This window comes from Nothobranchius furzeri, chromosome 12 (assembly GCF_043380555.1).
Source record: "Nothobranchius furzeri strain GRZ-AD chromosome 12, NfurGRZ-RIMD1, whole genome shotgun sequence".
Lineage (NCBI taxonomy): Eukaryota > Metazoa > Chordata > Actinopteri > Cyprinodontiformes > Nothobranchiidae > Nothobranchius > Nothobranchius furzeri.
Window position 1 is genome coordinate 24,606,793 of NC_091752.1, and position 72,089 is coordinate 24,678,881.

General features: G+C 40.5%; 2 protein-coding genes and 1 long non-coding RNA gene across 4 annotated transcripts; 2 read left to right on the forward strand and 1 right to left on the reverse strand.

Annotated features, from left to right (window-relative positions):
• Positions 1-4,323: 4,323 nt before the first annotated feature.
• Positions 4,324-28,643, reverse strand: gdf10b (growth differentiation factor 10b). 2 transcript variants are annotated; one of them, XM_054749783.2, is made up of 8 exons: positions 28,389-28,629; positions 15,377-15,569; positions 13,948-14,074; positions 13,568-13,743; positions 13,310-13,482; positions 6,599-6,794; positions 6,219-6,343; positions 4,326-6,131 (listed from the first exon to the last, which is right to left on the reverse strand). In XM_054749783.2, the coding sequence occupies exons 2-8, from the start codon at positions 15,387-15,389 to the stop codon at positions 5,769-5,771; spliced, it is 1,173 nt and encodes a 390-aa protein (XP_054605758.2). In that variant the 5' UTR covers positions 15,390-15,569; positions 28,389-28,629; the 3' UTR covers positions 4,326-5,768. The 2 variants fall into 2 exon arrangements, with proteins under 2 accessions (NP_001347757.1, XP_054605758.2); NM_001360828.1 differs by lacking the exon at positions 15,377-15,569 and having other exon boundaries at positions 4,324-6,131; positions 28,389-28,643.
• LOC139062098 (uncharacterized) lies at positions 7,471-10,277 on the forward strand. The gene is made up of 4 exons (XR_011515682.1): positions 7,471-8,034; positions 8,571-8,666; positions 8,757-8,844; positions 9,301-10,277. It is a non-coding gene; the product is annotated as an uncharacterized lncRNA (long non-coding RNA).
• A 3,319-nt stretch (positions 28,644-31,962) lies between the features above and the next one.
• si:ch73-52p7.1 (uncharacterized) lies at positions 31,963-45,406 on the forward strand. The gene is made up of 2 exons (XM_015944570.3): positions 31,963-32,008; positions 43,615-45,406. The coding sequence occupies exon 2, from the start codon at positions 43,715-43,717 to the stop codon at positions 44,504-44,506; it is 792 nt and encodes a 263-aa protein (XP_015800056.3). The 5' UTR covers positions 31,963-32,008; positions 43,615-43,714; the 3' UTR covers positions 44,507-45,406.
• Positions 45,407-72,089: the final 26,683 nt, after the last annotated feature.

Sequence of the window (72,089 nt, forward strand, 5' to 3'; positions counted from 1 at the left end):
TCTAATTAGTGGAAGAACACAGCTAGAAAGTTGGACTGGGTCATGTGGAGCCACACTGGTCGGGTGTGGTGAAGTGGTGGATTTACAAAACTTATAAGTCGCATATAAGAACAGCTATAATGACCTGGACTTACCTTTAGGACCACAGGCAGAGTTACTGCTAATGAAGGAAGGATGGTCTGTCTCAGGAAGGTGTTTTGGCTGCAGACTAGATTTAGACGCCTTTAGGGAAGAACCAGGGTTTGTTGGAGAGAATAAATCTGGATCAGCTGATGGAGGTTGTCCCCACCTGTCCAGGGTCCCCAGACAAGAGACATAAGACGGGTTCCTGAGTGGAGGCTCATAAAATATATAATAGACATAAATATTTTAAATAAATGGTTTTCTCCCAGTTGTAAAGCATCAGCAATGTTCTATTTAAGTGTCTCTGCATGCAGAGCGTCATAACCCCAAATAAAGGAACCTAATTGGAATGCAGCCATTGTTAACTTTATCATCATTAGCACTTGTGGTTTTTCTCAGAAAAATCATAAATAGGTTTTTTTCCTGCGAACATCGGCCCTCATATTCTATTCGAATGACGCTCTATGACTAAAGGTCTGACAGTTCTAATCGCTTTTAGTTTGTTCTCTTTACATTTGAAGAAGTACCACAGCTGAAGTATTTGTTACAGCTGCAAGCGAAGATTATCCGTCCATTGTTCTGGTAACATCAACAGTTTACTAGAAACTCATTACATTATCTGTGTTTATTCTCAGTCCGGCTAGTGGTTGTAAATGAGAGGAGGAGGGGTGAAGAGATTGTATCTGTACTTTCGTACGTCACTGCTGAAATTACATCCTGCAGAACATTAGTGCACATGCTAATGATTTTAGGACTTTTGAGCAAATATATTGTGATTAGAAACATCCTGTGCTACATAGAAAAGAAGCTTTCCTGTTCAAATCAAATTTGATGTTTATCTGGGGGAAGCGGAGATATTTGCTGTTTTTTTTTAAAGAAGTTTTAAAAAGGGACCTACTTGGCACAATTTTTCACTGGCTCAAGATAGTGGCCATGTGATAAGAGGCCCAAAATCATGATGTTTGGGGGACGTTGGGGTGAACATCTCAGTCCTTGAGATGTTTCTGCAGCTTATTTGGACTCCGCCTGTGGTAAATTCAGTTGGTTGGACATTGTTTGGTAAAACACACCTGTCTATATAAGGAGCCACAGTTAACCGTGCATGTCAAACCAAACCAGGGATAAGGTCAAAGTAATTGTCTGTAGACCTCAGAGATGGCATTGTCTTATTGTCAGAAAGCACAAATCTAGTGAAGGTCCCAGAGAGCTCAGTGATCTCCATCATCTGGAAGATGTCTGAAACCACCAGGACAATTCCTAGGGCTGGACAGCCATCGAAACTGAGTGATTGAGGGAGAACCTTAAGTCAGGAACGTGACCTAGAACACGATGGTGACTCTGTCAGAGTTCCAATGTTTTTATGTGGAGAGAACTTTCCAGAAGTACCATCTAGTACACCAAACGATGGATCTGTATGGTAGAGTCAGATGGAAGCTACTCTTTAGTAAAAGGCACCTGACGGACTCTCAGGTGGGAATGCAAAAATTCTCCATCCATCCTTTTCATGGCCGTTTATCCGTGGTCGGGTCGCGGGGGCAGTAGCCTAAGCAGGGAGGCCCATACTTCCCTTTCCCCAGCCGCTGGGGCCAGCTACTCCAGGGGAATCCTAAGGTGTTCCCTGGCCAGTGTTGAGACATAATCTCTCCAGCGTGTTCTGGGTCTTCCCTTAGGTCTTCTTCTGGTTGGACGTGCCCAGAAAACCCTTACCAGGGAGGCGTCCAGAAGGTTTCCTGACCAGATGCCCGAGCCACCTCAAAAATTCTCCCAAAAGTTTTTTATGTTCACATTTTCATTATGAGGTTCTGTGTGTAGAAATGTGTGTGTGTGTGTGTGTGTGTGTGTGTGTGGCTTGTCCTTCTGTACTACTGTAACACACTTTTCACGTTTTAACAAAAAAGCCCTTGACCACCTTCAGTTGGTCCAGAACTCTACAGCGATCCGAGCAAACATCACTCCTATGCTAACGTCTCTGCACTGGTTACCCGTTACCTTTAGAGTCCATTTTAGAATCCTGACAGTTACTTTCAATGCTCTACATGGTCGAGCTCCTCTCTATATTACTGAACTGTTAAAGCCTTATGCTCCAACCCGAGCCCTCAGGTCCACACACCAGAACCTTCTAGAAGTTCGAAAGACCAGATACAAAAGTTGAGGTGATCGCTCCTTCCAGACTGTTGCACCCCGACTCTGGAATGATCTTCCTTTATCCTTACGCAGTATTTACAGTCTGGACACTTTTAAAAAAACAGCTGAAGACCCTTTTATTTAAAGCTGCTTTTACCTAAATCTTTTATTTTCTTATTTTTAACTCAAATTTTTTATCTTTCATCTGATTATGAAATTTTATAATTTTATGATTATTTTTTTCTGATGTTAATCTGATTCTGTTTTGAGATCATTTTGATTTTATGTTCATCTATTCATGATTTTATGACATTTTTTTTATTTTGTTTTGATCAATGTGAAGTACTTTGTGATTCTGTCTGTGATAAGTGCTATATAAATAAAATTTACTGACTTACTTACATCTGTAAACCCTCAACCTGCAGAAGAAAGCAGGATCAGAAACTTTGTGGATCGGACTGCAGACCAAGACGAGAACCACGTACATAATGGACTTTTTAAATCATTGCAAGAGTTGTTTTTTGCGGCTTTTTATAAATGAAAAATACATTTTATTTCTCCTGTCGGTGTTTGTGACATGTCTTATTTAGGTCTCTGGATGTGAAAAACATATTTTTACAGTCATTTTTAGATAGCTCAAAACCAAATTGAATCAAGTAATAATGTGCCTTTGGTCTTTATGTAGATTATAAAAACACATTCAGTGGAGCAGATTACAAGTTAGGAGGTTAGGAGTCTGTAGGAAACCAAAATAAACAAAAGCATGTTGCTATGGAAACACAAAGCAAAGAGGAAGGAAACAGACAGACAAGCAAACATACCAAACAAAAAGAAGCCCTAGTTGTTACACAGCCCTGGTTTTACAGGAACAAACAGCGTTTAGTGATCATATGTCATGACCCATCAGGACAGGTGTGCTTCCCTTAAAGGTAATGTGGAAAAGTGACGCGCTGCTAAAGCAATAATATAGAAATGTCATCTTCCCCCTGAGAGAAGAGTCTCTGATATTACAGCAGATTAGATAAAACTGCTGCTGATCATTTTTATTGGGGTGTGAAGTTTTTGTTATGAGGAAGTGAGAAAAGGCTTTTTCACTCAAATCTAAAGGAGAACAAAAACCACAGCTTTGTCATGACCTGCTGATAAAAGCTCCTAAAGCAGAATGAGGAGACCGTGCTGAGCTGCATCAGATCTACTCAGCCTGACCAAGTAGATCAGCGGTTTTCTATGCACGTTCAGTACAGCAGGAGCTCAGGAGCTAGAGCGGGTTGTCCTTTCATTGGAGGGTTGTAGGTTCAATTCCAGCTACTGGCAGAGAACCTTGCTGTTGTGTTTTTGAGCAAGACACTTAACCCACCTCGTCTGCCGGTGGTGCTGGGCAGGCCTGGCCCCTGTGGTTACATTGTAGCTCATCTCCACCAGGGTGTGGATATGTTGTAAAGCACCTTGGGGGGTTCTAGAACCCTAGAAGGTTCTATATCCATTACCATGAACGTGTTGCTTCCTGCTGCTTTTGGTTTCATTGCAGGACACCACCCTGTTGAGCCCCATTAGCAAAGCCCCAGAGGAATGTTTACTGTTATCTGGTGACCAAAATCTCATATTTAAACTTTAAAGTAGTAAGAGACATCAGATCAGTGACATGTAATAATAAATCATAGATCAAGCGCTTTTATTTTTCTTTAAGCTCTTCTTTGCGTCCTTTAATGTTGAACCGGTATAAACATTCTCTCTTCCCTCTTTTAGCTGATGGTCTCTGAAACATTTTAAATGTTTATTTTAAACATTTCCTCCCAACTAAAACACGATAGTTTCCTCCATCTGGATCAGAATAATCTTCTAACACACTCTCACGTTTACAACCAGCACCACTGGATCAGGAAGCAGGAGGTAGAAAACTAAAGAACGAAAAGGAGTAACGTTTAATCAGCGGGCCTTTTTAAAATAAAACATTAAATCACTTTCAGCTAAAAAGGAAAAATACAGCCCTTTTGTATGCTCCCAGCTTTACCCTGTCAACAGTTAAACAGCCAAAGCTGCACCGTCAGCATAATCATAATTATAGCAACCACGGTAGAGACTCTGTATAATTCTTTATTCATTTTAATCATTATTGCTTTAGAAATATTAACTTTATCTGTGGTCTGGTTAAAAAGTCATTCAGTACTAGTGCAAGTTTAAAAAATCTGACATGATAAAAAAAATCAAACAAGATTTATGATTGATTTAAGAAATCACACAAAGAAGCAGCATTCAACCCCAAAGATAAAAAAAAAAAAAAAACACAATCCAAACAAATTACAAATGCTGGCTTAAACGCCTCCTACAGGAGGCGGCGTTTTAATAAAGTAGAACAGTCATTTCACTGAAATATTTAACTAAGAACATGTTTAACGCATCTGAGAACAGAGGGGAAAGTGCAAATAATCACAAGGTCATATAATGTCTTTCTACATAACTGATGTGTGTGTAATGCTCATGTACAAGCAGCAGGTGTCACTGTGTGACAAAATCTCAGGTAAATTATTATAGAGATAAATGAGGAAGTCCTGGTAGCTGTGAAAGTGTTTGTAGAGTCTCTAACACCTCCTTATGGAGTGAAAATGCAGGTCATCTTTTTCCTGTAATGCTTTTAAAAATGGCCGACCTGTCAGGCACTGGGATTAAAATAAAAATCTAGAACAAGGCTAAGTTGTAGTGCAACTATATTTAAACTGACAGAAACAATCATCTAGTATAGAAATTCACCATAGCACAGTGCAACCTCTCGTCTCTCTCTCTTGTTTAAGGGGATTAAACAAGATCAGGCCTCAGAAGTCATTTCATGAATAAAACAGTAATCTGTGATTCAAATAAAGCAAAAACATGTGAAATGTAACTCATAAAAAACACCATTTGCATTTAAAGGCCTCATTCACTCAGAAAATGTAATACTTTTCTTTTTGAAATACAAAATTGAGCTCTGAGTTGCACACGCATAATAAACGTAACAAATACCCGTATCGTTTACATGAGCCGCTGAGAGAGAACAGACGGGAACTCGATCGGGTCAGAAAAGCAATAAAGCTCCTGGCTGTGGGCGGCTGAATTGATTTTGTGGCCAGGAGAGAGCAGAGTGCGCCTCCACTAGTAGAAGCTAACCGTTAGCATTAGCAACTCCACAACAAGGTAGGACATACTCAGGTTTTAATATTAATGAGGAAGACTCCAATTCCACAGCAAACCTACTGAAAAAACTAGTGGACGAGACCTTTAAAGGTGATCTATACTTTTTTTTTTTCACTTTTTCAGAAAGGTTTCGTCTGTTGTCATTATGAATGCAACCTGACGGGATTCTCATCCTGTGTCTTTGCCTATGAAGGTCTGATCTCTGAATTGTGTGTACTGAACCTCTAATTTCCCTCTGAGATTAATAAAGTATCTTTGAATTGAATTGAATTGAATTGGATCACCTCTTCTACTAGCACATGGAAAAGGGAGACAGAAAACCCAGAACACCACCGGGTGAATTTTTTTGTCCTTCAGCCACAATACCCTTCAGTACGCTCATCAGGAGCCAGCTCCACCGGAACTGGGCGCCTCTCGTAGGGACAGGAGAGGTTCTCCTCCTCCTCCTCCTCCTCCTCCCCCTCCCCTTCCTCTAACTTGCTGCCTATGAGGTACTCAGATTTTTTGTTGTTCATGTTGCCATCATGGCCATTAGGCGTTATCCCTATGGGTATGCGGAAATCCTGTTCTGTAGATCCATTTCCAACATGGATGAATTCTTCAGCATCATTCTCGTCAATGTTTGTGAGCAGAGGCGTGGGCGAGGAAGGCTGTACGGTAGCCATTGGCTCACTATCCATCAACATGGTGGACTGGTTGCTTCGTGAGCTGGGCAGCTGTCAGACACACAGGAAAAACAAGGTTAGAGCTGGGTTAGAGAAACATCAGCTGAAGAGACAGAGAGCAGAACTATCAAATCGTACAATAGATGTAGGCAAATCAGACGAGGGTCTTGTCTTTTTAATGAAAACCATGATGGCGATGACGGCGAGGCCAGCGGCTGCCAGCAGGACCAGCCCAATGGTAACCGTGATGCCGGTGTTGAGACCTGAACCAAACACGTGACAAAGGACAAATATTTACAGACAACATAAGAAAGCTGCTGAAGCTAAATAAAGAACATGTTTGTGAGAAGACTTAAATAATGTTAAGTTAAGTTAAAGATGCTCTTTTCTTCTGCCTGCTTCCAAATACTGATGAACTTGAGCCACAAAGATGTCAGATATGTGGTTTTGGCTTTAGTCAGAGTCAGAACCCGGCCTTTTCTCAGAAATAAAATGAAATAGGTCACGTTTTAACCTACCTGCGGACGAACCCTCTGCTGTTGGCAGGGTGCAGGACTGCTGTGACTTGACCTGCATCTTCTCCAGTTCTCCCTTAATCCGCAAACAGTGTTTCTTCTGTGCAGCATCTGTGCAGTTACTCCTGTGCACACACCCGTCTCGCAGCTTCGCCTCACACTCACGGTCCTCGCACTCGAAGGTGTGGTGATGTTCCCTCTGCTCGCGCACACACACACACAAAATAGGGCTTAAAACATAATCGCGTAATCAGATTTTTTGTCATACACGTAGCGAGTTCTCACACAGACATGCAACTGTGTCACACACGTTAGCCATTAGCCAGTAGCTGTGTCCAAATTCAAGAGTTGCATCCTTCAGAGGACCCAACCTAATCTGTCCACGTAGACTAACGTAGGTACCATAAAGCGGGTCCTTCGCTGACAGGAAGAGCGAAAGTGAAAAGCTGGATGGTCTTACTTCAACCACTGTCCTGTTGCCTAGCAACCATGACGGCGTTAAACAGAAGCCAAAACTAAAAGAAGTGGCATACAAGCTACCAGAGGGGACATAGCAAAAATGTGGATTCCAAATTTGTCCTATTTTTTCCCAACTTTACTTAGCGTGACACCAAGAATATTCCCTACTTTTTTGGGGTGTGTGCATGCATATCAGACCAATTTACAGATAGTGACGTACTTCTTAGAAAAAAGTCACTGGTATCACTTCTTACCCCTACTGCACATTGGAAGCATCAGTGGCACAGAGCGGCAGCAGAACCCCACAGCTTGAAATAGAATCCATTAGAGTCTATGGGGGTGACTCAAACCAGCCATGATGCTGCAATTTTCAGGCGCATTCCAGAAGCGGCACGCCGCGCCGTTAAAGGAGACATAACATGAAAAACCCACTTTTTTATCCATTAACACGGTGTGTTTCACATTTTAAGTGTCTAAGTGAGCAAAAAGGCTTATATTATTCACTGGAGTTGCTATTTAGATATTTAATAATTAAGTTTTGGGCATATTTGTCCACCCGTTCAGTTTTTACATTATCTATTACATCAGTAATTAATTTAGTGAGGATAACTACCAAATATGGTAATGGCCCTCGGCTAAACACAGAGCCAATCCGCCATTTTTTCTTCTCGCTAAGATTTTTTGTAGTCCTATTGGAAAAATGCAGAATGTCTGGTTATTTTAGCCACACACAGCTCAAAACTGTTCCTCGTTTTAAGGAAGGGTGGTGTGGCAGTATTTAAACCCAGGAGCTGATGACACTACTGCTAAAAAAACACAGAAGAAAAAGTAGTGTGTTTGTGTGTGTGTGTGTGCGTGCGCGCGCGCGCGCGTGGTTCGTTCGTTCTGTCTCCAGGCTAGTGGCTAAGTACTGAGGGCTTCATCTATCTAAGGAGTTATTTCATCTGAATTTGGCAGCACCGGGACACAGCAGCAGAGCGGTAAGCTTCATATCACTCTAAAATGTCGACAAACTTTACTTTAGATTTACGGGCATTAGAAGCACTAAAGCGTTAGCATCCGGCTTGCTATCGCTAGCACAGTATGCTAGTAAAGTTAGCACCCAGATTAATGTGGATTTGGCTGATTTTCGTGGAATAAAACGTTATTTCTGATCAACGCCTTCTTTTACACCAGATGATAACCTCCCACTGATTGTAACAGCAGAGAGCCTGTGTGTTATTCTACATGAGTGTGATGTAATCTTAGCATCCAGTAAATAAAGTCCCATATCAGCTAAAATGCAGCGTGACAAAGTCATTAAAGTGCGTCAACACAGTGGATTTAATAGAGTTTTAAAGAACGATCTCTAAGTGAAGTGAGGTTAGTTTTTTGTCTCACTGCAGATATAAAAACTAACTCTGCATCAGTCAGACACAGCAAAGCTCACCGTCTGTATGAGCGTGAGCGTCGGAAAGCTGATAAAATTGGCTGTAAAATAATTAAAACAAAGTAAAAATGTTCCTTTGCTTTTTAGAGTCCACATCCAGAAGACTGGAGCCGTGTTTCACTGACAGGCTGTCAGACTAACGCCCTGATGAGCTCAGCTGGGACAAACTGGTCTGATGTTTAGGTAAGTGAAGATCTGCTTCTCCAAGTCCTTGAGATGCTAGTAAAAAATAATTTAGCCAGCTTGCTAATGTTACTTTTCTTCTCCTCTAAGGAACACAGAACGTTCAGATGTTGGCGTTTCACGTCACCTACTGAGGAAGGAGACCCACCAGTAAAGAGACGGTCTGGACCAGACCAAAGTGAGTGATGACACACCTCAGCCACCCTCATCATTAAGAACACCTCACCCCCTGAATCACTCCGTCTGATGACAGCAGAGTGATTTATTTGATGTTTTACTTGTTTAGTCTGTTTAGAAATTATTGAATTACATTATTTTCTGTAATTGACCATCTGATCTGGATGTGTGCAGAATAACTTTCCCCAAATTCAGCAGCAGCTGGCCTACAAAAACAGCTGCAGCATGTAGTAAGTCTGTCTGCACTGCTCTCTAATGAGCTTCCTTTCATAAGGAATCATTTGTATAATTTTAGTGTCACTATTTTATTACATTTGTAAGAATATGAAGTCACTGCAGCAAAGTGAACTTGTGAACAAACACAAACGTGACTATAAACATGAAAGCTAAAGAAACAACTTTCCTAAAGCTGCTTGTAAACAAAATATGTCATTAAAGTTATTGTCTATCATTGCAGAATATGGCGATGACATCATGGAACTGGTCTTTGGAAAAGTTTTCCCTGAACCAACTCCGTTTTTAGATGAGGTAGAGAAGATCTGCATCTCACCAACTCTCTGGTCTCAGTATTCAGACAACGGAGGTTTCCCACTGTTGTCCAGGACCAGTTTGAAGCCCACATACTGCCCCTCCCTCATCATCAGGAAACATCAATCCGTATCCTGAGGACAACAGAAGACGGCAGGAGGACAGGAACTCTGAGACCTAGACACCACCAGCACCGAGACACAAAGCACCTGTGTGCACAACGCCTGTTTTAACTACTAAAGCCTGTTTATTATATTGTTCTACTTATTTGCTGTGAGGTTAATACTTAGAAAATTTGTATATTAATGTAAACAATAAAAAAAATCACTGATTGTATGCTTTCTTTTAGATGTAATGGTCCAAACTCAGCCTTGTAGACATTTATTGCATCCTGTAGGTAAATACACAGAACAGGCTCAGGTCCAGGATGACCCAGCATGCTCTTCTTCCATTCTGGCTGTTAGGGATTGTATCAATAACTCAATGCCTACTGATGTTTCCACCTAACGGTATTTATTTAGAATGCAGGTAAGATTTAACTATATTTGTTAGCAAAGCAGACTGATCTTGGGAATTTCACTGCAGCACTGATGTCCACCTCTCTGTACACATTAGAGAGAATTACCACTTTACAGCTAAACACATTTAATAAAGATATAGGCTACGCATTGCAGACAATAAAAACAAAGTTGTAAGCATTAGAATTATAATGATGACATTAAAGAACACTTGGAGGAATGTTCTTTATTTTTGACTAGAATCTCAAACCTTTAAATTAAAATGTAACTGCTTTTTATCCATTTTCAGCCATTTAGACACCCAATATAAAATAAGACTACTTATAAAATTATTTATAATTATATGTATGTATATAGATAGAGATCTTAATAAAATATATTCTTTGAATGGTGTTTTAATGAGCTGTATCATTTTTTTAAACATTTTTTACAGAAATAAGCAAGCAGCATTCCTTGTGTGTGTGTGTGTGTTTGTGCGCGCGCGCGTGTGCCTGCTCGCTTGTCCCTCCGTCGGCCGTGACGGGTGTGTGTGAGTGACTACAGACAAATGCATGAGAGAGTTAGCAGCCATGAAACAGCTTGATGAACTACTCTCCCCACGTGTTTTAAAAATGCTAATATGCTATGCTAAATCTGCTATGCTAAATAATGATTTCTCTATAGAACTACAAAGTCCGACTGGGGGAGGAGAGTACAGGACTGCACTATGGAGGGGGGCGGAGTTTACAGCTCCTCCTCCAGTTTAAAGAGACAGTACCCCAAAACGGCTCGTTCTCAAGACTCTCCTCAGAACAGGGGTAGATGAGGGTCTGTAGAGCAACAATAATGAGGAAATCAGACCAAAGAACTGCAGTTCCACTGTTTTTAGACCCCCAACTGAAGGATTTAGATGTAAAAAGGAATAACTTAAAAGCATGTTATGTCTCCTTTAAAGCTAGGACCGGGTTCTATTTTTGCTGTGAGCCGCTTCTGTGACGCGACAATTTCCGCAGTTAACATAGGGCTAGACAGGACATCACACATGGTTTCAGTGTAATATCCCCAGTAATTTTCAAAATAAAAGTCTATCGCAGCGATTCTATTTTATATCTATGTCGATTATGTCAATAAAAGTGACCTAACAGCTTATTTACTCCCAGTATCATTCCAGAAATGCAGAGACTCTCCCAGTGTGCATTGGAATGCAGCAATTGTCGCGAGTGAACCTTTCCACTGCCGTTTTGCGTTGCTGATGCTTCCAGTGTGTAGTACGGGTTAGCGGCATCAGAAAATTGCCGTGTCATGACTGGTCTGAATCACCCCCATAGACTAATGGATTCTTTTTGAAGCAGTGACATTCCGCTGCCGTTCCGCGTCGCTGATGCTCCCGGTGTGCAGTAGGCTCTATTGTTTTACTGATTTTCACAAGTCACAGCGTGACAGCCGTGTGAGTGTGTGAGAAATCGATGAAGAGAGAACAGTCAGTGACGAAAGTGGACTCAAGGTTAAGGCATCTGTTGTTCAGCATTTTTTTCATTTTGTGGTGCAGATAAGGACGCTGCAACTCATGAAATTAAATAAAACGATGAGAACTGACAGAAGTGACTCGTTCGTTCACGAGAACAACGCCACGATATCTGTGATCACCTCCATTGATCCTTTCAGCATAACTAAGAGCAGAACTTCTTAAGAAAGAAGGGACATGATATCTGGATCCCTCAAAACAAGTCGGAATACAACGTAACTTGTTGTCTCGTGTCTCCTGGGTGCTCAATAACCTCTGCAACTAGCAACAGGTTATGAGTAGCAGACACTGTCACTCCCAGCGGATCTGTCCTCTCAGCAGACGATGTGGTCAAGTTGACATCTCTGTCAAAAACATGAAGGTTTAGTGAACCTGAACAAGGCTGCAAGCTGGAACTCTTATTGTTGCACATAAGGAAATACAGAGTTAATTTCCTAAATACAGAAAATGTTTCTATTTTCATCTGCATTTATTTTTTTTGTAGAGCACCTTTTTACCAAAGTGACCCAAAGTGCAGCAACATAAAACTAGTTTAAACTGAACTGGCAAAGCAAAGCTAAATAATTCTAATTAAACAACAAGATTTTCCAGATTTGCCCAAAGTCAATAAAAACAAGAAAGAAGAAATCAACAAAAACAATGGTCTGAATCAACCTGATGACAGAGAGCGGAAATGCTAAATCAACTACTGCTGCCACGATTAGTTGATTTGTCCTGACGACGTCGACAAACAAAATAGTCAATGATAAATTTAATAGCCGATGTTGTTTATTTCATGAGCATTTTTTTTTTAACCTGGCCTGCTGCGGCACCTTGGGCGTCTTTTTTCTGCTCGAGGCACATGCACGCTCGTGCCCATCTGGGTCAATCTAATTCTACTAATTCCCGGTACCTAGGAATCGATACCAGTACTTAACGATACCAATTTTCTATACTTTTGAGTATTTAATATTTTAATTCTCTTTTATAATTAGATATATATTTTTCTCAATATATAACCATACTTTATAAATATCGCAATAAATAAGATACAACTGTATTTTAACATCGTCCTTATAGTTTTATAAGCTGATAATTAAACTGAAGCAAACATCTTTACTGTGAACTAAATTTACTGTGTATCTTCATTCCTTTTGCCGTCCTTTTTCATTTGATTTTTCCTACTGGGAAGTTAGAATTTCCGAGGAGAAAGCGAACGCACCATTAGCTGATAACAACGGTGGCAATGGAAGCTAACATATCAAGCTAACGTTATCTTAAACAGTTTATTTAACTGCTGGAGCAGGTTAAAACGATGATGCCTCACACTTAGATCGTTGTCACTGGTTTCATCTTCGCCCAATCACCCGTCACATTAAGTAAAGTGAAGCCAAACGTTAGACTGTGTTCATGTTCTTCTAGTCGAAAATTCGGAGTTCCGAGGAGAAAGCGAACGCACCATTAGCGAAACGGACGCTAACATATCAAGCTAACGTTATCTTAAACATTTTATTTACCTACTGAAGCAGATTAAGATGAGGATGTCTCACTTAGATCGTTGTCGCTGGTTTCATCATCACCCAGTTACCCATCACATTTAGTGAAGTGGACCCAAGCGTTAGCGTGCGTTCTTTCTACCCATGCTGCTCTGTTTACAACTCGCTCGCAGCGACCGACGACATAACGCTCTTGCGCATGCGCAGCTTCTAGGCAAGTTCTTGTTAGGAAGGACTGGTACCGAAACGAGGCACCGATTCAAATTACGTGAATCGGTGCTCAGTCAGTACTATGGAAATCGGTCGGTACCTTAAAAAGTGCCGAATTCGGTACCCATCGATTTAGTCGACTATTTAAATAGTTGTTTGTGGCAGCCCTAAAATAAACTTAAAACTCTGGGGAAAGGGAGGAATAGAGTAGAAGACTGTGTGCAACCTCACCTTTCCAACAGTCACTTTATACTTGAAAACAGGGAGGCGTTCCTTCTTCTTCTTTTTCTGTGATTCACATATAAACAGCTTTTCGTGGTACAGCAGCCACGGATGCTCGAAGCGGAGCTGGACATGATCATCTGGCAGGAGGTTCACAGAAACAGGCGGAAGGTCCAAAGAACCTGGATCAACAGAAACAGCTGATATTTATATTGATGCAATTGGACAAACCTCCTTAAGTAACTTATAAACAAAATCATAACTCACATTTTTGACTTGCCAGGGATTCATAGAAATAGCTGAAGAAAATGGCTGAGGAAGGACTGGACTCATTTTGACCAATCACAGCTGTTACGGTGAGGACGTATCCAGCATTTGGATTTGACAGGAACGAGAGGTTAGCTTGTAGAGGAGGTTGGTCCACCCAAACCACTCCTGGACAGCTAGGGTGTAGTGAATCCCAAAACAAATCAACTTAGAAAATATCTTTTAACGCTCTGGAAAAAAGATGAACTCTTAACTCACTCTGGCTGTGCTACACTGATCATACAAGATAAACATTTCTTACCAAGCATAATGAATGCCGTGAGCAGAGAAAACTAAAAGCAAAATGTCAGTTAGGAAATGAAAACCAATAGAATCCATACCTCTTTAGTCCATAATCAGACTTAATATCCACCCTGAACCTCAGTCCGGGTAACATTTGGTCATAATCCCACTCCAGAAGGTTCTGTAGGTTATGACAGTGAAGAGTCACATTCTTCGGTGGTACCACTGTGGACACAGACACCGGCATGTTGTGGAATTTGACAATACAAGACAAAGTAAAAATCAGGATTTTATCATTTTATCTTCACAGAATTTGAACAAAAAGTGGATCAGAATTTTATCAACCAGAACTTTTCATTCTGTAGTGAAAATCAAACGAAAATACTTCTCCAAGTCCAAGAGATGTTTAAGGCGTTTGAGCTTTAAACTTTGTCATGGCGTGAAGTAACAAATCCACCACTAGAGGGCAGTGTAAGAAAACAGATGTATACCAGTGCCTTCTCCATTACGTTGATGTCTGCTGCTCTCTTTCCACATCCTTTATGCAACTTCCTGACGTTGTTGGCACAGAGTTCCTCAATAACAGGAGGTTAAGTTGACAAGGTTAACACACACACACACACACACACACACTTACATGAATGCATGGACGTAATTTTTTTTTGGGGGGGGACGGGGGGGACATGCCCCCCCACACACATACACACACTTTTTCCAAAGTCAAGTTTTGACCCCTGCACTTTTTACCATCCAGAAATAATATTACGCTATGTTAAACAGACACTGGTTGAGCTCTAGGACCAAGCGGAAAACAACCGTTTGTGTTGAAGCCTGTTTCCCATTAGAGCATACTGTATGGACAAGACGTCAAAAACTCTAAACACAAAAGACTTCAATAAATGGGACACACTTCTTTCCTGCAAATAAAATTTCACAGTTGATGCTAATACCTATCCTCCTTCAAAGGATGTGCTCCTGGCTGCAAAGCATTGCACCTTCAAATACAAGATGTTGTCTTTACTTGTTCATGTATGTGTAGACAAATAAACTTGTTGATATTCAGTACATAGTTACATAGATTTTTTTCTTTTTTTGCTTCTGTTACCCCTTCTTTCCACCGGAGCCGTCAGCAGCACGTTACTGCAGCAGCATGTCATAGCTGCTGATGGGAACCGCTGTGGTCAACAGAACCTTTTCCATCGGAGCCGTCAGCAGCGCGAGTCGGCCGTGTCTCAGGAGCAGCATGTCGCGGCCCTTACGCGCCGGTTCTATTTTCTACGCGCGACGCCTTTAAAACGGGTGAAGTTCGACATTTTTGGGGAAGGAAAGACAGGAAATCGGACGCGGAAACGGAGCAAAGCTCCCGAGATTTTCGGAATAAAGAACGTACTTCCTTCCGGTTCCTTTACTTTAAAAAAAGTTACCAACTGTGCGGCCCCGTGAGAAATTATCATCTAGCTAGCGGTCTCCTTTGTGTTTCAGCTCCGTATTGGCGATTATAAAACGGACAGAACATAAAACACAAACCTTTTGGAGCCATGTTGTAGTTTTCTCCTGCTTGTTGTTGTGTTTACTGACGAAGTCACTCGTGTGACTTCGTGCTCTGTCGGTGACAGCTGCTCCCCTGCTGCTTTGCGTCTCGTGGGAAGGGCCAAGCAGCAGCTAGACGTGCTGCTGCAATAACGTGCTGCTGACGGCTCCGGTGGAAAGAAGGGGTTAGCTGAAAAATGAGAAAAGCCCCTTGAGAAAACAATTGTGAATTAAATCGCAATTGCAATATTGAAGAAAAATAATCGCAATTAGATTATTTTCCAAAATCATTCAGCCCTAGTATGGGACCAGAAATGGGTTTCACATGTGGGTCACATGAGTTTTCTCTTCTGAGGAAGCTTTTTTTCAGACCTCCTCCCCAGAGATGACCGAGGTGACATTACGGACTGATTGACCGGCTGAAATTTCCGCCTACCGACTCCGATTGGCAAGTAGAATCAGCCAGCGCGCGTGGGGTGGGGGTGGGTGGAGGGTTGTGGTGTCCCACACGCGCAATCTTTTACTATCTTTATAATCACTTTTTATCAGTTACTTTTTATCATTATTAGCTTTTATTATTATATATGTTATATATCTTAAATCCTCCAGTGTTTCCTCTGCGGAGCCCTCTGCCTTGGGCCCGGTGGTCAGGGGCGGCGGCGGCCGGGGCGCTCCCCGGGTAGTGCCCGGGCACTGGTGGGGGTTTCTGCCCTACGCCACTGGGCGTCATGGGCCGGTGTCTTGGCTGCTGCCGTGGATCTGTTGCTGCCAGGGCAGATGGCTCCGCTGATGATGTGTCGTTCATTACCTGACCCATCTGAACTCAGCCTATTGTTTCCTCTGGTGTTCACGAGTGTGTGTGTGTGTGTGTGTGTGTGTGTGTGTGTGCGTGTGTGTGTGTGTGTGCATGGACGAGTGTGCGGGTGATTGTATGTCCACTTTGGAAGTTGGGTGCGGGAGGGGAACTGTAATTTTTAATTGTTTTATACTTGGGGAGGGGGGCTGGGATGGGAATGTGGGATCTATGGGGCCATTTTAATCTGTAAAGCACTTTGAGTTGCATTTTTTGTATGAAAAGTGCTATATAAATAAAGTTGATTTGATTTTGATTTGAATTAATTTTCATGCTGGATACTGTTAAGTTCACTTCTCTGTCTGTAGCATGGAGCTAAAGCTCAGTGGGAATGAGAAATGAGCTGACAGACAGCTGCTCAGTGGGAGGAGAATGGACACACACAGAAAATTATTAAAGTAATGTAGTTCAGAGTCTCCAAAAGCAACATAACTCATGCCCACCTTTAATTATCTTATTACAGAGTTGGGCTGGATGATAATTCCATAGTTCAATATATCTGTCAATAAACGTGGTGAGATAGAAAAAAAATTAGTCAAAAAATTCAGTCGATAAAACTTGGATAAAAAGGTTTCCTTTTTTAAATTATAACCTTTTTTCATTATAACCCATCAGGTAGCAGCATACTAGACTCACTACCTACTCCTAACCAATGAAAACCACAGACTTGGGCAAGCTACGTCACCAGGCCCTCCGCTCTCAAACCAAAACGGAGCGCGAGTCAACAAGATATCACAGCCAGAAGAGGCGGAGAAAAAATAAAAATACCAAAAATAAAATGGCCAGGGCTGCACGTAAAATGTATTTTCTACAATTTGCTAAATATTTTTTAAATAATTATCAATGTCGAACAATATAAGCATTTTTTTTATCGATATACTATTTTTCTATATTGTCAAGCCCTATTACGGACAGTGTTGGGCAAGTTACTTCAAAACTGTAATGCATTATTTATTACTTGCTACCCTCATTTTAAAGTAATTCATTACATTACAATACTTTTGCATTACTTTGTTACTTTCACCAAAACAACTTCTATATGAATCTGGTAATCCGACACTCAGTGAGCTCATGACATATATGTGGAAAGTGATGTGGTGTCTGAGCTAGGATTGCTGTTAAAAACAGTCAGATATAGTAACAGTGCTTTAAAATGATTGTTTATTAAATAAAAGCAACAACAATCTGTACTCTCATCACGCTGCCATGTTATATTAACTGAGCAGGGAGTGAGGTGGTGGGGGCTCCAAGCCTATATTTGCCTTGGTCCCCAAATGCCTTGATACGGCCCTGGATGTGGGACTGACTTCTGGGGTGATCTGATTCTATCACATGTATAAATATTAAATGCTTATATATTATTGCTTTTCACTGGTAAAAATGTGTATTGGGGATAAATCTACCTACTTTTTTCTTGATTTTATTTGAATAATTTCCTGCCCTTTCTCTCTCTAACCTGCATGCTGCATGCTTTCTCCGTCTTCCAGAAAAACAGTTTCCTAGATTTCCAACTTTCTAACTAATCGACCGAACACAAAAAAAAAAAATAATAATAATAATGCTTAATATGCGCTGCGCTCCAGCAGCAATGAGTTGAAATCACCGGGGCACAGATTATGAACTCAGCTGAAAAGTACATGAAGTACCAGAGAATATGGGCTGATATAAACGATCGCAAACGAATTACTTTGTTTTGGTGGAGCGATTTTGTGAATGTAACAGCGGCCGTGCGCAGGACGCAGCTGGAGTATTTGAGCCATTACTGCTGCGTACTCTCTGCTCATAGAATGCTCGCAAAGCTGAGTCCATAAATGATGTAATATATCTTTTTTCAGGCTTCCTGCAATTTGAACTTTTAGGAAACCCACATCTTGATTCTGGGTTTAAAAATGTATTGTAATTACCACGTTACTGACAATTGTACCGAGTAAATATTACCATTTTCTTTCCCTGTAATGCCTTACATTACCACAATACAGCAAAAAGCTATGCATTACAGTAGTTAATTACTTTTGTACCGCGTTACTCCCAACACTGATTATGGAGGACACCACGGACAATCCCATGCATCTTAAATGCCGCCCACAGGATCAGGGATTTTCACATTCCTGAGAAGTCCTTCAGAACTATTTGTGAACACTACACTGCCCGTTTGAAACTGAACTGACGCTATCCTGTCCCGATCGTACTGTCCCTAATGAGTAAGCGGCATATGTGACCGATCTGGACCGTGTGTGCCGAAACGTAGAGAGAGATCCGTGCGGATCAGGGATTAATGATGAACCGTTGCACCTCTAGGAGTCAATGGGAACTTGCTACTTTATGGAGTCGGCCCCTAGCAGATTTAGCTAACTTCTGTTTTGGCAGACAGAGTTTGCACCTTGATTTGAATGCAGCCCAAAGTCATTTTTTGTCACTTTATAGAGGGAACATTCATATTTATGAACAACGTTCCTGTTTACATCATTAAATTTAACCCCAAAACCTAACCTACCCACCCCTTACCCAGTGTCCACCAGTCAGTCTATCATATCGTTAAACTAGGGCTGGGCGATACGGCCTAAAATCAGTATCACTATGTATTGAGGATTTCACCTCGATAACGATAAATGGACAGTAACTACAGGTATGCGTAGAAACAAAAGTTGTCCACTAGATGGGGCTGTCACATGTATTACATTGAGTCACATTTTTACGTGACTCAAGGTGATACAGTCTCATAAAGGGACATGAATGTTGCCAACCTACACACATCTTTTCATTTTTTTATTATCAATTTTATTGACATGGGAAAATTTATCTCGATGAATCAGAAATTTCGATAATGATAAATTTTCGATTTATTGCCCAGTCCTACGTTAAACCAAAAGGTTTTTTTCTAGAGATAATATCCCTAGTCAATCCATGATGCCGTGGTATTTCAAGTTCCATCATTGATCATTGCCTACGATAAATCCACATGCAATGTCAAAGCAAATGCGCAAAAGACAATTTGTTAAGCGGTTCTCATCTTTGAGCTATGACTTTTTTTGTGGTAGTCAATCACACAAACCCGATTCTACAGGTTTTCTATATGTGATAGCCATGAGTCATCTTTTAATAGGTGAACAATGGGATCCAAGGGGATAGGGGCACCACTCAAATCAGTAATACAATGAATGTTGCACCATTCTAATATAGAACAAACTGCTTTTGGCAACTTCAATGTGGATTTGTCTTTTGCTTTAAAAAAAGTATGTTGTGTGTTAGCTAGACTTTGGCCAGTTTCACTGAATCTCATCAGCTGACTTAACCAAACTCACCATCCAACACACGGATTAATCACTTTACAGTTCTCAAGAATCACAACGTTAGTTTCATTTCCTCTAGCGAAGGTACTACCTGTGTGCATGTGATGCCTCCTCCAGCAAAACGCCCACACAAAATCACACTCTGGTCGGGAATCACACAAGCTCCTCCAGAAATGGAAAAGGTGTGAACCACAAAAGTTAAGTAGTTGCTGAGACTGTTAACCACGAGATAAACACACACACACACACACACACACACACACACACACACACACACACACACACACACACACACACACACACACACACACACACTCTTACATAATTTAACATAACAGGCCAGATTTCTACTCCTGGCAGTCAGACAAACAGTCTCAGATACCAAACGGTAACAAGTACGTTAGAAGCACAAATAAAACATAACCAGGGTATATGCAGGATTCTCAAAATTAAATTTAAGACTTTTTCAAGACTTTTTGAGACCTTCTAAAAATAAAATTAACACTACATCGCAAAGAACTAATCAACTGTTAAACACTCGTATTGTTTATAAATACAGCATCGCTTTGTTTTCCACTTCATTTCGGGTTACGTCACATCCAGGAAAGCGAGGCTGTAGCAATAATACATAAAGCCACGTGGTACAAAAATGCAAATCACGCACACAGAAGAACAAAAAATATATTTTTTAGTTTACATGCATCTGTTTCTCATACCTGCGAACTCAGAGGCTGTGAAAAAAGTGACAACTAAAATAACTCACCCCAAAGAAAGTCCTTCACGTGCTGCAGATTTGCATCTATTCTACAGCGGGGTTTGTAGTGACCTCTGACATTTACATACATTTATTTTATTGAAAATATTTCGCAAAAATATTTAGCGTGATGTTTTTGCAAAATGCAAGCACCAGTCCTACTGTTCAAGAGAGCTAAATATTATAAACTGACAGAACTGATCAGATAATGGTTAGGGATCATCAGATAATAACTAACAATTATGAGACTAATTCACAGAACACCAAACAGAAAAACATCTGAAAATATTCCAGATTACTGTAATCATGCATTAGTAGAATGAGCAGATCCCAACTCACCACACGTGGGACAGAGACTACTTACTGTGGGACGTGAAGCTTCAATGCAACAAGGTTAAGTAAATTCTGCCTTTTATCTATAACATGACTGCTAAATGTACATCAAATTATTACATAATTGATGTCTTATATATTCTATTTGAATTCAACTGGAACAAGCAAACAGCAAAAGCTTTAATGTCGTTTCTCAGTTCCTCTCCAGCTACCACAGCTTAACTCAGACTGGACCTTCTACTGTGGCTCTGAGTAACTTTAGTTACAGTTACTTTAAACCATCAACTGCTTTTATAAATATAGACAGGCCCACTATAAAATAATAAAGGTTTAAGCAGCTTTTTAACGTTTTCACTGAATACTTGTGCTGACTTTCCACAACAGAATGATGGTAAAAGTACCAGTAACATCTTTAGATCTATTTATGTTTATTTTCCAATAAAAACATCTCATTGAGAACAGATCCATGCTGCATGTTTTTCTTCTTCTTAAATTCAAATATCTTATATATGTAGGGAAGACGTACCTAAAGGGTTTAGCTTGTATGCATCTGAAACAACAACAACTGCAGCAGCTTGTCTGTCAGAACCTTCTTTGGGTTAGGATGGACCCGTCTAATTCCTGGGAACGCTGTTTTGGACCAACACTTACTCCCCCAAAAAGAACACAAGCCTCAGAAAACATCAGCAAAGGCTGAAACTGAAAGGAGACGAAGCTGCTGAAGTTCTGGACAGAAAACTGTGGTACTTGGAGGGCATTTTGACAATTTTACGAACTTTAAGCTCCAACCACAGCGAGACGTTGAAGCAACAGTAGTAGCGGCGACGTGATACCGGCTACCACAATGTGCTTTTGCCTAGCTGTCTCTGTGACTGTGATTGGTCAGAAGACAACTCGTGACCCACTAACAGAGATGGTCAAGAGGATGAACACTCCTCGTTTGGCTAAAACCGATGCTTATAGGCAGCGACTGAAACCTGACCAAAGACTCACTTTCACCTCAAACAAAAACTTTTTGATTCATGTGAACGCATTTGGTTTCATAAACGGCAATTTTCGCTGAAAAGCGTCAAGTTTGCAAGTATGAGATGAATGTATTTTAAATTCACGTCAATACTAACCAAAATTAAGACTTTAGTAAATTGATTTAAGACTTTTTAAGGACTTTTAAGGGTCTTAATTTTCCTTTCATCAAATTCAAGACTTTTTAAGACCCCACAGATAGTAAGCTCTGTCTAAATAATAAGTAACTGTTCTCAGAAAAGGACATTTACATTTTTAAACGTCTGAACAGAAGAAATTGTCACCAAACTGAAGCTACAGAAGAAAAAAAGTTTTTGGGCTGAAAATCAAAAACATCTCAAAAGCAGGAAAAGAGGATGGTATCAGCCTTCAGAAACGAGGTTACTTTTGCAAAACGTAGTTTCTCATCACTAGTTTGTAAAAAATGATTACAGCTTCTCTTCCTTTTAAGCTGCACTTAACTCTGGATGTTTTTTTTACTTGTCTATTTTTTTTTTACAGATTTATACATTTATATGTTTTCACACAGTGAAATGTTACAAATGATATGCAACTGTCAGTGTTACATTTCGTAAAGCTGACCTGATAGTTCACAAAAATGTCAATCAGGTTCTCAAGCTGATGTCAAAGGTGTTTCAGAAAAAAATATATATATATTTTTTGGTAAATAAACTGATGAGAACATAGAACCACCACCCTACCTGGATTAAACAGAATGTAAAGAAACCACAAAGACAACCACTGGTAGACTGCGAGACATAAACAACATAACAAATGAATGAACGAACAAGTCAGCTGTTCCAGTTCATAAATAACATGCTGAAAAAATAAGCACACAGACACCTAGATGCCTGCATATTTCCACACACGGAGGGGTTAACAGAGTACTAACCGTTTAATAGCTGCAAAAACCAGTTAAACAAATTTTGGAAAATGTGCATTCCTACTAGCTAGCCTGCTCTCCTTATTAGCTGTAAGCACATGACTGACTATGGTTCAGTGGGCCAACAAACCACAGCTAGCACCTTAAACCTGATGGGACATGTCTGACTGCTGCCTTAAAAATATTCCTTTGCATTATTTTTCTTTAGTTTCATAGAAATCAGCTGACTCATCCTCCTTGTTCTACTTTTCACGTGTGAAAAACAAACATCAATAGAGGAACTAATAATTTAAACAATCAGCAAACACAGACAATAGGGTTTAAGATGAGCGGTAACGATGAATTAAGAAGTTAAAAAGGTCACTAGAAACTAAAATTACCAGAAAACAGCTAAGCTAGCACAAACTCTTAACACCATGGTGTGAATGGATGAATGATGCACTGTAGTGTAAAGCACTTTGGAGTCCTTTGAGTCTGAAAGGTGCTATACAAGTGCGAGTCATGTATCAATTTCATCCTATTCAGTCTTTAAAAAAACGTATCTTTTTAGATTGTACAGTAAACAACAAGAAATAAAGGTGGGTTTTAACAGCAAATACTGCAAAAGGCAACAGCAAAACTTCCTAATGAGACATAAACCTAAATTTACTGATTTTAAACCAACAAGGAACCAAATCTAGCCAAATATTTTCTACAAACTTTTTCAAATCACATCCTAGCTATAGTTTTTCAGTTTTACATTTGCATCATTTCCAGTATTTGCCAGCCCAGGACAGTACTGAGGCTCCAGGCATGTCTTGTAAACCTGACTGACAGCAACACATTGTGTTGTTTAAGTGTGCTGGGTGCTTCTGTCTCTCTCACGATGACACATCCTTAATCAGTCAAACGATTAAGGCCAGGGTGGGAAGAAGCTCCCATGAAGAGCTAGCAGAGTAAAGACAAAGATGATCAATTTTGAGGAAAGTCCCAGTCACATGTAGCTGAAGCGCGACTCGTGATTCATCCCTTCACTTTCATATAGATTTCTGACACACACACACACACACACACACACACACACACACACACACACACACACACACACACACACACACACACACACACACACACACACACACACACACACACACACACAGCTCTGCTGTGGAGCAGCAGAACAAAAGAAACAAGAGTGCACACTCCACAACAGTCAATTCTGAAATATAGTTTCACATAAAAATTATCTGAAGAACTCTATTCTACAAACATTTGTGCACACACTTGTCATGGTGAGTAACAGATTTGATTTTTTAAAACTCCAAAGCTGAATAACTTCATTCCTCACCCAACTCTGAGGGGAAGTAAAACAGCTGATAGAAAAATAAAGAAAGAGGAAAATAAACAGATCAGCTGTATTTACTCTGACTGAGCTAAACTCATCGTTTAGACTCCAAAATTAACACAGAGGAAGAAAGGGAGACAGAAGAAAAGAATGGAGGATGTTTGTTTTGCGAGTTGTCACTTATGAAGGGATTTCAATTCCTCTCTCAGATTTCAATTCATGTGAGAAAGTGGTTTGTGGGAACAGAATGGTGGCTAATTTTTTGTAAACGCAACTACTTTTTAAACAACTTCACATTAAAGATAAATCTGAGAAAAACTACTAAATATTGTCAGTGAACAGAGTTTATAATGATTGACTGTTTCAGTTTAATTATCTGTCCCGTTTCTTTCACTGGAGTCAATGTTTTGATGAGAAAAATAAATAATTCTACTATTCTAAGTGTTTTTATCATAGTTCAAAATATTTTTCCTGATGGGACCATTAAAGCAGTTATAACAAATTTGGAAAATAAATTAGATTAAAACATCTTTTTCATGCCTCTTAACAATGTTCTAACATAGCATACCTATAAATATATTGTGGGATAAAAAAATTATAATAATAATGTGGTTCTCTTGCATTTATCTAAAAACCTCAGCCAGTAACGTGGCTCGGATCGAAAGCAACCATTGGACCATCCGGTTGTCTGCTTCACCGAACCGCCATACTTCCTCGGGTCCTCCATTCATTACGCACTTGCATTTTTTGTTACAGAACAGCTGGTTGCTACCACTTCAACTTTAGGACAAACTACCAGAGTCCAAAAAAGAAAAACACCAGACAATTGCCTCTTGAAAATGGCAACTGGTATTTAGCGCTCTCATTTCCTCTGAAATTGTGGGTTTCTGATGGATGCAGATCCAGGGAAGTTACCCAAGGGGAGGGGTAAGTGTTCTGTGACCGTGGGTGTTTCTCAATGCCAAGGAACCTCACCTTGATGTTTTGGTCCTGGCCCGGTTGCCTAGGAGATACGCAATCACTAACCACCAAGGCATGTTCCAATGTTCATGTTCTAGCGAGGCGTCCGTTCTAAGGTTGTTAGCCGTTTAGCTAGCTGAGCAAGGATACACGGGAAGTGTCTTCTAGAATAGCCTTGGTCAAAAACTTCTCAGAATACACTGCGGTATTTTCAAAAGGATGACAGATTAGAAGCTGGCAGCTACTTCGGGGGCAAATTTCAAGTTTAAATGTAAGTCAGCTAATTGTAGCTATCGAGCCAGTTACCAGATTTAAAAAAAATATCCAAAGCAGTTATCAGTGGTTGGTTAGGTGCTTAGTAGTTGCATCTTCGGTGGCTAGCACGTAGTAACTCACATATTTAATTTAACAAATATGCACTACTTAAAATGTAAAAGTCTCGTTAAATATTTATATAGAATCTTATACGTATAAAATATAATGTTATCTCCCTTGTAACGTGATGCAAGTCTGTTCCATTTAACCATTTTCTTTGACCAAGGAAGGTCAGTCTCCTCACAAGCAAGGCGCCTGGCCTCTCAAGACATCGCCTTGCGAGACAACCAAATCCCACGACATTCCCACCCTGGAACATGCTCTACACTGGTTTTACACTGTCAGGCACAGTCATCTCATGTTTTCACCTAGGGATGCACCGATACCGGCACCGATACGATACCAATACCAGTATCGGTAAAAGTTAACCGATACCAGGAACCGATGCCAACGCAGTTGCTTGAAAATGGCTTCACTGTAACTTGTCATTTCTGTTCACCTAATATTTTAGTTTTGTGATGATTTCCATTCCAGTGTTTCCCTTACATAGGCGTAGCCGTGGCGGCCCGCCACGGATGATATCCCAGTGCCACGCCCACAAGATCCCAAGCTTTATTTATTTTTTTATTTTTTTGCGCCGTTTCCCGAAGAAGCAGCGGGAACTACTCGGCTGTTGCTTGTGATCACAGCCGGCAGGCAGCAAGGAGGAGGAGGCAGGGCAGGGTGATTACAGCTAGGGATGAGCCGGGTACTCGTTTCAGACTAGTATGCGGTACGGATTAAGCATTTTTGACGAATACGAGCATGAAACGAGTAAAACTCGTAAATATTTGTAATCGTGCTGAAGGAAAACCCTCATTGGGTAACTGACAGTCTTCACACTCTGTGATTGGCCAGTCACATAGAGCGCCCGCCCCTCCCTACACACAAAACTGCAGCCGGGAGCTCAGTCCGGCCGGCCCATCCACGCACACACACAGACAGTAACGGATCTCTCTGTGCTTGCTTCACTGTAGCTCACGTTTCTTCAGTACTCCCTAGGTTTTCTTCAGCTCGACTCTTTTTCGGTTGAATATTTAAGTTACTTTTATCGTAACGTACATGGTGCATTTGACAAGACAGAGCTGAAAACGGCTCGTGCATACATCGGTCACTGCCTCCGCTCCGGTCGGGTTTTTTTTTTTTAACTCTCTCCCTCTCTCTCTCACACACACACCTCAGTCAACGTTGTTTTGTTGTGTGGGAAAAATGCCAACAACATTAGGAAAAAAATCAGTTTAATCAAATTTAAATAAAATGGTTCTAGTATTTCATATTTATAGTTCCTACTGCATGAGTTCAGATGTATTAATTCATGCACTTAAATATTAATGTTCTGATTTTACTGAAAAACTTGTTCTGTAACAGTTCCTTTACTATTGTGATCAAAAATATTTAATCTCAATTCTGAGGCTGCTCTGTAAACAGTTTTCAAATAAACAAAACACATAGCAACTTCTGATCAATCCATATCAATTTCAGATTTAAAATAATGTATTGATGTAAACCACACCCACTAATTTCCAAATAATAAATAAGAGGTGCATTCATCTGTGTTTCTCCTTTGATCTGCATTAGTGATATTTTCAGCACCACAACAATGAAGCAAAGAAACAGATTCCTGAGTTGGTTAGTAATTTTATTTATTAGGTGCATCTGACCTGTTCTATTTTTCTCTGAAATGAGATCAAATCAGTGCTTCTATGGGTTGTCTCCAATCTGCACTAGAAAAATGTACTTTATTATAACGTTCACTGTAATCATCTTGATGTTCTTAACAAATACATTAAATCAAAGATATTGGTCAGTAATGCCAAATATGTAAATTTGTGTTTCAGTCATTTTTATACTGGCTTAAAAATACTTCATTTAGTCTACTAAGCAGGGATGTAGAACGTGTTTAATAGGCCAGCCCAGTAATGATCTTGGACCAAAATAAAGAGGGGCAGAAGGAGATGTTTTTCCAGACACCAAGAAAAATTAAATTCCAAATCCCCCCTGCAAAGTGTGTCACTGAGAGTTTAAAACTAAATTTATTTTTGTGCAAATATTGTTATATTCACCTTTAATATTATGAAAATGCAGCAGTTGCTGGATTGGTGTAGTTCAAAGTGGAGTGCATCAAATTAAACAATATTAACATAAAGGTGAGACGTGTCATAACCCCCCCCCCCCCCCCCCCCCCCCACCACCACCACCACCACAGCTGAAAAAATTCCTAGGGGAAACACTGCATTCATATATTTTACTCTTTATCTACCTCACAGCCTTTTCCTGTTGAAAGCAGAGAAGAAAATAAAATCTGTATTCCAAATCATTGCCTTTTTTTTGTATGGTAGAAGTATCGGTATTGGTAATCTGTATCGGCAAGTACTCAGATCCCAGTATCGGTTTCGTGTCGGTTTGGAAAAAAGTGGTATCGTTGCATCCCTATTTTCACCCAGTGATTAAAATCAGGTGTGTTGAAACAGAGAAGGTGTACTCATCCACTATATCAAACCAGGTGTGTTGGTAACAGGTAAACATTCTGATAGTAACTTTAGACAAGCAGTCTGTCTGTTCTAAATTTTAAAGCTTTCTCTGCTTCAACACACCTGACTTTGATCAGTGGATAAAGACTGGGCTTCTGTAGAACTTGATGACCAGCTGAACATGAATCCGGTGTTTTGGAGAAGGGAAACAGTCAAAACATGCTGGATAGACATCCTCCAAGACCACTGATTTACATCCATTTCATAAGAAGTCTGGACAAATGCTGCCGATCGCACATCTACAGTTGTGTAATACTGAAAACTACAAAGAGGAACACAAAACACGTCAACTGTTTTCTGTATAAAATCATCTTTAACACGTGTTAAACGTTTGAGACACAACCTCCTGCTCGTTTACAAATATTGACGATGCTCAACCTGGTTGTTACACTAAATTCCCCCTAAATATAACATTTTGGAGCTATAATTGTGACATTTAGACACCAGAGAGGCGTAAATCAGTATAAAAGACCACAGTTTACAACTAACTATCGTGATAAACTCGTTTTAAAGAGCCATAAAACCTACAACTCTGAAAACACGCCAGCGCTGTGGGAACCACCGAAATTCCCAGAGACACAAAAAATAAACATTCCCGTAAAACAATAACCCACTCCGGATTATTTCGCTGCTTTTTATTAAAATATAATTGAGGGAAAATGTAACATTAAAATAAAGGTTCCCTAGCGTGTTGCTCTACTCACCGTTAGCGAACAGAAAATCCGTCCCAAGAAGGAAAAGAGGGAAAATCGTGTGGATTTTAGTCAAACGCCGCATGTTCCGTTTAACTAATGTTTACTTTCCCTTCAGCTCCTACGTTAAAGAGGCAGGCAGGCGGTGGGTACCCCTTTAGAGGCGTGGAGAGGCAGCAGATGGCTGTTCTGCTGGATCCTTACAACTGTCGGAGCTCCGGGAGCTTCCTGACTCATTCAGAGAAAAGCACTGCAGTCACGTCGCCTGCACATTCACGCTGTTTCTGAGATAGCGCCCTCTAAAGGATGGATGTTTAGCTGCAACTACACTTTCAAAACATTACCTCGTGTCAAATATTAGTAACATTTTAGAAAGTTAGACATTTGAAAGATAACATTTTATTACAGCAACATAAAAATAATTCATTTTACAGCAAAGCTTGTTACACCAAACAATAAATAATTGGTCAAAGTCTTGTTCCATCTAAAATATGTTTTTATTTGTGTTCCTTTGCACACACCTGTAGCCTAGACATCTAGACAGACCGTAGCAGAAGAAAAGTGGTTTTGCTCTGCTCGTCGGTCCATGAGAACTTCAGCAGGCCTGGTGATCTTCTTAGTCCCTACACCCCGAGCAGGTCCCTGAGGTCCAGTGATCAACGCCTACTGGTTGTGCAGCGCACCAGGCTAAAGACTCCAGCAGGTTGAAAAAATAAGAAAGCCCAAAACAGTCAGGAATCAGCTCAGTGTGATGTTGGGACATAGGATTACTTGAACCGAGTGGATATTTTTTGACTATAGCACAGATTATGACTATAAGTCAGCAAAGGAAAGACTGAAATTAGACTTTTGACTTCATGAAACTAGTTTTGTTTTGCTGCTTTGTTTGCAGTTTTCTCTGTGAGTTTTGCACTCAGAATAATGGTACTTATGTTGTTTGAAAGAGGAAAGTCGGGATTTTAATTCAAACTGCTGCTTCCGTGTATACATGTGTGTTAAGTATGTTTGCAGTTTGCACATTTTGGTAAATATCAAGCATGTTTTGGAACAACTTTGTTTCCGGAAGTGCTTGTGGACCTGGTACTGGGTCGGTTGGGCTCAAGTTGTGTGATGCAATGGTATTTTGGCATCCTCTAGTGGTGATTTGTGACTAGCGCATCTGAAAACAAAGTTGTAAAAATGTGCCTCACCAAAAAAAATAAAAAAATAGTGATCATCACCAGCCTCCACTGATCTATCTGTCTGAGGTTGTGGCCAGACTATATATTTATTTATAGGATGGCTTGCCAGGCAAATGCATTCACTTATAATGTTGCTTTTGTAAAGAACATCTGGACATCCTCAGATGAACCACCCCACAACAATTTCACTGACCAGGACACAGTGGTGATACACGGCTCATGAATTCAGTGCAGGATGGAGTTATTAACAAGTCCTTCATGTCTGCAGCCATCCAGGATTGAAATCTTATGCCAGTGTTGGAGGAGCTGTCAGACATTTGTTTTCCAACAGGATGAATAAAGTTAATTTTTAACAGTCTGAGCAAAATGTAAATAGTAAAGAACGTTGTGGACATTTGAAATGATGAATACACTTTCTTAAAGTCATATTTTACTAGAGCATCTTGCAACAGTGCATCTCGTGTGTCCACAGCCTTCCCTTTTTCCTCATGTTCCTCTCTCATTTTTGGTGTTCAGTTCAGTGAAAATTAGTGGTAACGCTAGTGCTTTTTTTCCCTTTAATGTTGCCAGGGTATTTGTTGTAGTAATGTATATTTACCGGTAACAATTGGATTGTTGTTGTGTCCTGGTGGGTCAAATTGTTGGCCCATACATTTGGCCACCTCTTTAGATCTTGCACAGTGTGGCTTGAAGCCCTCCTTTGTGATGAACGAAAAACATAATGTGGCCTGGGCTAAGACAGAGCCCAGACACCTTGCAAGAAAAACTCATTCTGGCCACTTGTATCCACGATCTTGTTCTTACGATCGCTGTTCAAAGCTCATGACCACAGATGTGGACTGGAACATAGATCGACTAAATCGAGAGCTTTGCTTTCTGGCTCAGCTCTCTCTTCACCACGACCGACCGGTACAACGCCCGCATCCTGTAGAAGCAACACAGATCTCCCTCTCCATTTTACCCTCATACTGCTAAACATGAGTGGTAAAATTCAAATAACTGTTCAGATTCAGATGCTGTGAGGTACATGTGTATTTTTGACGCTTTTATTGTGAAGGATTGAAGGAAGTAGGATGTAGAATTCCACAGAAGAAGCTGCTGTTAAAAATATCAAATGACTCCTGTAAAATTATAGGTCTGTAGATTTTAGGGGTGCTTCCTTGGACTTAAAATGGTCTGCTTTTGACTTTCTCGTTGTAGTGTTTGAACGTATTCCTTCCAAATTGTCGTTTTAAGCCATTGTTCAAATAAACTATCATTTAAAGTTAGATTCTCATTCCTAGGATCAATTTCTTCTAAAAAATATCACCTGCTTTTGAAGCTATGGTAGTTTAAGTATCTTGAGGTCTTGTTCACAAGTGAAAGATGTATCGGGAGATCGATGGGCGGATTGGTGCTGCGTCTGCAGTGAAGCGGACATTGTACCTGTCTGTTGTGTAAAGAGAGAACTGAGCCGGGAGGCAAACCTCTCAGTTTACCAGTCAGTCTACGTTCCAACCCTCACCTATGGTCACAAGCTTTGGGTAATCACAGAAAGAACGAGATCGCGGATACAAGCGGCCGAAATGAGTTTTCTCTGGAAGCTGGCTGGGCTCTCCCTTAGAGATGGGGTGAGCAGCTCAGTCATCTGGGAGGGGCTCGGATCTGCTGCTCTAGATCTGCTGCTTTTCCACATCGAGAGGAGACAGTTGAGGTGGTTCGGGCATCTGGCCAGGATGCCTCCTGGACACCTCTCTGGTGAGGTTTTCCGGGCACGTCCACCCAGGAGAAGACCTAAAGGAAGACCCTGGACACGCTAGAGGCACAATGTCTCTCGGCTGGCCAGGGAACACCTTAGGATTCCCCCGGAGGAGCTGGCCCAAGTGGCTGAGGAGAGGGAATTCTGGGCCTCCCTGCTAAGGCTACTGCCCCCGCGACCTGACTCCAGATAAGAAGAGAATGAATAGATGGATGGCACAGCCCTGTCCATGCATTTTATGTCATCACTAAAATTCTCATTTTGCATGCCAGAAACCTGAAATAGCTGTATTCTAGAAGATACTGTGAATTAGTACAAGTCAACACAACATTCCTGTAAAACGTAACAAATAAAAAACTGTTTATCAGATCGGACTTTAACATAATTTTTAATTAATTTCTACTTATTTCTGTCCTTTAAAAATCTTACGATTTATCATGAGTTTAGATATGTCCAACAGCACTTGAATGCATCAATTTTCTGTGAAAAGAGAATAGACTTGCATCCTATACATATTAGTAAAAACAAAGTTTAGCATTGTTCTGACAAACTTTTCACACAGCACTTAAAATCAAAAAGTCCAAATGGAGAGTTACGGCTTCCCTTGTGGGACTCTTCCCACATCCTGACGTCAGCTGAACACAAACGTTTTCCTCCCCATTCCAGCGTCCAGCAGAAGCATTCCCACATCTGCTCAACAGCAGCAATCAGAGGTGAGTAAACTCAGCTTTTGTTGCATTGGGATTTGTATGTTTTCAGTTCCTCTGACTGGAATCTGAAGAGGTATTTCAGAGTCCAGTTGATCTGAAAGCCAAGCCTGCTTTTTTAATTCTCATATTACAGCTCATAGCATTCCTGTGTTAAGCAACGGAGACAATCCCATGGAAAACTGCTAAAATCTTCCGATTGACACAAACTTTATTGAGCCACATACAAATCATATTTAGGGTTGATTTGAAGCAGATTCTTACCCCCATCATGTCAACAAAATATTAACATTTCCTAACATTTGACTTAATTAAAGTTAAAATGAATAAATTATTGCCGCATTAATTCGAATTTCTTTACATTTGTGTGATGTCTAAAAACTGCAGGACACATATTTGGTAGAGCGGGCTGAAATCCTTGTCTACGTTACCTGATTTGTCCTGTGAGCCCCAGCTGCTTTTGTCATCATGTCAGCAGCTTTTGGCCCCAACCTCAAAGGTCCTGCAAAACGGAAACCCCTCACAATAACTCGCTTCGTAAAGAAACCACTGGATAACTTGGGGAATAATTCCGGCTTTCTTGTTGCGGTAATGAGAAGATACATTTTTTGGCTTTGCCCATTCACCAGACTGCAGCCAGCTGTTATTGCAGACGGAGCAGAGGGCTTGGTATCACACTGAGATGAGTGAAATAGCTGATGTTTAAAGTTCTGGAGCTGTTTGTGTTTGGTGATGTTAAAAATATGCCTTCAAACCGGATTCATCATATTTATTACGTAAGAATTTAGGATTTTAAAGGAAGTTTTTGACTCTTTTTAGAAAATGTATCCTGCCGTTCAAAAGACATTTAAAAAAATCTTTCTTCAAGCATTGAGTTCATTTTCTGTTTAAGTGATAAGGTCATGTGCTGTCAGTTGAGCCATCATCATTTCATCAGTCAGCTCATGTAATCATTCGTGAAGCGTCCTCCCTAGAAAGTTCAACTCATTAAAGGTGTGGTTAACTGAAAATGATTTTTTATGATTATTTCTGATTACAATCAGTCACTGATATTTTCATGCAGGCTGAACATGAAAATAGTCTCCGACACCTATTTCCTGCATTCACCTCTGATAGAAAGTAGATGGTGCAACTCTAGGATTAGAAAAGCCTGACAGATCTATGTTACGCTGAAATTTAACCAGTGATGGGAATAGCAGTGTTTAAAACAACAGTAGTATAAGCCAACCATTAGCATTAGCAACTTCACCACATAGCAGAACTCCTCCAGGCTTATGTTATTTGTGGAGATAAAACATCCACGTTGAAAGTCAGGGGTAGAGTTGTGTTGCTGTTATCCAATCCAAGGCGTGATGTCCAAATATTGGGAAATAAGACTCCAAAGCACAGCTGTGATGTGCACTGACATCATTTACATTGACACCCCGTGGTCTGGCACTGCTTATTGGCGTTGCCGAAATGGCCGGTCGCCATTTTGGATGCGTCTTCATTTACCCCTGGTGTGTTTATTTTTCTTCTGAGGAAGGTGTTTACCCAACAAAAAAAAAAATACAATTTATTATGACTACAGTTGGGTTTGGAGAGTGAGGAGACCCACCCAATATGGCAGCGACACTGTTACTCTCTCCAGCGCCCATTGGGGTGTGTCTATTGTGATGTGCACCACTTCAATTCCTTGAAATGGTGAAATAAAATACTGATATTATTTCCTACTAGAGATCATTGCAAATGTATTCATTAAATACATTTAAGATGGATTTTATCAATACATGTAAGATTGTGGAATGCCCTTAACAGAGAAATCAAAGAATCAAACTTGCATGCTATATTTAAAAAATGTATAAAATCAAATGTATTAAGTAATTATAAAAAGGTAAATTAAAATGTCAATGAAAATAAATAAAAATTATAAAGGGACTGAGGTTATATTGTGTATTTTCTTTTGTAAAAAGGGGCAGAAATTATAAGATTTTTCTTCTATCTGCCCCTTTTCATTCATTTTTTTCAGTATGTTTATGTACTGTATTTGCTTGTGTTTATTTTATGAATTTTGAATTAAATAAAATTTAGAAAAAAATAAGTGACCCACACCTTCAATCTCATTTTGACAGAAAACGTAATAAAATGCAGCCATTTGCTTAAGAAAACATTTATGTGAGTTTTATTAATTACTAGGATATTTAAAAAGTGTTTCATAGTTCTTTTATTTTACTTTAACATTTTTATGCAAACTTCACTCAGTCGCTGCACAAAAGAAGACGTTTGCATAAACTACAACAATTTTGTCTGTACGGACTTATAACCACAACTAATTAGCTAGGCTTGAGCATCTGTTTCCTGTTTTACTTTGAAAGTCACTGATCTGTGTGCCTTGTTCAGTTTTACTTCCTGCCATGGTTTCCTGAAGGATTCTCACATCTTCTTTATGTGTTTTTTATGTGTGTGTTTCAGTTGGGCTCAGGGTGCTACCTGTGCCCTTGTTCCTTTTTTCTCAGGCCATTTTGTTGGCTTTGGTTCCTCTTTGAACTTTATTTTCCTTTTTTGTTTTGCTGACTGGTGCTGACTTTGTTTTTCCCCTTTCTCCCTGTGTGTTTGTTCACTTTAGAAACTTTGTTTTTGCTTTTATAATGCAACGCTTGGCCTCCTCGTGCTGAAATGCCCTTTGAGTAACGACAAAACCCCCGACTTGAATCATTTTGCAGAACTGCTGAGGCTTAAAGGAGCTTGATAAGCACATTTAGGCTGAGTGCTTTTTCAGTTTAATCAGATAAAAGTTTGCACTGTAAATTTACTCAATTAGATATAGAAGTAAATGCTTTTAGTAGAAAAATGTATCTCTGGGGTTGACATTTGCCACATTAGGCAACACCTCCTTCTTTACTTGTTTTATATTACAATTATAATTCTAACTTGGTCTGGTAGTCAACAAAGTTATTAAAGGAAAATCAAGAGGAAAGGCATCAAATATTAATGAAATAAAAAGTTGGACTATGAAACTATTGTGAGAATATCACCTGCAGCTCATCCAGCAAAGATTAAAGGTCCTGTATGCAAAATACAATTACTGGAGCTTTTGACCATGTTGTATTGTTATTTCATCGTGAAAACACCCTCAAAGCTGTTCTTGGCTTCACTCAGGCATGTCAGCTGCCTCTCTTCAGCTCTCGTAAACTCAGCTAGGCTGTTGCAAAAACCTGAGTGGAGTGTTGTTGCGTCATTGTGTCCTGCTCCTCCTCATCTAGGTATTTTCTAGTGCAGATCCCTCCTCCCCTGGACTGTAAATACTAACACCCACTCACTCCATGTAGCTAGCAGGGAGTTTCATCTCCACACTCTTTCTGTCTGCACTTTAAATAATCCCTAGAACCCCCAAAAATGCATTATGTCAGCGAAAAAACGGGATCCCTGTCCTGAAGATGTTAATCAGCAGCAATGGTTGGCTATTAGCTTCAGGAGTTCTCAGTTTGTTTCACAAACTGCTTGCTAAACCACCGTATCGGAGTTGGTTTTAAGATGACTTACATCTTCAAACTGGTGCCATTCCAAAATCAGAATCACTCAATGGATAGGTCAGAGCTTGAGCACAAACAAAATGCCAAATATCATTGCTAAATACCATGATACAGCCCTTCAACATTTCTGACAAAATAATCATGTGAAGAAATAAATAAATGATTTAAATGTTTATAAAAGAACATTTGCACACAGCAATGAAAATATGGGGGTCTGGTTTAATGATGGCAGACTATTTGGTTTTGGCCGTGCTTGAACTTAGTCCATAGGAGCTAAATACTTTTTCTTCAAGCGGAGGCTGTTCGGGAAGTCATTTATGCCAAGTAAGACACACTTGTCAAACATGTTTGCTTTAGCTAAGATATTAGAGCCACACGGGGGAGAAACAAATCTGAGCTTCAGCTAACACTCTGATAAGTCAGAAATCATCAGTGAGCAGCTAAATGTTTGGATATGACTGGCAGAATCAGCTGAATATATCTGAGCCTTTGTTTTTGAGTATTTAACTCATGAGAAACAGCATCATAGATATGTGTGATAGTGTGTAAGCACCTGATCCTGATTTCTGCTGTTGTGTCCTTGAGCAAGGCACTTAACCCACCTTGCCTGCTGGTGATGGTCGGAGGGACCGGTGGCGCCAGTGCTCGGCAGCCTCGCCTCTGTCAGTGTGCCCCAGGTCAGCTGTAGCTATCATTGTAACTCATTCCCACCAGTGTGTGAATGTGTGTGTGAATGGATGAATGATACGCTGTAGTGTAAAGCGCTTTGGAGTCCTCTGACTCTGAAAGGTGCTACACAAATGCGGGTCATTTATCATTTAATGGGAGGGGGCAGCAAGCAGTGCATTTGGAGGACAATTCTTTGTTAAGTGAAACTCAGGGGCAGTGGAGGAATGCAGCGGCCAGCTCTGTCCAGCCTGCAAAATAAGAGAGAGTCGAGTTCCCGCTCTGACTTTACTGCCAAACCAGAAAACCTACCAGACCTTTGGAAAAGCCAAGATTGCAAAACAGTGTTTCCTCTGGAATCTCAGAGCAGTTATAACTGTCTCACTGTGTATATGTGTGTGTGTGTGTGTGTCTGTGCGCACGCATATGCGTGAGTGTGTGTGTGTGTGTGTGTGTGTGTGTGTGTGTGTGTGTGTGTGTGTGTTTGTGTGTGTGTGTGTGTGTGTGTGTGTGTGTGTGTGTGTGTGTGTGTGTGTGTGTGTGTGTGTGTGTGTGTGTGTGTGTGTGTGACATTCGATGAGGCTTCCCAGTGCCAAACAATATCTCCCTATTACTGGCCCTCAGGAAGACCACACCCATCACAAACTGTGTGTGTGTGTATGTGTGTGTGTGTGTGTGTGTGTGCGTGCGTGCGCGTGCGTGCGTGCGCGCATGTGGGACAAAGCCCTAATCCAGACCAGCTGTCAGAATCTCCACCACACATTGTAATAAAATACATAATAAATGAAAAATACACACGACCTCTGAGCATTTCCAATAAGACTCCAAAGATGGGAGAGGTTAGTTTTTATAACCTGGACACCTTGTGTTCATATAAACACGCATCTATATTTCCTCATGAGGGTCAAGTGTTATTGTCAAGGTAGCCAACCTGAATGTTCTTTTTGTGTAACAGCATGATGATGTTGTGGGTTTCAGACATATCATTTTTTCATAAAAATGGAGTCAAACGGGACACGATGCCAAAATGACACAGAATATCTCCTGGAATGCAACGGATTGTGGTGTTTAAATAATCACCTTTAAATTAGACTTAATTTTCATTTTCACAGATTGTTCGTGTCAGATGTTTTTGTAGAACCACAGCAGCCGTCTCAGCAGCGTAACCATATCCTGCTTTAGAGCTAGTGGTTTCAGACTGCTCTACCCTCCACACGACCCTCAAAAGGTCAGGATGTGGTTTATGTGGTGCAGCTGAAAAAAGTTACAATTTTACAACATGAAAGTGCAAAGAAAAGGCCATATATGTAATGAATCAAAAGGGTCAATTTTCACCATCGAATTGACGCAGTAACCTTTCATACACGCCAGAGCTGCCAAGTCAAGGTTACACCAGCTGGAGGATCCAGACGCACAGATCAACTTTTTGCTCACTCATTGTTCTTCAACGCAGACATAAATAAACCGTCAAGGTCTCCCACAAAAGCCTTTTCTTTCTGCAGACTGCTGGATTCCTCACGCTGAATAAAAATGAATCCACACGAATCCTACAAGACTTTACAACGTATTAATTCATTAATCATATGTGATGAACAAACAAGATGTTTAAATGAAACGTTTGAATAATCTGTGCTTAAGTCAATGAAGTTGAAATAAATATTGCTCTTACAATGATCCATTGCAGATCTTATGATCAGTAAGTGTTTGATTTAACAAGTAATCAGTATCTGTACTCATACACATCTTCATGAGATGCACCAGACACCATGCCACGTTTCAAGTCAATTTAATTCCCTTTCTTATACTTTCTGATACTCAGTTTGAATGCATTGAGTGGATGCTGTTTTTTGATAAAGTGATACTATGCAACTTTTTCATATTTTTGTATCATTTTCTTGAGCCAGTATGTGCTAAATGACCCTTTACATGGTTAATGAAAGGCCACGTAGCCCCTATCGGCCCCTGTGGCCAGAACATTCCACTTGCAACTTCAGACTGGCAGTCCGCTCTGTTGGGAATTGACCTGATGTACCTGGAGCTGCAGTCTGCCTCCAGCACTTTTTCTGCATGTTTTAGATCATGAACACAGCTGATTTGTTTAATTTAGTGATGAATCACTCCTGTAGACAATAAGGAACCCTGGGGAGACATTTCAGCTGTTAGATTAAGGTGTTAATAAAATAAAGGCACAGTGAGGAGATACGTTTTGCTTTCGGTTATACAAATGAACACTAGGGGGTGCTAAAAGCAAGCCAACACTGCCTAGTTCCCCTTTAACAAACATCCATGTGGACCAAATTAAAAGGCACATATCAGAGGTCATGTAATGATTAAAACAAACTTTTTATTTTCTAACCAAAGAAAACTATGAATTTCATAATGGAAAATAAATCCTCACAGCAGCAGCCCAGAGTAATGATGACATCATCTGCCCATTGGAGTCACGACAGACGTGTTGTCAGTGTCTCTCCTGGAGCTGAAGGATTTGGCTGAAATGAAAAAAAAAGGTTGTCCGTGATGTTGTTGACAAATGTCTGCTGAGAGAGCGGTCAAGAAAAAAAAGCCACTAAAATGAGCAAAACGCAGTCTCAGTCTGCCAGGGCTAAAATCCAAAAGCTGTGTCCAAAACACGTCCGCACTCGCAAGCTCTCATTTCAGGATACCTCAACACAGCCACACACTAAGTAGACTCTTGTATTTCTATCTGTGGGTCACTCCAGGAACCTTATTATTCTCTCATTAGATGACTAGCGCCTGTTTCCTGTTTTCTGTCTGTTGAGGTGAAACAATTTAATCAACATCAGTTCAGAATATTAAATGAAATTTAATGAAGAGACACAAAATACATAACTGAATTGCTCAAATTGAATTACTTTATTATCTTTGGTCAATTGTGCACACACACACACACACACACACACTGTCTAGACCCTTTTAACACTGACCGGGAACTAGCTAATGCCCTGAACAGTTTTTATTGTCGGTTTGACGTTCTGGATTTTAGTGGGGAACGGGAAATCCTGAGGGAGAAATGTAAGGATAGTGAGCATTTTACAGTTGACATGGAGGACATAGGTAGGGCCATCAGAACAGTCAGAGTGAACAAGAGCCGAGGACCAGATGACATTTGTGGCCTCTTACTTAAATTCTGTGCATTCCAGCTGACACCTATACTGCACCACATTTTTAATGAATCTTTATGGTTACAAAAGGTCCCTAAAATATGGAAGGATGCAGAAATCGTACCGATTCCTAAGGTGAGACATCCAGGTATTTAAAATGATTTCCGCCCTGTTGCTCTAACTTCCATTTTAATGAAAATCTTTGAAAAGCTGGTTAGATGCGAGCTTTTAAAGCAGACACAGGGACTGCTGTATCCTCTACAGTTTGCATATCAGGCTGGGAGGGGGGTGGAGAATGCAACGGTCACTCTGTTGGATATGCTTTTTCATCATCTGGACCTAGTAGGAACTCATGCTCGACTCCTCTTTGTGGACTTTTCGTCCGCTTTCAATACAATCCAGCCTCATATTTTGGTTAATAGGCTAGAGGAACAGTTTCACCTGAGTAAAAGCATGCTTGGGTGGATACTAGATTTTATGATCAACAGAACACAAAAGGTCAGGGTGAATGGTACCCTGTCGGATAAGAAAACGGTGTCTACCGGATCTCCCCAGGGCTGTGTTTTGTCCCCCTTGTTGTATATTTTATACACTAACATGTGCCAAAGCAAACATGAGAGAAGGACAATTATTAAATATGCTGATGATTCTGTAGTTGTAAGTCTCCTGAGAGAAGGGGAATACAGCCATGGACCTGTTCTTGATGATTTTATCTCTTGGTGTGATGAATCATATCTACAACTTAAGGTAATTAAAACAAAAGATATGATAATCGATTTTAGAAGGAAGCCTCAACAACAGCATGATCTTTCCATAATTAAAGGTCAAACTATTGAGCAGGTGAAATTATATAAATATCTGGGGACAATTATTGACAGGGAGCTGAACTTTGAGGAAAACTGTGATGCTGTGGGTAAGAAAGGCCAGCAGCGTTTGTACTGCCTTAGAAAACTGGCCTCATTCCATGTGGACAGGACTATAATGTCCATGTTCTATTGTTCTTTTATTGAAAGTGTTTTATCCTTTTCCTTAGCCTCATGGTTTGGTCAGGCAAATCTTTAACAAAAGGAAACACTGAACAGGATAGTAAAGTGGTCGGGTCGCCTGCTTGGAAAACAAGTGAAAAGTGTGGCACAACTGTACAGTGGGCAGGTAGAGAGGATTGCCAACACTATTGTTAGAGACACGGGCCACCCACTGCATGCCCAGTTTGCCCTCCTGCCATCAGGACGGAGATTTATTGTGCCTAAGTGCAGGACCAAGAGTTATAAAAGGAGCTTTATTCCTGAGGCAGTAACAACTCTCAATAAGAAATGAGTCTAGCGTGGCTACTTTACTTGATTTTATCTCTATTTATTCGTGGATTGTTTTTATACTTTTTGTATTTTTATGGATGTGTGTATATTTTGTGAGTGTGTGTGTGTAACTGGGCGCTAATTCTCATGTCACATGGCAAATCAAATTTACCTTCGGGTACTAATAAAGTTACCTTGACCTTGACCTTGACACACAAACACACACAAACACACACACACACACACACACACGCACACGCACACACACACACACACACACACACACACACACACACACACACACACACACACACACACACACAAACACACACACACACACACACACACGCACACACGCACACACACACACACACACACACACACACACACACAGATGAAATAATAAAGGCAGGGAGATGTAAACAATGACCTTATTTTATTATGATTTTATGGTTATCTGTTATATGATTGAAATGTAGTTTTATAGTTGAAAACATTAGTAAATTAAAGATTATAAAACATATTGACATACTGAATATTGCAACATTTTGTGTCACCATTTTTCATTGAATGCTTTGCAAACATTTACTGTCTTTTTTTTATGTGGAGCTTCATTCTGGTGGAACAATTAGATCTCGTGATAAAACTGGGTGTGTCTGTCTGGCCTGGGTTTTCCAATAATACGCAGTCTTAAAAATTTGAAATATCATCTGACTTTTTGTGTCCCAATATATCCTATCATCCCCAGTGTACTGTGATATGTTTCTGATTGACAGACTCTTGCCAACACATACTACTAGTGAAAATATCTAAAAGTGATTTTACAGTCTGCAGTACTGAGATTCTCCACCAGGGGCAGACGGTATGTGTAGGATTCATGCATCAGGTTTTAGACATGTAAAGTAGTAGTACTAGAACTAGTACTAGAGCCCTTGGAAACATATAAGCAGAGACTTAGGCCTAGTCCACACGTAGCCGGGTTTTTTTTAAAAACGAATATCCGCCCCTCCAAAAACTTGCATCCACACCACCTCGTTTAAAAAAATCAACTCTGTCCACACGTACCCGGATAAATACGTTGTTAAGGACATGCCAGACCTGTAGGCGGCAGTACTTCCCCCGTTCTTAACCTCGTCCTTCGCCTGTGGTCTTCCGCAAGGAGCAGTAATTCCGCTTGCAAAAACAAACAAGCAAAAAGCGCTTGGACAATTGATGAAGCGAGTGCAGCTCTGAGGGCATCCATGATGCCGGCTAGTGTAAACACAGGTCACAGACGTGATGTCAGCATTTTTTGTTGCGGAAAGTCACGTTGCAGACCTTAAATCTCCGGTTTTGTCTGTCCACACGCAGACACCCAAAATGACGAAAACGCAGATCTTCACTTTGGCCGGAGTTTTAAAAAAGATCTGTTTTAGTGTGAAAAAACTCAGTTTTCGTGTGGATGACAGGCCAAAACGTAGAAAAATATCTACGTTTTGGCAGATCCCCGGCTACGTGTGGACAGGGCCTTAGGCCAAATCTCAATAAATGGCCTGTATCTGATATAGAGCCTTCTAGAGTCCTGGAACCCCCCCAAGGCACTTCATTCACCCATTCACACACACATTCACACGCTGGGATGAGCTACAATGTACAGCTGGGGCACACTGACAGAGACTTGAGGCTGCAGAGCACTGGCTCCACCGGTCCCTCCGACCACCACCAGCAGGCAAGGGGGGTTAAGGGTCTTGCCCAAGGACACAACGACAGTGACAAACTGAGCGGGGCTTGAACCTGCAACCTCCTGACTACGGGGTGAGCAATCAAGCCCTGTGCTACCGTTGCCCAAAATCTCAATGCTCGCACTTCCACTAGCACCCTTGAATTCTGCGATCCCGACCAAGGGTGTGAGTGCGTAGTGTCCTGATTCTTAAGTGCAACGGTTGATCACGCTCCTTTTGCACCCTTGATCCACACTTCGCCCAAGTTCAAACTTGGGCGAAGTGTATTACACACAATCCATTGGTGCGGGAGAAAATGCTCAAGTGCCTTTTCTGAACATGTGTATTTTCTAATGACAGTAGTTCATTTTAGGATGATTAATTGATGCTCTAAAACTTCTAGGAAAAGCAGCAATGAATGTAAATTTATTTCGAATAATCGTTTGGTTGTTCGTTTGAAAGTTGTTAATAAAGGTTTTTTTAAAAAGTACAGTAACCAGCGTTGCAGTCGATGACACAATGCTCACTGTTCCATTTCAGCAATTATTTGCACACTTGTGTACCACAAACTCGAAGCCTTACTGCACAATTCTGTCAAGCGCACTTCACAGAACACGGTAGGGTGAAGTATTGTGATTGGACCTTAGACCCCCTCCCATGTATTTTAGATCCAATTTTTATGGGTATTTGTTACAAAGCTGCCAATATTTTTTCAAGAGCTGGGAGTCATTCTATTCATTTTCAACAACATTTCGATGGATATTTCCAGAAATCGACGGTAAAAACTACACTGTGTCTCTAATTTTACCACTTTATTGTTTTTCTTAACTCGTTTTTAAGACTTGGACTGGAAGCTTGCTGTAAAATAATTGGTCTCCATGCTTTAGATGGTTCCAAAACCAAAATACCAACAAAAACACACATTGGCAGACATGAAACAGTATTTTAGCAAAAGCAACGTGATTCCCACACAGCTGTGGTAACTTTTCTCCCCCCGCTTAAATATAACTCAGCAAATGTTATGATTAAAATGAACAGTTTTCTTTGACTGAATGCCTGACAGTTGGAAAAATAAACGCCTTCTGACAGACCAGAGACGTGCACGCTGATACCCGCTGACAGGTAAAACAAGGAGATTTTCAAAAAAGTATTGAAACTGTAGGTCCAATGTTTGTGATGTTTAGCGACTCACAAACGCATCAAGCTGCAGGGAGGGATGGAGGGAAGATGGACTTTCTGCAGTGTTTCAATAATCATAAAACTGAAACAAGTCATTAAAGTGAATTTGCTTTTGTCCCTTTTGTCTCTTTTCTACAGGCTTTAGAAACAGCTGATCACAGCCATCCGTCTGTCCCGCACACACCAAACCCACTCATGTCCATCAGTCACAAGCTATTCTGAGACTCCTCCAGTCGGGATGTACTTCAGCCTCGCTGCTCCTCTCCTCTGTCTGCTGCTCTGTGCACCTGTGGCTGACATGTGCTTGGCTTATGTCACCCACAGCAGCTTTATCCATTATTCCTGCAGCCAGGACCCACAGCCCTGCAGCGCCTCCTCGCTTACAGACTGCAGGTGCAAAAACATCCAGCTCTCCTCTCTGCACTGGCCTCTGTCGCGCTCCACTCCTGTTTTTCAGAAGAAACATTTAACCGTTTGGTTCACGTCGCCATCCAACGTGGTGCGTCTGCTCAACAACTCCGAAGTGAGACACCTCACGCTTATCTACTGCGGTCCTCCAGGAGAGGCCAGGAGGACAGCCTCGCTTCCTTTGAAGGAGCATTTTGCTGTGCAGAAACTGGAGAGGCTGACGCTGTTGAACGTGCCAGAGAGGCCTTTTCATCGGTGCTCAGATGCAAATAGAGTCAAAAGCACAAACACTGACCTGAACAGTGATTTTGGCTTTTATTTTGACTCAAACAGATACAACAGGGACAAAGACACTAATGTGGACTTTGCCGTAGACTCAGTGAGAGATTCTTTGACTGCGTCCCCAGTCCAAGACATCCACCTGGGCAGGGAGCTCGGAGCAGCTTTTCATGAACAGGCCAGGCTGGGAATCATCCACAGCTCTGTGCTGGACTGGGGAGCAGTGATCAAGGCCTACACGGTCCAAACACACATAGACGGAGATGGTGTGCTGCCTTTCCCTGACCTCCACCTGGCAAAACTACCGGAGACGTCCGTCATATATGTCAGCTTTGTGTACTGATAAACAAAAGGATCCAGTGTTTAAGGCGCATGCTTAATTTTTGGTCTTCAACCGAAAAGCAAAACTAAACCTTGGGAGAATTAAGTTTAATGTTTTTCTTTGGAAAACTATTTGGTTATCATTTGTAAAATATGTATTTATATTTTAACTATTTATTCTGCATGTTTCAGTCTTAGATCTAGTTTTTGCTGAGAAACAACAGAGCTAATTTCAGTGGATAGTGGGTCTTTCAGTTCACCTTTGACCTCTGGTTACCTTTTTGATCAGGAATTAAACTTGTTCCCTTCTCAGACTAAACCGCTAGGTGGCAGCAAATACAAATGTTGGGTGTGGGGAGCAAACATTTTTATAAACATATTTAACAGATTTTTTTTCTTTTTCATATTTATACGGAAGTCCCAATATTATTAAGAGTTAATAACGAACGGGTTGGGTATTTATAGGATTTAAATTAACAGCACCACGATTTGTTTTAGTTCACCTGACTCTGCAAATTATTTAGTTTTATTGATTCTGTGTTCATACTTCACAAAGTGCACAAACTAACTTAGACAAATTGTATACGTATATTTTAAAATATTGCCTACATCTGGCTTTGCACACATAAATCCTTAGAATTAATATAATTTGTAAATTTCCCTTTTTTTAGCGAGTAAGAAGAAAAATCACATTTACGGGCGCCTCTTATCAGACGCATCCGCATATTTTAAATATGTAAGTTGTTCTGGGAGCATGTTGGTGTGTTTAGGAGGCGCAGCTGCGTGTGTCTGCAGACGCTCCTGTTTGTTTCTGTCCTGTTTAAAGATGCTCCAGCCGCCTCTGCTGACACCTGCTAGAGAGCTGCTGATTTACATGATAAACGCGCTGAATGCAGACTGATACAGCCTGTTGATCCCTGCACCTGAGAGGTCAACCCCCCCCCCCCCCCCCCCCCCCACACACACACACACACACATGAAAACGCAAAGACCTAACTAACTCTAGCAAGACAAACAGTCCGAAACAAATCACGTCTTCTCAGAGGGACCACCCTGAAAGCGCAGTAAATAATTATTCCACAAAGGTGGACCGGACCGAACCGGACCGGACTGCGCTCCTCTCCAACTGCGCCTTTAGCCCGCTGCCGCCGTCTCCTCACCGGCAGCTCAGCAGTAAAACATTTTTATAATCAGACGTTATTGTTCGCCGCCTCCTTGTGGGAGATGCGCCCATATTCATTTTTTAAAAGGGCAAATCAGCCATAATTCAGTTTATAAACTGCAGCGCGCGGGGGAGAAATGCCTGGATGAATATTCATTAGAACCCGCCCGAACTGCCATGGCCGGTGATTCATTAGGCATATGTAAATATCACTCACTTTAATTGGCCCTAAACTGACTCAACATAATGTTGTCATTAGCAAATTATTACTTATTTGTGAAACTAATGGTGCGGTATGGCGCCAGAGCCGAGCAGCCACATATATGATTGTAATTACAGGCCTTTTTATTCACAGGGTGACTGAAGGAACTGATGGATGTGTGTGTGTGTGTGTGTGTGTGTGTGTGTGTGTGTGTGTGTGTGTGTGTGTGTGTGTGTGTGTGTGTGTGTGTAACAGTTAATTTCCCAGACACATGGACGATTTGAGTCACCAAACACCACGCTCATAAACCTGGTTTATTTTAATGTTTACAGTAAATCAATTTTCCAGAAACGCTTCCTTCTTCATTTTAATCCCAGCTTTAGTGTGTGAGTGTGTGTGAGTGTGTGTTCATAAAATTAACTGAAAATTAATATAGTTAAAAAATGTATGTATTTATGCCTCAGTGTATTAACAACAAATAACTATCATAATTTTACGTTATATAAAAAAAATCTGCCACCAACTGGATGAAATTATGGGGTTTAAACAGGCCCCAATAAATCTGGGGTAAAAATGAAGCCAAGTGACAGAAATTGCAGTTCCACTCTCATCCACTAGGAGCTGGCACCAGAAGTGAGCAAATCCTACTTGACTCCCATATTAAAAATGCCAATTTCACAGCAGAAATAAACATGTTTACAGCCTGGTTCAAAAAAACATTTTAGGTTTAACAGATCTAGTTTACGTTCAGGGTTAACCCAGAATGGTAAATGTGGCTGGTTATGCTGGTGTGCTTCTTTTTCCGTGTTTTTTGGTTTGCTTGGTTTTTCTTTTTTTCTCCATAACTGGTGAATCAGCAAATTTACACATTCTCTGTTTTCCATGTTGTTTTGTTTATTATATATATATATATATATATATATATATATATATATATATATATATATATATATATATATATGTATATATATATATATATATATACATTTCAAATGTTGTTCGTTTAATTTAAGATTGAAAGAAAATTAATTGAATACGAGGTAAAACCTGGGGGTAGGGACAAATAAGTAAATACTGCTGCCTACTCCTTTTCAAACAAATAATGGAATTATATTTTGTAATGATACATGTGTGAAATGTTTGAACTAAAAATGAACTAAACTGAACTGAACATTCATGATAACTTTGAGGGGATGAATTTTTTCATAACTTTTCTGTTTAAGTGTAATTTAATGCTTAAATTTCTGAATAATTAATGAGCATCAGAGCCACTGACTTCAAAGCTAGCTCCAAAGGTCTCAGCCTGGGCCTCGTCCTCGACCTCTTGTTAATAGATGTTCGGCCATTTCGACTTTCTGAACTTTAGTTGTGTCCTCTGTGTGTGTTCTTGTTTGGATGTTAATCATGGAATTATTTGGACACAGAGAGCAAGCTGTGGTTATTGACTGCACTAACAGACCATCCAAGCAGTTTCTGCTTATTTTTTATGAGTAAGTTTAATTATATTTCTGTACTTTATTTTGCTAGTTGTATTCAACTGCTTAGTCAAAGTTGCCTTTACTTTTAAGTGGCTCTACCATAATTTTCTTGCTAAACCCAGAAAAACCCCAATAGCTTCGGGTTAGCGTATAGCTAGTGTCCTGCTGATCTCCAACCATGGAACATGAGCTGATGTAAAGGTCATGGCGCCCAGCTACAATCGCAGCGGTCTGAGGCTCTGCTTGTAATTTAACAGTCCCGGTCCATATTAGATCTCCACAGGTGACCAGCATGACTACAGCCTCGCACGTGCAGGTGGGCTGCGAGTCCACTGAGTCCACTGATCTCAGGCTCAGGGGGAGAGAGTACCAGAGTCTGGGGGCCACAGCAGCAAATGATCTGTGGTTGTGCAGGCGTGCGTGCGTGTGTGCGTGCGTGTGTTCTCTCTTCTCGATCCCCAGGGAGTCGTGGTGGATGGCTGCTTATACTGAGCCAGAATCCTCTGGAGGTTTCTTCCTGTTAAAAGGGAGTTTTCCTCTTCACTGTTGCTACATGCTTGCTTAGTATGAGGATTGCTGTATAGTCACTGACACTAGTCAATGACTTGATGCAATTTGCTGGGTTCCTTATATAGGAAACATTTTACTGACTGGCTTAATGAACTCAACTGTCTTAGAATGTGTACTGTGTGAAGTGCCTTGAGATGACTCTTGTCATGATTTATCACTGTAAACTAGATCTATTGAACCTAAAATGGTTTAATCAGGCTGTAAACATGTTAGTTTCTGCTGTGAAATTGACATTTTAACATGAGAGTCTTGACATTAAAAATGACATTTTACAGTTTTTCTCAGTTGCGTTGGTGCATTTCTCACAGCAGAATTGATCTCTGCACCACTATTAAGGCTTTTCTCAAAACAATTAGTGCAAACTGCAAAACGTGGTGGATAACTTGCAAAAGTGAGTCACTTCATCAAAAAGAAAAGTCAGTTGTTCAAAATAAGTAGTCAATGCTTCAAAAGCAAGTCTCAATCAAAACAGATAATGCATTCATCAAAAGCAAGTACTTGTATCAATCAAAGTGTCCGGGCTGTCACAATTACAAGTTAATACACCAGCACCAATTGGTCACAAAATCAAATGGTTTGAACATGTTCTCATTGTGACGGATTTCTTTGTAGGTGCTTCCCAATGACGTGTCAAGTCTGGACAGCATGCATGGCATATTGAAAACCATAAATTGTAAAGGAAAATCAAGACACTTCATATGCACTCTTGATAATATTTAACTGAAACTGTTCACAGCATTGTGCAACTGGGGAAATACAGTAAAACAAACATTTTACAGCAAACATAAACTCAGACCGTAAACCTTACTGCAGTAGTTATGAAACAAACAAAAACTAACTGAACATACACTGCTGCATATCAATCATTGATATCTAGACGCTCCCGTCTGTCTGCCCACATAATTTCATCAACATCACACGGAATGTCAGCTCTATCGATGCATCGGGGAAAGTATCTTCTGGAGTGTCGAATCTACCCTCTGCAGGACTCTGCTGTGATGTCATCACAAGCTGCATCCATAGCTGCTAGCAGGGCCATTTGGGTATGTGGATGTCTGTCATATACCTTCCACCTCCAGGAAGAGAGAAACTCCTCAATTGGATTTAGGAATGGAGTATAAGGAGGAAGAAACTCCATAAGCATCCTGTCGTATGCTGCAAACCACTGCCTGACTACAGCAGAGTGATGGAAGCTAACATTGTTCATGTAACAGTGTTCATGCCTTTGGACATGAAGCAGTTGAGTAAGCACAAATGTCTAAAGAATGGTCACTTTTGACTTGCTATTCATCACTATGAAATGAACATGAAACCACCACTAGGTTGTGCCAAAATGACTACATGTTGTGGAGGTTGAACTAACTGTTGTGAAAAGTTTAATTCGTTGTGAGAAATGCGCCAAAGCAACGGAGAAACACTGTAACATGAGGAATTGCTGTTTTGGATCCATCCCCTAGCGGATAAGAGTGGAACTGCAATTGCTGTCACTTCCCTGTTGGCTTCATAGTTAAAAAAAAACCGACCGCCTCTTGTGTTGAACTGACGATTAAAGTAGAACTACAATGAATAGGAGAAAAATAATAATAACAAGAATAACATTTGTCATAGAAGATAAACAATCAACACTCTGATGATGCAGAGATTAAAGTTTCACAATCAAATTTTACTTTGTAAACTCTAAGTATTTAGTTGCTTAAACAGAATAAAACACACATTTTTGTGTTTACTTTATTGATTTACTCATCAGAATAAACACTTAACAGTTGATTACCGATGCATCTTGTTTATTTACTCATTAAAGTTTTTTATGTTCTCCTAGGTCCAAACTCGTTTTGAATCTCAATCATTTTTTGATGACATCTCTGAAAATAGAAAGGTTAAAAAATCGTTGTGGTTGTTTAGAGAAGCAAACTTGCAACATGTTTCAGAGTTCACAAAATTGTTTTAACAAAAAGAACGTGTGGGGGGGGGGGGTAGATAGATAGATAGATAGATAGATGATAGATAGATAGATAGATAGATAGATAGATAGATAGATAGATAGATAGATAGATAGATAGATAGATAGATAGATAGATAGATAGATAGATAGATAGATAGATAGATAGATAGATAGATAGATAGATAGATAGATAGATAGATAGATAGTGTTTGCTCTCTTTGCTGTCCAGTATTGTAACTAAAATTAAGAGGTAACTATTTTTTAAATGAATGATTCAAGCATGAATGGATAGCAAAGTCAAGTTTATATTTCACCTTTGGACACTTGTGGCCTTTAAATTTTTACAGAAAGTTTTTCATGAGGGAGAAAAATAGGTGATTATGAGCCTACAACTCGTGAAGTCAGCAACTCCTCGGTACTTTTGATTTTGGGCCAAGCCCTCCCCATGATGCAGATTTTATTTTGAAATAAATGACTTTGGTGTGTGCTTTAGAATAAAAATGAATAACCTCCCTGCTTGTCACAGCCTGCACAATACGACTCAGGTTGGAGTTGTTTTATAGAGGCAGCAGCAGTTTGGAACAACTACCATGACAAAACAGGCCCACAAAACAGAGGGCGAGGCAGAGACAAATAATGATGTGTGTGTGAGAGTGTGTGTTTGCATCTGCGAGAGAGTGTGAGGGAGCTAATAAAGTAATGTGATGGATGATCTCCTTTCTCCCAGAGGGACCAGCACCATGTAAATTGGCCCACACAATACATTATGGATAAGGCAGTTGAGATTATAGCTTGTTAATGTGTCCGTCCCCCCCCCCCCCCCCCCCCCCGCGCGCCTCCCTCCCTCCCTCCCTTCCACTTCTTGCATTTTGCTGCATCTTTTTCTCCATCCTTCTGTTTTGGCTCAGGCAGTGACACGGTCACCTCATTGTTGGGGCACTCTGGTCTTATAGGGGTGCAGATGGAAAGGGGAACTTGTCTTTCTGCTGTATGTTTGTGTGTGTGTGTGTTTCTGACAACAGGGGACAATAATTTGTCCTCATCGAGGACATATTGGGAGCATAAAGTTGCTCCCATCTGTTTAGAATTATTTTTTGGCTCCACGATTGACATGTTGCCATAAACGTCCTCCTAAAATGGGTTAAATCAAAGTGTGTGTGGAGGAAAACAGCGAGCAGAAACTGCCCATCAGACAGGGCCAGGACTATAGACACACGTCTCCTCCCACTTTCCCATGAGGATGCCCCCCTCAACCTTTCTCCATCGCCCCCTCTGCTCTTCCATCCTTACCCCAGTGTCCAGGCCTGTCCAGGGACCAGCCAGACCATCTGCTGACGTAGAACCAGAGGAGCTGGTCTGGAGGAAAGGCAGCTTCAGAGAAACTGTTGCTAACAAGCAGGCTAGGCTCTGGATCTGTTTAAATGCTGCTATTCTTTCTGGTTATTTGGTGCAAACAAATACTTTTCATGCATGAATTCACCAGTCAGGATTTACTCTTCCTACTGCACTTTTGTTTATTTAGTTATTGTCAGGGATAGTAAAAATTAAACTAGATTTTTCTTAAAGTGTGTGCATACTGATAAATGAATGTCACAAAGTGGATGAAGTGGATTAATGTCTATGTGCCACCACACACACACACATACACGCACACACATGCACACACAAGCACAACACACACACACGCACGCACGCACGCACACACACACACACACACACACACACACACACACACTCAGAAGGACACAACTGCCCACTGACTTCTGCACAAAGATGGTGCAGCTGAAGATGTTTTTCTAACCCTAACCCTAAAATCCTTAAAAAATATCATCCATTCAATGTGAGCATCCCATTCTTAATGTGATCTATCCACAAAACTGCTCCTTTGAACGTCTCTCCCCCCCTCTGCTCGTACTTCTCTTTGTGCACTAACCGTGTGTTCTTGGCTTGGAGCAGCTGAATAGGAAGGGAGGCCAGAGGGCTGTCTAGTATAATGGACAGAATGTTCTGTTTGCTAATTTTGTTTCAGAAACTGTGTCACACGTTCTGCTTAGAGCTGGTTCTGTTCTTGTCGGGAAATATGTCGGTGATGGACCTGTTGTCTGTGAAAGCAGCCTGACTGGCAGAGCTGTCAGTGAGTTGCCTTGACAGTGTGTGTGTGTGTGTGTGTGTGTGTGTGTGTGTGTGTGTGTGTGTGTGTGTGTGTGTGTGTGTGTGTGTGTGTGTGTGTGTGTGTGTGTGTGAGGTCTAAGTCGGTTTCTGAAAGTTTCGAGGGATGCACGATTTATCAATATATCTGCATCAATACCAGTATTGGCTATTATAACACCACAATATTAACTAACATGCTGAATTGTTGCACGATTATGTCGATGAGTTACATTAAGAATTATGGTGGGAAAGTGCCAACAACAAGTGAAAAGCATAAAACTAAACCCTGGGGAAGCCTTACATGTTTCTGTACTCTGGGTGTGTGGAGGGGCGAAACCTGAAGAAAGGGGAGTTGGACCTTTGAATTGTGTTTTTTTAAGTAGCTTGTATGAACAGAGCTGGATTAACGCAAAGGCAAAGTAGGCACGTGCCTAGGGCCTGATTGGCTGGATGGGGCCCAGACAGAGGAACAAAATTATAAATAAATAAATTAAAAATTAAATGTACAAATGTCCTATGATAGAATTTGTAGCTAGGACTCCAATCTACAATTTGTTTAAATAATTTATCAATTAACTAAAAATAGTGACAATGTTTATCTTAACCATAGACCGTTTCATTGGCTACGTCACACCTCTGGGGTCCACGGACAAGTATACGCGTCTTTTGAACAGGTCTGATTTGGGACGCTGTAGCAGCAAGACTCCGCCTCCCTGAGTTTCGGTTTCAATTCGGCTTTAAAAAGGAGATTATAAACTACACCCCAGTTTTTAAATTTTGTTAATAGGCAACGTAAAAGCGGAGTTATACTAAACTAAAAAATGACCTATTTTTAGACAATCTGATAACTTGTCAAAACAGCGGTTTAGTAATCTGTGAGCGGGAATGTGCTTGTGAACATTAAAAACCCACAAAAACACGAGATCCTTTTGCTGTTGGTGGAAGTCTCACATATTCAGCTGACAAAAAGTATTATGTAGCTGAGAGAGAGAAAGGAAGGCTGCACGAGTAACGAGATGTGCGCAAAAAGGAGCCGCTTCGCGGGGAAAGGAGTGGCGCGAACGGAGTAACAACAAACAATTAGACAGATATTGACGGTAAACTTTGTATTTTGGAACGATCCGGACAGATATATTGTCGCTGCAGTTTAGTAGGCTTTTACTAGGCTTATATAAAGGATGATGAGAAGGATAAATGTCCACCAGGCAGTTCAGATAGTACGGCTGTTTTTAGAACTGGAAGCAGAGGAAGTGGGCGGAGACTCGCAGCCGGAGTCTGAGGCAAATAGCGAGGATGTTGATGACGATGTGGCAAATCCATCCTTCCTCATAGAAGAGTTGGGTCATGATGAGGTAGAGGATGAAGGCAGAGATCCAGCTCCTCAGAGATCCAACAAGAGGAGTGGGCGGCGCCGCGCAGCTGTCAGATCTCGGCGTGAGACAGAGCCACTCTTCTCTCTCCAAAATCCATGTATATTATTGCCAAATTAATAAATAAGTATAAATTCAGATAGTCCAGGCTGTCCTGAAATTAATGATACCCCATGAGGCAATATTTATTGTTTTTATTAGAAAATACAAAAGACAAACCAAAATGAGTCAAAAACGGTGATTTACACTCTGGATCCCAGAGAGCTAATAATTTTTTTAAATTAGTTATTTGCTATATTTAGTCATATTTTTTATAAATGTACAGTCTAGATTACCAGTCTAAATGATAAAAAACATTCGTCATAAATGTTTGTTGGTTTCACAGTAAAATAAACAACTTTTTTCCTATTCAGATTTTATGTTTTTGAGTGATTTAAGGTCTAATATGCAACCCCTTTATGTCCAAATATAAAAAATAAGCATAGATTCATAAAGTCCAGGTTGTGCTGAAAAGATTGATACCACATAAGGTAGTGGTTATGGTTTTTATTTTGGAAATACAAAGGAAAACTGACGGCAAATTACACCCTGGACCCCAGAGGGTTAAGGCGCCACCCAATGAAGGACGTCAGAGAAGCGGTCAGAGTCAGAGCGGGACACAACAAAGCTAGCAGGTGTTTTTGAGTAGGCTAACTTTCACGATGCTTTCGGGTGTGGCAAAACGTAAAAAAAAAAATGAAGAGGAACTAAAGAAGAGACAGCGGGGGGCCTTACAGAAGTTTCTGTCGGGCTGCTCGGGCAGCCGTCCGACAGCTGTGAACATGCTCGAGTCAGCAGAGCCAGAGGCCGGGCCCGAGCAAGACCCGGAGGAGACACAACCCGAAGACGCAGTGGAAGCTGCGGCGGAAGACGATGTAGCGCCAACGCCGTCAACATCAGCGCCTTCACAGAAGGACAAACTGGAAGAACAGCAGCCAGCCAGAAGTGAGCCCAATATAGTCTTACAGGAGCCTCTAGACCCAGACAGGGTATTAACAACTAGCTACCCATCTGATCCTGCAAAGTGGTACCAAACTGATGAGTACTTTGCACTAAACTATCCCTCTCAAAATATTGGATATTCTTCTGCATCACAGAGGAAATCTGGAGACATAGACTGAAGCTTAACCAAGGAACATTTCTTTAGGCGTGTTTCTGCTGTGACTGAGGCCATGTGATGCTGGAAGGCTGAAGATTATCCCGGAGTAGATAATGCTAAATGGTTTCCTTGGTAAGTGTTGCTGGTTTTATTAATTATTTGTGAAATAATTTTATTAATGTTCAAATAGCAAAACAATAAGTTCACACTCAGAAAATTGACACAGAATTTCTGATTCAGCAGAGGCAACAGCCTACAACACATGACTTATTTTGGCATACAAACAACCAATTTGTAACCAAAAACTAGGCTATGTAAAATGTGAATGAACTTTTATAAGTAAATTTTGTAAGTTTCAGATTTCAATTCATTACATAACATCGATGGAGGGTGGGGGGGTGGGGGTGGGGGGGCCTAAAAATGCAGCCTGCCTAGTGTAGTCCATTTATTTAATCCGGCTCTGTGTATGAATAGCAAGAAAAACATCTCTCTTTCCACCTTTCATTTTTTGTGCTTCTTGTCAAAACAAGCTTCAGGTTAAATAAAGTTGGGATGCTGCAAATAAAATAAATGCAGCTAAAGATTTTCCAGTCCAGTTGAACTCCTATAATTAAGCTTAAATACAACATATTTTTAGACAAACTGAACATCATGCTTCACATTGTTATAAAAGTAAATCTCATCTCCAGACTGACACATCCACTCAGCTTTATTCTCTTTCTGCTCATTGTTTCGCTCATAATCCAAAGAGTTACTGCTCTGGCTCAAACTTATGGCTCTCGTTAAAAAATTATCAGCTGCGCCAATCGTTTATTTTGCAAAGCTGTAAAATATGTTTAACATCAGAGCAAGTGATGCTTGCTCATGAGTTAAAACTTTCACCCACAAATAGATGTGAACTTACGCCAATGTTTTTCAGACAAGAGTAATTTGTTTAGTTTATCCAGATGACTTTTTTTAATCTGATGCTGATTCCTTTCAATCAGGATGCCACGTGTTGGCTCGTTTTATTGCTTCTCAGCAAAATATAAGTGTTACAGATTATTTTTGAAGGGAATAAATTTAAAACAAAACTATAAAGTGTCAAATATCAATATCACATGGTGTAAAACTGACAAAATCAGCTTATCTTTGCACTTCATCTGCAGGAGTCTGAGAAAATTATGATTTTGTTCAAACATTCATACAAATATGTATCGTGTTCTTGACTCGGTATGTTTTATTTGGTCCATCTATTAGTGTGTGTGTGTGTGTGTGTGTGTGTGTGTGTGTGTGTGTGTGTGTGTGTGTGTGTGTGTGTGTGTATTGGTTGGACCCTCCACAGCTTGTGTGTGTGGGTGGTTGCCTCCCCTCATTACAACGGGTCACCTCTCACTCATGGAGAGTTTTCATGGCTGTGGAGCGGATTAGGAGCAGGCAGAGAGACGAAGGGCGAGAGATTATCGGGCAGACTCGAAGGAGGAAGGAGGGAATCACAAATAGAGAGAGAGAGAGCATTAACATCACTTCAGAGGCAGACGCTTATCCGGAGCGAAGAGCGAGAACAAACGGAGGAAAACTGGCATCTCATCATGAGTAGCCTTTGCAGGAGAGGAGGAGAGGTCTGAAGAGAGGAGGTCTGTTGGGTTAAAAGAGACCATCCTAATGCAGATATAATTACATGAACTCGCCACCTCAGACTCAGCCCTGGAAACTGAACTACATCTAATTATGTCACAAGTGTTTGTGGTTATTTGGTGGCTGAAAGCTGGAATGGATGAATAATAAAATGTCCAAAATCAGGATTTCAGAAAATTGAAAGGTGTTATGTGTCAATAAATATTTAATCCACATCAGTGATTGACATCAGCAAATCAAAGAAAGCCCATTTTTATTGCTTTTTGTAAGTTTTTTTTTAAATAAAAATTTCAACTATTCAAGTTGAAGTGGTGCTGTTTTTGTAGTGTAAGAAAATGTTTTCTTTGTAGAAAAAAATAAGCAATTCCACTTTCTTGAAAATCTATTTTTCCGGTGTGTCCGTGAATGTAGTCTCACCAGCCCATTTGTTTACTTTATCAAATGTATATTATTATTATTATTATTATTATTATTATTATTATTATTATTATTAGTTCCCAAATCTTTTTCCTACGACTCCTACGAATCCTGACACAGCTATTTGGAAATATTATTAACTAATGTTGTTTTCAGAGACCATCTTCCACGTAGCTCTACAACCTCTGGTCACTTTGCTTCCTTTGAACTGCAGCTGATTAAAGTCGGGCGTAAGGACCCGTTCTACTGTGCTGTGGTTTATCGTCCACCTGGTCCAAACAGTTCTTTCCTTCAGGAGTTTAGTGACTTTCTATCCTCCACTGTGAAGCTGTCCAGACTGGTTGTTGGTGATTTTAACATCCACGTTGATGATCCCTCCGATCACTTTGCCATGAATTTCTCCAGCCTCATGGACTCCTTTGGCTTTACCAAGCATGTTTCTGGCCCCACACACACCAGGGGGCACACTCTAGACCTTGTTTTTACCCTGAGACTAAATGCTGACAGTGTTTGTCCTGAGGACGTTTATATTTCAGATCACCATTGCATTTTCTTTAACTTGTCAGTTTCTGCGTCCCCACCTCCTGCTCGCCGAATGGTTAGTTCTCGTTTTCTTAATGAGGGCACAGCTAGCAATTTTTCTGCTGCTTTTGATCCACCCTGTTCTTCTGATAACGACCCAGATTCCTTAACTTCTCAGTTTAACGAGCACTGCATCTCCATTCTGGACAATATCTGTCCTGTCAGAACCAGATCAGTTCCTGCAGTGAACCCTACTCCCTGGTTTAATGACAGCCTTCGCAGCCTAAAGCGCCAATGCAGAAAAATTGAGCACTTGTGGAAGAAAACCCATCTCCACGTCCATCTGCTGCACCTAAAGGATCTTCTGACATCCTTTAACTCTGCATTCAGAGACTCTATGGTTTCCTATTTTTCCAACCTGGTGTCCCAGAGCAAAGGGAACCCCAAGGTGCTGTTTAACACCATCAGCAGCATCGTCTCTCCTGCCTCTCCTACAGCCTCCATCCACTCTGTTGCAGACTGTGAGAACTTTCTGTCTTTCTTTGTGAAAAAAGTCAGTAAGGTTAGATCTAGCATCTCTCCTTCAGCATTATCTCTGCCTCTCCCGACTCCAACCAGGCCCATCATCCTAGATAGCTTTGCTCCTGTTTCTTTGCCTGAGTTAACCAAACTAGTTAACTCTATGAAGACCTCTGCATGCCCCCTCCACATCTTACCCTCATCTTTGTTTAAAAGTGCTTTTCAGTCCATCGGTCCCAGCGTGCTCTCTATAATTAATTCTTCTCTGGTCTCTGGTCAGGTCCCTGCTTACTTTAAGAACGCTGTAATCCACCCACTTCTTAAAAAAAACGAGTCTCGACCCCTCTCTCCATAGCAGCTTCAGACCCATCTCTAAACTTCTGTTCATCTCTAAGATCTTGGAAAAGGTTGTGGCTAAACAACTCAAAGCTGCTCTTGATGAACATAACATCTATGATAGCTTCCAGTCAGGTTTTCGTAGAGCTCATTCTACTGAAACAGCTCTTCTTAGGGTCTCTAACGACCTTCTGACTCACAGTGATGCAGGGGACTGTTCTGCTCCGGTCCTGCTGGACCTGACTGCAGCCTTTGACACTGTTGACCATCACCTGCTACTGGAGAGGCTGAGAGACTGGGTAGGCCTATCAGTAACTGCTCTGGAGTGGTTCTCCTCTTATCTTTCTGAGCATTCCTTTTCTGTGGCCGTCTCCAAGTTTAGGTCCTCCACCACCTCTCTTACCCATGGTGTCCCACAAGGTTCTGTGCTGGGGGGCTCTGCTCTTCCTCCTCTATCTGCTTCCTCTTCAGCATCCTCACGCTTAGACTACTGTCACTCTATTTTCACGTGTCTGAGAAAAACCTCCCTGAACCGTCTACAGGTGGTTCAGAACGTCTGTGCTCGGCTTCTGACCAAGTCCTCCAAACACACCCACATCACCCCGCTTCTCCTCCAGCTTCATTGGCAGCCAGTCAACTTCAGGGTTCATTTCAAGATCCTGGTTCTGGTCTATAGGGCCTTACATGGACAAGCACCATCTTACATTGGTGATCTTCTTAGTCCCTACACCCCCAGCAGGCCCCTGGGGTCCAGTGATCAAAGCCTACTGGTTGTGCAGCACCAGGCTAAAGACCAAAGGTGACAGATCATTTGCTGCTGTGGCCCCCAGACTCTGGAACTCTCTCCCCCTGAAGCCGGGCGTACACTGTGCGACTTTTTCACTCGTAGCACTCAGCTTCAGCTCAAACTGTACACCTTCCTCGCAGGGCAGATCTCACGAGTCATGTGCTCACACTGTACGACCCAGTTCTCGGATGCGACCTGACTGCTCACACTGTACGTCTGGTAGCAACACGTCGGCCCTAAAAATATGCTAAAAATAGCTGTTTTTACACAACATGTCAGACTTTTTTGTCTTGTTTTGCCTGTTGTCCTTCGGGAGTGCTGCAGGAGGACACACAGGGATTTATGGGGGTTGGATGAGGAAAACGAAATAAAGAAAGTAAATCTGTGTTTTGTGATCAGTTTAATTTGACATGAACACGACAAACACGCTTTCTTGACAATCTTTGTGAGTAAAAAAACGTGTAGAAATAAAAACGAACAACGTGTGTTATTAGGGAAATAGCGGGCGAGCAGTGTTGATGCAGGATTGCGCATGCGCCGTGAGCGGTTCTGATACTTTTGGGTCGCAGCTGCTCGCAGCACCGCTTCAACAGTGCGATACCCTCACGAGGGACGAGCGAAATATTAAACACGCCAGAAGTTTGTGCAAGCTCACGATTGCTGATCGGTAGCTGGTCACGTGGTGTTAATCGCCTCTCATAACCCCCTGTACACTACACGACGCTCTGCGCAAAACTCGCCCCGATGTCGTGGATTCTTGCACGAGTAGAAAACCAGCTCAAAAAAGTGAAAAAGTCGCACAGTGTACGCCCGGCTTGAGCCTGAGATCAGTGGACTCAGTGGAGTCCTTTAAAAAGCAGCTGAAAACTCACTTGTTCAAAGTGGATTTTGTATGACCTTCTTCACCTCTCTCTCTTTATTCTGCTCTCCCCACCTATTCCATCTTCCTCAGGATCCACTGATTTCCCTCTGTCCTAGTCACTCTCTCTCTTTCTTAACATGTTTTAATCACAATAGTCTATTTTTTGCTCATTCTAAATATATTTTTAACTATTTTCTAAATTCTTTTTTATATTTTTACATTTTTTGTTTTTGTGAAGCGCCTCGTGATTTTTATCTTAAGAGGCGCTATAGAAATGATATTTCTTCTTCTTCTTCTTCTTCTTCTTCCTCTTCTTCTTCTATAATAGTGTGTGGCATTTTTCATCTCAAACAGAGCTAACAGCAAATTTTAAAGGATTTGCCTTGACAAATATTTCTCATTGGATTTATTTTTTCATCTTCTAATCAAGTCTAGATATTTGGAAACTAAAATTCCTAAATTTACAAAAGGTTTCATGAAGTTGGTGCAAAATAACTCATTTCTAAAAGTAAATACCACTACTTCTCTGTGTGAGGGGCTTCAACAACACCACTAAGCTTCAAAGGGAAGCTCCTAAAGGAGAAGAAAAGGGGAAAAAAGTTGGAAAGTCGTCCACGTTAAAGTGTCATCATGTCCTACCTCATATCCATGATTTACGGTCAGATACACTTTACCGGGGATGAATGACTGTTTTTATGGAATGTTTACTTCACATCTTGGTGGGCGTCTGAATGAAGCCTGAAGGTGATTAAACCTAAAGTGAATCAAACATTAAAGCAGTCAAAGTTTCTTATTTACAATTAAGCTTTTGAATTATGTCAACAGCTTTTCCTCTCAGTGTCTTCCTTTGACACACACACACACACACACACACACACACAGTCGCCAGTTGGTCTTAAAGAGGCAAATTCCTCTGCAGCATTTTCTCAACATCGTAAAGCTTCTGCCATCAAAGCAACGCATTTTCAATCCGTCTGCTCTTCCTGACATTTCCAGATAAAGTTGGCATTAGGTTGATTTGGGGGAATTTGCACACCATATGCTGTTGTGTCAAACACCAACGTTTAGGCGGGTTAGCTTTCTGCATTCCCTAATAGCTGCATCATTGGAGCTTGTTTGTCTAATGTGCCTGTAAATGTTATTTATTGGGAGTCTGCCCACCATCTAGTTCCTCCTTGCATGCTAAGGAGACAGGCATAAGATATGCAAATGCTAACGTCGACCGAACTTCACGGCAGTAAAACGGAACATTTGCATTTGATGTAGTACATAATAAACTGGTTATTAGCATTTTAAACACGCGGAACAACATTGAGAAATGTGGCCCCCGCTGGTGTGATTTTTATCATTGCTTAGCACAGTCAAAACACACTCAGATGCCTTTAGACACAACCAGGAATGTGTGTGTGTGTGTGTGTGTGTGTGTGTGTGTGTGTGTGTGTGTGTGTGTGTGTGTGTGTGTGTGTGTGTGTGTGTGTGTGTGTGTATGACACACACAAGTACAAACCACAGCAGACAGCTGCAAACACACAAATATATTTGATTATAAAAGCATTTAATTTTATTTTGTTGCTGTTTTACTCTTTCCGCTTGAGCAAAGATGTTCAGCTTTGACAAACATGGACGTGTTGAGGCCTCTGAAGGTCAAATGCTCCAAATAATGGATGAATTGGATGCTTGAAAATAAATAAAAAAAGACGTCAATCCAGTTTAGTCAGTATAGTAGGTCCCAATTTGATTTGATTTTGCAAGAAAGCAGAAAATGAAGTCCAGCGTTTTAAAAGATCAAAAATTCAAAGGCTCATCTCTTTACATGAATTTGTACCCACATATCAGGTAAGATAAAACCATGTCAGGATTTTAATCAACACTTTGGGAGCAGTGGCGTTCCCAGAAAGGTTTTGTGAAGGGCAGTGAAATCTTGCTGTGGGACACATAATTTGTCCCTGGGGCAACTCTGGGAGAGTTTAGCCTGTAGCTGTGCATACAGCAGCTCTGCTCCTTCATTCTTTTTTCATTAAAATAAATAAATAAATAAATAAAATACAGGCCTATGCATCCAAAACATTCACCTAAAGTTTGAGAAACACAAACCTTTCACGGAAAAAGATGTTTCACGTTTTTATTTTAGTCATTGTTTTGGATTGTATTGTTTTGGTGTAATTTGCCATCTCCAACATGAAAAAATAAATCAGCTATGGGGATTTTTGAATGGTGAAACTCGGTTACATGCCGGTGGGGTGGCCAATGATTTTCCAGGTGCGCCACTGTTTGGGAGTTACAAAGTTGGAAAGTATTTGGTCCATAGGTGTTTAAACGTGGGAACGATTTGATCAATTAAAGAATTGATCTGGAGCCAAAGGAAGGTATCTTTCATTTGAGATGTTGTTGTTTAATCTTTTGTAGACTAAAGTCAAAATTTCATATCAAACCACTTCAAGCCTCAACAAATCCAGATGGAGGATGAGCATCAGTTTTTAATGAAAAATCTTCCATATCTACCTGTTGCTCTTGTCTTCTGTCAAATTTTAATACTTTTGTTTTGAAATTCTTCATCAGTTTTATACCTAATGCTGAAAACCCTAGCTGTGTACAACTACTCTAAAACTATTCACACTAAAACTAACTTTATTGATCCCCCAGCAAAGTTTCCTTTGGGAAATTCTATTTTCTAGCAGTGAATAACTGGTTAAAAGGAAAAGGGAATGAGACAGTGAGTAAAGTAGTCTTGCACATTACATTCAGACATCATTCATTGCATTTATCTATTTTTTATTGCATTAACTATAACAAGTCACCTCCAGTGACACACACACTCAAGTTAGTAAACATCTGTAAGATCTCTACATATTCATGTTTGCTCCCATCCATTTGTGATGAGTTATAATCACGAGAACAAGAAATTACAATAAAAAAACAATATTAAAATTGAGGGATCCTTATTAAAACATGTTGTGGAGATGTAAGTAGAAACATACCAGATTTGTCTTTTATTTAAACTTCGTCTCATGAGTGTGCAGATGTGGAATTGTGTCTGATAAAATGAGCACGGAGGGGTCATGTTTCCTCTCAACGTGGTAGAAACAAGCCCAGAGTGCCAGAGGGGAGTCGTCTGAATGGGTTTTTCATTACGTGTTAATGACGTGATAATCTAACAGTAACAAGGACTAACAAGATGCAGCAGGTCGGTGTATTTGCAATCCCACACCAGCGTGTTTGTTGTAACGGTTTATATTCACCACTTTAAAATTACTCCATTAATCCATATCCTGCCCTTCCAGCTTCACCTCTTCATCCTAAATCTTACACGATAATCTCTCCTCTTCTTTTTCTCATCTCAAACTCACACAGAAGATCGCTTTCATCTCTTGCTGACACAGACCGTTTTCTGGTCTTGTGCACCTATTATGAGGGTCGAAGCAGACACAGAGGAGGAGGCGAGGCCGGAGCTGTGGCCTGAAAGGAGTCGATGGGAGGTGTCTGATTGTACCGTGCTGAAAGGGACAGTTAAAAGGAGAATCTTGTTGCAAAAGCTGGTGGGCTGGAGAGGAGATGTGTGTTTGTGTCTTTGTGTGTGGCTCTAATGATGAGGAGGAGGGTGACTGCTGACCAAAGGGATGAGACAGAAGAGGAGATGGTGGCGAATAGAATTTAAAAAATCTGTTACAAGCTGTGGTTTGTTTGACCAAAATTCAAGATTGTTTTTTGTTAAGGCCAAAAAGTCTCAATAATGAAAATGTTTACTTTATTTATTTATTCCTTATTTAACCAGGAATGTCCCAATGAGATATGAAACCACATCTTTAAGGGAGTCCTGGCCAAGAGGCAGCAAAAGATTGTCCCATAATTATTCAGTTACACAATTAAAGTCATATACAAACTGAAGGCAGTTAGAAGTTCTCTCAGTCTGGTTTTAAATGTATTCAAATGTCGTTTCCAGTTTTACTGCAACCTGTTCCACGAAGGAGAGGAGTGAATGAAATCCCTTTTGCTCAGTTCTGTGAGCAAACGGAGCACAAAGTAACAACTGATCGTTTGCACGCGTGAGATTAAGCTACAGATGAAGGTGGGTAGTAGTCTAAGCATGGCCTTATAAATTAAATATTTGTTTTATTTACTCTTTGTTTAACCAGGAAGGTTCCGTTGGGATTAAAAACATCACTTTCAAGGGAGTCCTCCTGACCAAGAGGCAGCAAATGTTACAGTTACAAATTTTTCTGTCACACAGACATGTTATGTACAAAATGACAGAAGGCAGTTACAACACAGGGAATCCGCCTCAAGGCTCTTAGTCTGGTTTCAATGAAGTCAGGGAGATAAACTCAGTTAATTTCCAGTTTTCCTGCAGCCTGGTCCATGTAGAAGGAGCAGAGTGAACAAAATCCCTTTTGCCCAGTTCTGTGTAAGCAAACGGAGCACAAAGTAACAAGTGATCATTTGCATGTGTGAAATTAAGGTACAGATGTAGGTGGGTAGTAGTCCAAGCATTATAAATGAAGGCGTACCAATGTCTCAACCTCCTGGTGGATAAAGAACGCCATCCCACTCAAAAATACAACTCACAAAGACGGGCCAGTGGTCTACAGTTAGTAATGAACCTCAGCGAAGCGTGATAAACCACATCAATCTTACCAAGACACTGTGCTGAGGCATTCATATACAAAAGGTCTCCATAATCCAGAATAGACAGAAATATTGCAGTAACTAGTCGTTTTGGCTAGAAAGATAAACTGTTTATTTTGAAAAAAGAAACCCGGTCTGAGTTTGAGTTACTTCACAAGATTATCTATACCAAGGTATTTGTATGTGTGGACCACCTCTATGATATTTCTCTCAAGAGTGGTCACTGAGGGCATACTTACAGGTCTTCTTTTAGAGTTTGAAAACATTAGCTTAGTTTTGTCAGCACTGAGGACCAATTTTAACTGCAGAAATGTTTGTTGGACCTCAAAGTTTTCTGTAAGAATTCAACAGCTTTAGTGGGGAATGTTCCAAAACAGTAAATGATTGTGTCATCAGCATAGGTGTGGATTTGAGACACATGACTTGGACTCAAGTCAGACTCGAGTCATTATTTTAATGACTTATGGCGTGTCTTGATAAAATCTATAAAGACTAATGACTTGACTAACTTGATTGCCAATGACTTGCGACTTGAATCGACTTACAACTGTTGACTTGATGATTACTTGAGCATATTTGATATTTTAGCACAAAAGTGGCCCAACATGGACAAAAATCATAAATCATTCTTGCTTCTGGGTTGGTTCTTGTACTGCTAAATGCAGCAGCACTTTGTTTATAATCAAGTTCAGTTGCACTTTCTACTTGTTTGAGCAAATAAATGAAGCTTTAAGAAGCTTTATTTCTGGAATTTATGTATTGTCATTGTCATTAAATTGAGGTTGCACAGATGACTTGATTATGACTTGAAAATTCAACGTTAAGGACTGGGACTTAACTTAGACTTCCACATCCATTGACTTTGGGCTCGACTTGGACTTGGTTGTCTTTGACTTGGACTTGACTCGAGACTTGACTGGAAAGACTTGTGACTTGTGACTTGCAAAGCAGTGACTTGGTCACACCTCTGGTCAGCAGCATAAAAGTGCAAACTAGCATCCAACACATTTTGTCCTATTTTATTAATATAAATAATAAACAAGAGGGGTCCCAAAACAGAACCCTGCGGAACCTCCGTGTGGAAATTTAGAAAATTCATAGCACAACCCACCATTGAGTTCTATCCATCCAATAGTCTGCGAACCATGAGATCGTGTTTTCAGACAATCCCAATCTAAACATTCATGTGTGCAGACTTAAAAAATGAAGTGTTGCCGATCTTTTGTGATGAATTTTGTGTCAAACTTGACCTTGAACTCAAAAACAAATGTTAATTTAAACCTTTTCAAACATTTTACCACACACACACATACACCTTGATCAGTTGTGTAAGCTCCAAGATGCCAAATGTGTATCAGTGTGTTCAGACAGAACAAACTCAGAACATGAAGGTATGTTTCTTCATTACTGCAATGATGATTTGACTTGTTTTTGCCTAATTAACGTCAGTGTCTTCCAAGAACCAAACAGCCCTACCAATATTAATTAGGACGTCAATATTCATGTTGGAGGCGATGGGTGTGAGGTCTGTAATTATTGAGATTTTTACCCCTTTGATCATCTCTTTAATTAAAGGTTTGCTGTAATTAAAAGGTTTGTTTACTTCTCATAAAATGGAAAAAAGTCTTTTTGATATTCTCTTTTTTGTGCAGAATTCACCCAAAGTAAACTATGAAGGAAGATTTCGGCTTTTGAAAGTTGCACGAACACTTCTTTGAGAGGTGCAGTCATGCTTTTCAAATGATGAGCTGTGATTTGGGAGAAATAAAAGGCATCTCAGAAGTCTCTTTGACGACGGTTGGCTGGCTTCCGGCTGAGATCGAAGTGCTCGTGTTGCTGTCTTCCATCTGGCGTTCAAATGCTTCAACCTTTGTGAAATCTTCTTTTATGAAACTTCAAACTCTGGTTTGATGGCGTCTTTTGATGAAAGGATCCATCTACATGTAGAATATCTGCACAGTGAAATTTCATTTAAAAACAACAAGATCTCCATGCAAATAGAGATAGAATATCCTACTGAGGAGTTATGGGGATTTTAAATGAAAGTTTTACAATCCATGCTTTCGTTCTTTTTTAAACACAGAAACAGTTTTGTTTACCTGTTTGTAGCTACAGTTTCGCAGACGGCTGCCGGCTTCTTCAGGCTGACGCTGATGGTGGCGCGTCACTTCCTTCTCCGTTTATCTGCGGGCAGCAGAGGACGTTGTCGCCCTCTACTGCCCGCTCTCCCCTCTCCGACGATGCAGTCCCATGCGTGGTCCAGCGTGTAAACTCCGTCATCCCTGTTCATGGTCCCACATCCACGTCTCCTTATCTCGATTGCTTCCTTGATCCATCTTTTGTATTTTTGTTGTTTGGTGGTTATGATCCGTGTGTTGTCCCAGTCCATTATATGGTTTTCTCTTAAGCAATGATCTGTTACGGCTGACTTTTTTATTGTACTTTCTGCTTCTTCTTTTGCTGCTCTTGTGTGTTTACGATTTGCCTCTTTCTCACACTCCTTTCTGTGTTCTATTGTCCGTGTATTGAGTTGGCGTCCGGTTTCTCCTATGTATGTTTTATTGCATATTTTGCATGGGATTTCGTAGATGACTCCACATTTTTGTCCAGCTGATATTTTGTCTTTTGGGTGTACTAGTCTGTTTCTAACTGTTGTGTATGGCTTTGTTGGTGTGTTTATGTTGTGTTTTTTCATTGTTGCAAGAGCAACAAAAAACACAACATAAACACACCAACAAAGCCATACACAACAGTTAGAAACAGACTAGTACAACCAAAAGACAAAATATCAGCTGGACAAAAATGTGGAGTCATCTACGAAATCCCATGCAAAATATGCAATAAAACATACATAGGAGAAACCGGACGCCAACTCAATACACGGACAATAGAACACAGAAAGGAGTGTGAGAAAGAGGCAAATCGTAAACACACAAGAGCAGCAAAAGAAGAAGCAGAAAGTACAATAAAAAAGTCAGCCGTAACAGATCATTGCTTAAGAGAAAACCATATAATGGACTGGGACAACACACGGATCATAACCACCGAACAACAAAAATACAAAAGATGGATCAAGGAAGCAATCGAGATAAGGAGACGTGGATGTGGGACCATGAACAGGGACGACGGAGTTTACACGCTGGACCACGCATGGGACTGCATCGTCGGAGAGGGGAGAGCGGGCAGTAGAGGGCGACAACGTCCTCTGCTGCCCGCAGATAAACGGAGAAGGAAGTGACGCGCCACCATCAGCGTCAGCCTGAAGAAGCCGGCAGCCGTCGGCGAAACTGTAGCTTCAAACAGGTAAACAAAACTGTTTCTGTGTTTAAAAAAGAACGAAAGCATGGATTTAGAAAGACACAGCAAGAACACACCTAAGATGTTCAAAAGTTTTACAAGTTTTTTAATCAACACGTGAATGCACAGGCTATTAAAAGCAGTAAATCTGAAAATCAAAGAAAAGGCTTTTTCCCAAAAAAAACTGTTTTTGTGCAGTCTTGATAATTACAAATAAATCTGGAATTTATTTTCAGTTTCAGGTCTGGAAAAATATGAAAAGAAGAAATAAATAATATTTTCTGTGTTGAATTTCAATAAGACAAAAAAGTGAGATTTTTGTTTTGATTCTGATTATTTTTTTCTTGTTTTTTTAATAATTGACATTAAAACCTGCTCACACTTAAATTAGTTGGTTTAACGTGTCAGTAGATTGGATGGTTTAACCTTCTTACAGATGTAGAGGGTAAATGTTGTTGCTTTTAAACTTAATTTATTACCTTTACTTATGACCAATAAGCTGGGGTGCTCTATATAAATATAGAGTATCAACCTGCTTGGTCTTTGGATGTTTAATCAGAAGATTCTAGGATTCTTTGCTTTTTCCAGGGATCAAACACTTCGTCTCAATTCAGACAGTCAGGTTTATAAAAGATAAGACATTTAAATGTGACAAGTTAACCAGGGCTACTGTGATGGTTGAATCTAAAAGAATGGGATGTGATGTATGATGATTGAATGGTGTGTGTTTATCAGAACCTTGTATCTAGAATAACTGAGTTTTGGGTGTGAAAAGGAATTTGGTTTGCATTAAAATATGAAGTTGATTCTTATCAAAACCACATCAGACGCAAACGGTGCGTCTACCTCACCCTTTCTTTGGAGACCCTCTTCGCGGATCCGGAGGTCAGGGAGGTTGGATGACCGCTGGGCACCGAGGTTTGGTAGATTAACCGCAGCACCGACTCTCCAGTCCAGAGATGTTTCCAAGTCACAACAGATAGATTAAATCATTTGCGTAGGGAGTCGGAACTGTATCAGCTTTGTTCTGCAGGAACTGTTTGCTGTGTCAGCTTCAGCTTGTAGCAGGGATTTTTGACAGCTTGTCAAAAAATGATCTGGGTTAAAGAGGGTTCGCTCCAGATGGCCTGTCCGTAGCTTTCTCTAGAACTGACTCACTGTCAAGTGAGCTGTTTTAATATTCTCATATTATGATTTCTTGGCCAACCGGGACGTGCCATGTTAAGGGGTGTTAACAAGCAAACCTCAGAACATCTCTCCTTCTTTCAAATACAGGATGCTCTGATTTGTGGCTAAGAAAATATCTGTGTGTCATGACATTTAACTTAACATTAATTTATCTCTAATGAACCTTGTGTCTGAGTGTAGCTAATGATTCACTTGTCATATCAAACATTACTGATCATCATATATATAAATCTTTCAACGTAGTAATAACATTCATTTCAAACTTCTGTAATTCAAGCACAGATTAATCAACCTTATTCATTTAAGCACAGATTAATCAACCTTATTCATTTAAGCACAGATTAATCAACCTTATTAATTTAAGCACAGATTAATCAAGACATCATTATTGTTCATCAACCATTATTGTTCCATTCATTTCACGATTTATTAACTCATATGAGCTGAAAATAGTCACTTCATTGCAATCCTGCAGTGTTAACAAAAGAAGGCTTTGTTTGGGAACACAGCCTGACATCTTGGCCCAGTCTCACACCTGCGACTGGAACACGTCTGGCACACGTTTGTATTCCTCGTTTCACTTGGACGTTGAACTGTGGCCGACTTTTGACCAACCCCGTGCCTTCCAACTATTTTAAAGTTGCACACAATTACCATTACGGCTCTAAAGATAATCTTATCAGACAATCCTACCTTGTGTGTTGTGTTACAAGGGCTCTGGTCTGCTTGGAAGGACGTCGGGACCACTCTGATTATCAGTCTGTGCTTTTGAACATGTTTGATTGTCTTGGTCTGATTTTCTGGGACGAACAGGCATGCTTCCTCTTGAATGTGATGTTTAGCCAATCAGAAAGTGTGGGGATTCTTTTTTCACAGGTAATAAATTCCTTACTAAGCAGGGAATGTTTGTGAGTGAAAATGTGTCATGTATAGTGTTGCTGCATGTACGCACGCACACACACACACACACACACACACACACACACACACACACACACACACACACACACGCACACACACACAATGTAGGGCCACAACTGGTTCATCTGTGATTTTTTACCACCAAATGTGATCTCTCACGCTTTGAAGGTCACTCATTTGAAAGCTCCACAGTGTCAACTGGGCTAACTCGAGGTTTGGCTCGCTCACTCATTTTCTGAACTGCTTTTTTTCGGTAGGGTGGAGGGGAGCTGGTGTCTTCAAGTGAGAGGCAGGGGACAAACTGGACATGTGTCCTGTCCATCGCAACAATACAGAGACAAATGGTCAAAGGCAATGTCAACTGAGCACCTTACTGTTGCTCACGCAACCCAAAGTGCTGAGCAGAACAAAGCCATGAATAAAACACGCCCAAGTAAGACATATTAAAAATGATGGCCTCGAAAACAAAAATATAAATAAAACTATGAGTAAAAGGATGAGAGTAAACAATGAAATGGCAAGTTGAGAATAAAACAATAACTTCAAGATCAAACAATAAAACCACAATGAAGACAGTAAAAGCCAGGCCAAATAAATAAGTTTAAAGTTTGGATTTAAAATGCTCCATGCTCTGAGAGGACCTCAGTTCTAAAGGCACGCTGTTCCAGAGCCTTTGGCTAGCCACTGAAAAAGCTCTATTCTAATGGGACTTGAGAGGAATTGTTGGGACCACTAATGGTGACTGGTAACAGGACCTCAAACTCCTGACAGGAGTGGAACCGGTGAGTAGATCTTCTAGGTAGGGTGGAGCAAGGCCATGTAGACATTTAAAAACAAGGAGCAGTAATTTCAATTGGATTCTGTACTGAATGGGAAGCCAGTGAAGGGAAGCAAGCACAGGGGTGATATGGTCACGCTTCCTTGTACCTGTGAGCAAACGTGCTGATGCTTTTTCGACCAACTAAATGATGCAAGTGACGTGTTCTAGGCCATAATAGAGGAAGTTGCAGTACATAATAACCAGTCACACTCGCACCTGGAGAAAACCCATGCATGCATGGAGAGAAACAACTTCATACAGAAAAGCTGCAGCAGAGATTAGCACCTGCAACCTTCTTGCTGCAAAGGCAGCAACACAGCCCCAGCATGCAGCCTGATCATGGTTTGTAATAAAACAAATACAACAACAGTCAACATTAGTGAAAGAAGGAAAAATCATGTTTCTAAACTTTATTTTCCAAATAATTTCATTTTAAGACCAGTTCTGAGGTTCAGTTTGGATCTGAAAATGGTTCAGCAACCAGTCAGAAGGTTAGAAAAATAAATTTAATTTCTGTAGCGTTTGAGACAGCACAATCCAACTTTGGGTCCTTTAAATAAACCCTTCTGGCTGCTTTTGTCCTGTCTCATTGAAAGCTCTTCTTCAGACTGTCATACTATTTTATTGGATGCATTAACCCTTTGATGCATGAAATATGAAATCTTCAACCATGATTTTTTAACAATTGTTTTCATTCATCTTTAGGTGTGAATGAAACAAATTTCAACAAAAAATTTTTGTAAAATTTTATAATTTACAAATAATTTATTACATGTCCACCTCAGTGGACAGTGTGCATTCTGATCATGAAATATGTTGGCTTGGCTTACTGACGTCCAAATGGAGGGGCTCAAATGCAATAAAGTCTTCAACAGCTGTGCTTAATAGCAAAAATAAATAAATAACAATTTTGAGTACCTGTCCACTGTAGTGACCATTATGCATAAAAGGGTTAAAGGACACAGTTAGTGAAAATAAACAAAAACAAACAGAAGAGATGCTCTCTTAAATATTTTAGCATTTTGATGCTTGATTTATTGAACAATAGGACATCAAACTAAAGGAAAACTCAGGATGTGATGTAAAAAGTGCTTTAGGAACGGTTCGTTTTTAGTTTGGTTTAATAAAAAATGCAGCATTAAGAAAATCCAAGAACCTTTAAATCTTATAAAAGATCTGAGTGATCTGAGATAACTTGCAAAATAAGAAGATTGAAATAAAAATATTATTGCTACTAAACATTTGTTTAGTTTGTCATTGTGCACAACACAAACCCTTTTGATGCACTTAAAGAAAACTGAAGAGAAAAGCAAAAAATAGTGAATCAGGTGATTGAAATTACCAAAAAACTTTTTGACTTTTGTTTGAAACTTCAGCAAGTTACAAAGTCTGGAAGTAAAAATCACTAATCAGATTAAAACGAGCCCTCTGTCTCATCTTTAGGCTAACATGAGTGTCCTTCTCACCCTTAAGAGCATCAGTGGGTTAACTGTTTTTAAAAAACTCATGACGGTTAAATCTGGAGGGTGGAGAGTTGACTCGAAGCAGAGAGAAGGAGGGAAAAAGAGGCCGAGTGGAGGTGGAGGAATAAAGGAAAAGCTGGGGGCTTATGCAGTGAAAAGAGCACATTATGGGTGACCTGCTGCGACAGTAGACTGGGAGAACGGCACATTACTGCCTTCA

Coding starts and splice junctions, on each gene's coding strand:
- gdf10b (NM_001360828.1), bottom strand. CDS start 28,461: ATGCGGCGTTTGACTAAAATCCACACGATTTTCCCTCTTTTCCTTCTT. Junction 13,483..13,567: donor ATCCCTGGCAAGTCAAAAAT/GTGAGTTATGAT, acceptor CTGTTGATCCAG/GTTCTTTGGACCTTCCGCCT. Junction 6,344..6,598: donor AGCAGAGGGTTCGTCCGCAG/GTAGGTTAAAAC, acceptor TGTTTGGTTCAG/GTCTCAACACCGGCATCACG.
- si:ch73-52p7.1 (XM_015944570.3), top strand. CDS start 43,715: ATGTACTTCAGCCTCGCTGCTCCTCTCCTCTGTCTGCTGCTCTGTGCA.